At 35.7% G+C, this 53,340-nt stretch overlaps 2 protein-coding genes across 2 annotated transcripts; both read left to right on the forward strand.

Moving 5' to 3' along the window:
- The first annotated feature begins 1,081 nt into the window (after positions 1-1,081).
- Positions 1,082-13,682, forward strand: LOC124540648 (calpain-B-like). The gene is made up of 16 exons (XM_047118314.1): positions 1,082-1,468; positions 1,829-2,005; positions 2,948-3,066; positions 3,343-3,411; positions 3,963-4,097; positions 4,794-4,962; positions 5,670-5,851; positions 6,100-6,213; positions 6,645-6,751; positions 7,053-7,162; positions 7,383-7,579; positions 8,106-8,213; positions 8,763-8,805; positions 9,599-9,728; positions 12,607-12,807; positions 13,594-13,682. Exons 1-16 carry the CDS (start codon positions 1,082-1,084, stop codon positions 13,680-13,682), a joined length of 2,337 nt encoding a protein of 778 aa, XP_046974270.1.
- A 9,158-nt stretch (positions 13,683-22,840) lies between these two features.
- LOC124540649 (calpain-A-like) lies at positions 22,841-37,168 on the forward strand. The gene is made up of 17 exons (XM_047118316.1): positions 22,841-23,227; positions 23,589-23,765; positions 24,690-24,808; positions 25,085-25,153; positions 26,069-26,203; positions 26,927-27,095; positions 27,568-27,749; positions 27,998-28,111; positions 28,549-28,655; positions 28,941-29,050; positions 31,356-31,552; positions 32,079-32,186; positions 32,736-32,778; positions 33,573-33,702; positions 33,960-33,976; positions 35,953-36,151; positions 36,576-37,168. Exons 1-17 carry the CDS (start codon positions 22,841-22,843, stop codon positions 37,166-37,168), a joined length of 2,856 nt encoding a protein of 951 aa, XP_046974272.1.
- Positions 37,169-53,340: the final 16,172 nt, after the last annotated feature.

The following is a 53,340-nucleotide window of genomic DNA, read 5'->3' on the forward strand; positions in this document are numbered from 1 at the left end:
ATTTAAGCTGTTAAACGGAACCATTGATAGCACCGAATTGCTGAGCTAGTTATCCCTCCGTGTACCATCTCGTTTGCCACGGCATCCCATCTCATTGCTCAAGCATAAACGGTACGGGACAAATCTTGCGTACCACTCCCTAATACCTGGGACGTGCAGGCAGTATTGGTAAATTTGTGAAATGGATGGTTCCATCGATTTGTTTTGCAACAGTTTAACAGAATTTAAAACAAAGATTTGTAATAGCTTTGTTAATCGATTGTAACTTGATTTGTGCTGTGTTTAGTCGTGACTGTAGCTGTGTTGTTGTTTTGAAGATTCGTGATTGTTTCTATTATTGACTCATCAGCTTTTGTTTGTTGTTCTTTTTTAAGCTAGTCTATTTATATCAATTAGCTTGTTTTGCATATTCATATCTACTTAATAATGACTTTACAGTCCTAGTTTGAGTTTTAATTTTAGCTTTATATGTTTTCGTATAGTTTTACTCTTTATGCAAGCTGTAACAACCTTTAAATGGAATTATATGTATAATTGCAACTTAAGGATTGATAATTTTTATGTAAAATATCCACATGTAATTTTTTTGGTGATTCTTTAATAAATAAATACCTAAAAATACGAATAATGCATCTTTTAGAATTCCTCATACAAAAAAACAGTGAATTATCAGAAAGTACTAGTTCTGTGAGTTTCATATTTTTGTATTTGTATTCTGATTGAACAAAATCATAAAATATCTTAAATATTTCACTTGTTTTAGCCAAATCTAAATAAATACTATAATCAAACTTAAAACGATTACTATAATTGTATTTCCATTATTATTAATAATCTATTACTTAATGATTAAATAGTTTCTAATTATAAAGTTAATAATTACAAATAAACCATTAGGAAATGACAATAACATAAATCGATGCAGTAGCTTTCGTCCTTTCCCGTTTAATTACTTCAGTTTGTTACAAACGGTCATTCTTACCAAGCTATACGCGTGTGCTAAATTTAAATACATATGTTCGTTGATTATTAAAAAAAATAGTAATTTCGATAAGAAGAAGACGAATTTATTAAGCTGAAAATGGAGGATGTTACGGCAACAACTACTTTCCCAAGTCTGGCTGTTGAGAATACAGTGCAACAAGATATAGTACCCTCAGGATCCCGAAATCTATCGACCAACGCTGAAATAGGAGAAAGTAATGATTTAGGAAATACTGATATTAAAAATGCTGAAGTGCAACCACATGTAGAAACAGAAAACATTGCTAGTAGAGGACGTTTTCGTAAATCAAATAAATCACAGAACACTGTGGTTGCAAAAAGTGGAACGGTAAAAGACAGATCACAAAAATCGCCATTAAATGAAACACCTTTAGTAGTGCCAAGCAAAGTTCATAAGTTAAATCTACCAGATAACTATCAGGGAAGCCAAATGTTCATGCCGACGGGCGAGCAGATATTCTGGGTTTGTCTAAATGCAAAATTACATATTAAATTTTTTTGCCAAAGACTTAGCTAGCGTCCAGACCTTTTTGTATAAGAGTTACATTTATCCAATCCATCCTCACAAATGTTCGCGTAGTATATATACTAAGCCTTGGATTGCATTTTCATATTTATATTTATGTTTTATCATAACACAATACTTATGATTTATAATGAACTAGTATTTCAACGGTACCTTTTACAGGACGAAAGTACATACTATATAGCAAATTAACTTTCTTTTAATTTAGTGATTGTAAAATATCATAATTATGCCTAAAATATATATAGAAGAATTAGTGTACCTAGCTTTACTATAATAGATGTATAATATTTGTAGCTGGGTGAAACTCATCCATCTGCATCAGACACCGCTTCGTATCAAGATTTCAAAGAAATTAGGTCTCAGTGTTTGGCTGACGGCAAATTGTTTAAAGATCCGGAGTTCCCAGCGGCATTTCGCAGTTTGTACAACAAGCAACGATCGGGTAAACGGCTGAAATGGCTCCGACCTAAGGTGAGATACATATATATTATACTAGATATACCCAGATAGGCTTTGGTCGCGTAAAAAATATGAATTAACTTACAAAGTACATAACTTAAAATATTAAATTGATGTAAGATGTCTTGTTTACAACACTTTACAACCATATTTGCAACCATATAAAACGATAGTGATGGAATACTATAGAAAGAGTCGGATTTAAAGGTCTGGAAGCCCTGGGACCACAAAACCGTGAAAGAGCAGCAGAAGCGTGAAGAAGTATAATTATATTATAGATAAATTTAATATTTTAATTTCAATCTTTTAAAATAATCATTAGTAAATATTTGGTAACTCTTCTTGATCTCTATTGTAGCACCACCCTAAATCTGATCTATAGAACTCTTCACTTATTTCAGATACTGTCATATTAACAATAGAACCTTACTTTACAATTAACCGTATAAAGTTTTTATGTTAGGGTTTATAGATCAGATAAAAACGAAACCCTTAATAATGATCAATGCCCTGTCTGTCCGTTCGAAAATTTCAAAGAGATCGTCTCTTTGAGCTTCCTCCTTTCCCCTTGTTATTAAAGATCAAAAGAATAACATTCTACATTATAACTTAGTGGTAGGGCTTTGTGCAAGCCCGTCTGGGTAGGTACCACCCACTTATCAGTTATTCTACCGCCAAATAACAGTACTCAGTATTGTTGTGTTCCGGTTTGAAGGGTGAATGAGCCAGTGTAACTACAGGCAACAGGGACATAACATCTTAGTTCCCAAGGTTGGTGGCACATTGACGATGCAAGGAATAGTTAATATTTCTTAAAGCGTCATTGTCTATGGGTGATGGCGACCACTTACCATCAGGTGGCCCATATTAGGATACATCAGAAAATTTGCAATTTATTTTAATCGCATTTTGAAAGGGGGAATCGCCTTTTGATTATTATTTTTATCGTCACAGAAAATTTGCGAAAATCCGCAACTGTTCGTAGAGGGCTACAGTCGCTTCGACGTCCAGCAAGGACAGCTGGGCGACTGCTGGCTGCTGGCCGCGGTCTCCACCCTCACCTTGCATAGAAAGTTAGTATAGTTTTGGATTTTTTGTATGAACAAAAATAAAGGAAAAAGCAGATGATATTTAGCGAAAGCTAATGGAGTATCAAATTCTCTTACGCCAGAAATCATTAATTTGTTCCGGTTTGAAAGCGATTGAATGTAAGTTACATGATGATGTGATTAACTATTTCAGTGGTGGTTATGATTAACAACCAAAACAAAGAAAATAACGTTAAAACTAAAACAACGGTTACATATTACAGCTATTACATACCATTAAAAAATAAAATATTGTTTCAGTCTGTTCTACCAAGTGGTACCAAATGACCAAAGTTTCGAAAAGGACTATGCCGGTATCTTCCATTTCCGGTAAGTTGTGTCTTTATTGTAAGAGAACCCTCGTATACCTGTGAGTTAACGTTCTGTGCTGATTCTTAATCTCTATTGAATGGAATATCATTACATAGTATAAAACGAAGTCACTTTTTAGTTTTTCTGTCCCTATATCCCTTTTTATGCTTAAATCTTTAACACTACGCAACGGATTTTGTTGCGGTTTTTAATAGATAGAGTGATTCGAGAAGAAGGTTTTTATACATAATACTTGTACATAATACAAATTTGATCATATGATCATATGATCATATGATCGGCCAACCTATACCATAAAAAAGTGAATAAAGCAAAAATGTATAAATGTTTAAGTATATTGTAGTCTTTTCACTGCATTTGGAACTTATGTTGTCTTAACTTATTGGAAAAGATTTAGCAGAATTCATGTTTTCGCATACAGATGCGATTTTTAAAGAGATTTCCATTGTGCTTGTAGTTTGGTTCCCACCACTATAGGGGTGCTACATGTTAAAGGTAGATTGTTTTCTTGTTTGATAGCGATATAATAACTCTAGTATGTGTTCCAGGTTCTGGCAGTACGGTCGCTGGGTGGACGTCGTGGTAGATGATCGTCTCCCCACTTACAGAGGGAAACTCTATTACCTGCATTCCTCCGAAAGGAATGAGTTCTGGGGTGCTTTGCTGGAGAAGGCTTATGCTAAGTGAGTAATACATACTATACAAGATCAGAAGAGGAATTAATTTAAAAAAATACGATCAATACGCAATTAGACTTGTGTGTGTAATATGTTATCGGTACTACTGGCCCTTACCCGCTTGTCGGACTTAAGATTCAGCTCTGAAATATGAGCCCTCCGGACATTCGTCCTGTTCTTTGAGACCGCTCGTCAGCTCAGAATGTAGGCTCATGTAGAGGTATGGAGAGCGCTTTTGGCCATGTTTAATTGACGTCACGACCCTTTTCCTGACGTCACTAGTCTGTGTAGTTATTTCCCTACAAAAGGAGAATAAAAAAGTAAAAAACCTAGCCATGCAACACGATAATAAATCTACCAGTTAGGATTGCGACACATTGGCAGCAGACCGACAAATTTGGAGGCATATCGTGAGAGAGGACTAAAAGAAAAGCTCGATGCAAAACGGCAAGGGAAAATATAAAAAAAAGGGAAGAAAAATGAATTCTCAAATACATTACTTTTTTTATATCGCTGAAGTAAAACATTTAAGCGCACGAAGCAGCGGTATATGATAACTCACCAGCTCCGAGGGCACAGGAATACCCTCTAAAAAACCGGGGATGCCCTATCCATCTCTTCAAGGATGCGCCACTACTACCTCACATACCTCGAGGCTCCAATAATATATCTAGACCTGTAATTATATTGTCTTTGTTTCAGATTACACGGTTCCTACGATGCACTTAGAGGTGGTTTTACATGCGAAGCAATGGTGGACTTCACTGGGGGCGTCACTGAGTCCTATCAAATGACGTCACTCCCCGATAACTTCTTTACCATACTCTTAAAGGCGTATGAGAGAAACTCGCTTCTGTGTTGCATGATCGATGTAATATTGTGTTACTAAAATATACCTAACATTTAAATTTTATAATCATTTTAGAATGCCGCTGCTTTATTTAAACTTATTTGTCCGACAATGTTTTAGTGAATGAAAATATATATACCTAAAATCTATAACAAAACATGTGGAATCAATTATTTATGTAAATGTAAAATTTTTATTCAGTCGAGTTTGTCGCTTGGATAAGATACAACGACAGCTCATTTTAAGCTCGCCTGGATAGGTACCACCACTCACTCTATCCTACCTTCCGTGAGTAAACCAGATTAAATAGAGGCACAATAAACATGACCGGTGGCGAATTGGGCGATGTAGGAGACGGAATTGCCTCAGAGTGCCAAGATATATAGATGTTAACTATTTACCATCAGACGGTCTGGTCTGCGCACCTACTTTTTTAAATTATTTAAAAAAAGACTTCACAGTTTACCGACCAAATTTAGTAATCCTGCTTGATTAAGTAATCCTGCTTGATGAAATCATAGTCTTGAATCTATGAAAGGAAAAAAATTAAAAACGGATTAGATCTACTACCTGATTAGGTAGTAGATCTAATCCGTTTTTAATTTTTTTCCTTTCATAGATTCAAGACTATGATTTCATCAGTTTCTTACAACGGCAAATATTTTGAAATTAAGAGAATGAATAATAAGACAGTGAACAAAATAACAGTAATAAGGATGTCGTTACAGCCCGACCCCAACGTACTGGAGGCGGAGACGCCGGCCGGCCTCATCCGCGGCCACGCCTACTCCGTGACGCGCGTCACGTACGTCGACTTCAAGAAGGGCTGCCGAGCCGACAAGATCCCACTATTGCGGCTGAGGAACCCCTGGGGAAACAAGGTCGAATGGAACGGCGCCTGGAGCGACAAGTGAGTATCGAGCGACTGTGTTCTCTGTACCAATCAGTATCATTACATATAAGAGACTCCCCTAGCTTGGAGGCCCACGGTGGGCGTGTCGATAGCATACGTAAGAGATCCCGTGAGGGGGTTCCCTAAAGGCTGAATGTGTACCGCTGGATTTTTAGTCTTTGTTACAGTTCCGTAATGCTTGAAGATGAAAGCTTTTAAATAACTAACTGTATTTCAACTAAAAGAGCAACAATTTCTTTCCCTAGGTCTCCGGAATGGCAATTCATTCCACAGTCAGAACGGGAGAAGTTGGGCTTGACTTTCAGCGATGACGGCGAGTTCTGGATGTCTTTCGAGGATTTCGTCAGTCATTTTGATAGGTGTGAAATAATACGCATTATATTAAAATAATACTAAAACATTTATTGATATGCACTAAAAATAGTTACTGTATGTATATATCTTGACCGCATAGAATAGTGGCAAGAATGCTAACAGCATTTCCTCGTTAAATCGCAATTCCGATCCTCTGGGCAAAAAACGAACCAGCCCTTCTGTCACCAGTGGAGGCAATTAACCGAGGTTTTATACTTTTGATGAAGCTTTTTGCACCACTACTCCAAGGGCCAAGCGTTTCGAGTAGTGTCTTCTGATTTTACATAACGCAAGTGCTTTAGCTATTTACATTGGGATCAGAGGAATGTATGTGATGTTGTCCATTATTTATTTTTTTTAATTATAAGATTTCTAAATGTTTTTAATAGCATTGCCTTTCTTATACAATTCTTATGTTTGTTATATTTAATGACAGAGTCGAAATGTGTAACCTGAATCCGGACTCCTTCAACATCAAGGAGTGCCCCGAAGGATGTACAAAGAAATGGGAGATGTCTGTTTTTGAGGGAAAATGGATGAAAGGTATGTAACATCGGTTACTCCGTTGTTGCTTAGAGGTCTTGGTAAACGAATTTCAAATATAAAACCGATAACTGCTGTCTTACGACGCGAAATTCTATAGCGACGAATAGCGCCAATTACTGCCTATTTACACAACCAATAGAAAGAGCTCCCTATCGCGCCATTCGACGTTAATCTTCGCTATACAATCTCGCGTGGTACATCAAGAGTAATCGGTTTTACGAATTTTGCTGATGCTACATCTAAGTTGTCTCGTACTATAACTACGTAAAATAGTTTTAATGAAAATTATTGTTTCCAGATATTTCGGCTGGAGGTTGCATGAAGTATCGCGATACCTTTTGGAAGAACCCTCATTACACCGTCACCTTAAAAGATCCGGACGAAGACGATGAAGAGAACAAATGTACCGTGAGTGATGTTTGTTATGAATTTACGTATTTTCTTACACAATAAAATCGTAACACATTACTATAATTGTAACTTTATCCTATAAATATGGTTTGAGTAAAATTTTGGATGTAAATACTGTTATTTTCCTTGGCCAATCCAAGGAATCAAAAATTTGCCAACTCTGAGGCATTTACTCTTACTTGTAGTATAGAACATTAATGTCGGCGTCATCTTCTAGATCATCGTATCTCTCATGCAGAAGAAATGTTACTACCGAAGTCAGCGAGGCCTGAGCTTGCTCCCCATAGGATTTGCAGTTTTCCGTCTCCCAGATCACCATGATGTTCAGAAGCCTTTCGAATGTAACTCCATTAACTCCAATGATTCCGTGGGATACACTAATTCTTTTACTAATCAAAGAGAAGTCTGGCAGCGGTAAGGAAATCATTACATAGTATAAAACAAAGTCGCTTAACGCTGTTTGTCTATGTATGCTTAAATCTTTAATATTACTATTAATACTGAAAAACTGTGAATATTGTAAAACATTCTGCAGTCCATTTAGTATCAGCAATGCAACCGTACGAGTAAGAAGGGGCGGGTCGCTAGTATAAATATTATAAAATTAAAATTCACATAATTTTTGTTACTGGTTATTAGCGACCTTTTCTTATTCATGAGATAGTTGGAAGTGGATATGTACTTTATCAGTCAATAAAAATATTGGATATTTCCGATAAAAAAGAAATGAAAACAATTGGCTTACTACTGATGGATCAGCCGACTACGAACAATGGATAGTAGGATAAATGTATGAAGCTCGCAAACGAGTTTAGTTATTCTATATTTAGTACACGTAAGCAAAACGAATCGTTAATTTAAAATTGGTGCAATTCTTTAGTATGTAATAGTAAATCTTTTATTAATTTCGTTTTATAATATTTTCATAAATGTGCTACAGTTACCAGTTGACACCGGGCTCCTATCTAATCGTGCCTTCAACCTTCATGCCCAATGAGGAAGGAGAATTCCTCCTACGTGTGTTCTCTGAGAAGAGCAATAATATGACGTATGTATATCTTATTATCTATTTATAAATTCACACATGAACATATAAGTCAAAGCTTAAGCACTTATATGCTACTTTTATTTTAAGGAACCTCAATTCCCAAATGTAGCATCTTGTTGATTTAGATTTTTTATAACTAACTGTCTCGTTGCTTGATTGGCTAGATTCATGGCTGCAGACCCCGAAATCCCCTGACAAAACTGATCGAATCGATAAAGTTGCCTAGTAAAAACTTTTCAGGATCGAGTCTGTAAGTTGCAAGTACATTCCCGTACCTCATAAAGCCCGTAAAGCTTTCCTGCGCCTGAAATCTTTCTGGTCAGATTTCCTGTCCCATCAGATAGCGGATGTGATACTGTATTACAAACTCGCCTACGCACTCGCGCATGTAATATGTCCTGCGTAGTTTATTAATCTCCTTTGGATTAGCCGTCTTGGCTGCAATCGGTCAGGATGTCAAAAATATAACAAATTTACTACAAAAAACAAAACTATCGTCTTTTTTTAATATATGTATGATAACCTATACTAATAATCTTTTATTTTTAGTGAAAACGACGAAGATGTCTTTATGAGCGATCTTGACGACAGGGTAAGTGGAATTGTTAAACCTACGTAAGTTTCCCACTGCCGGGCAAAGGACATCATAAATAAGTTTTGGAGCTTATCGCTGTCGTGGTATAACACTAATGCCCTTGCCTAACTTTCGATCGATTTTCACTTTTGATGGCATATTAATAAGAAACAAATTCTCTTTTGACATATTTATGCTGTTTTTTGGTATCTAGATTAATTTTTGAAATAATGCTATGGTCTTATCAAGGATATGTTACATAGGTTCACATGTTTACCGCATTTTATGTGCTCATAGCTCATAATTGAGTTTAGGTAGATAACGGCATTATAGACATACCACGGCAGAACTTGCACCGCGCTACTGTAATGCGAATTAGTGGATAAAAATGTGGCGAAACATTCACACGACACCTTCAGGTTTCCTCGCGATACTTTCCTTAGCGGCCGCAGGTATACTGTAATACTGCCACTTATACGCATATATATAGAGGGCTTTTACAAGCATCGTTTGGAAGTCAACAAGTATTAGCTCCAGACTTTTTTATCATCTATATTCTCTCTTGTTGAAAAATGTGCTTTATTATTTAATTTAATTTTATTATTATTTAAGAAAACTAGCATTATTCCTGATTGTTATAGGACATCAATTATATTTATGTCATATAACAATCAGGAAATTTTCTTTATTAATAATTTGCACACGTGCGAAGCCGGGCGGGTGTATTTTAGTTACGAAAAATACAGAAATAGTCTGTGGAGAAGATAATAAAATTCGCTGTAATATAACAATAAAAATATTGTTCATGCAGATTAAAAAATTGGCACTAAATCCTGAACCAGCGGATCCAATTCGAGCCTTATTCAACATCTTGGCCGGTGCTGATGGGGAGGTAGACTGGTGGGAATTAAAGGAGATTCTGGACTATGCTATGAGGGAGGGTAAGTGCGCTCAGTATGATAGAGTTCATTCCAAACCAATCTCGATAAAATATTAACATATTATTTGATTAGATAGAATCAGACCTTAAAATTGAAACCCGTATACTTGTACAGACTATAAATAAATTGTAAATAAACATTATTTACTGTAAAATGGACATAATAGATATAACGGCACTGGAGCGCCATTATTATCTTTGTCTCTTATTATAAGATTTGTATGACTCATCATGACGGCGTGTTGTTATAAATTCCAGAAATACAAGGTGGTATCGTATGATTACAATGTTGTAATGCTTTACATGCGTTCGTACAATTATTTTCAATACTTAAATCAAATAATGCACTGGGATTACAATTATAGACGTCGGCGATCCGTTTGCGAGACATACACCGCTTTTACCGGCCGTTATTCGTTGTCTTAGCAATATTAGCCATCTGGCGGCGCTGCACGTCAAACGTTTCACTAGAGTAAGCTTAACTCACCCTAGTCCAATAATCAAACCTTTACAATTTAATTCAACATTAATCAAATAGATAGCATTATATGTTAGTAAGTGTAACGGTTTTATATTAAGTGAAGATTTTCACTTTACTTAACTGTATAATATATCCGATTTTTTACTGGTCTTATCTATACTTGAATATTAAAAAGCACGGGTATTGGGTACGGGAGTGTAATGTAACTTCTTTGTAACTCCGGCACAATATTTAATTTGCAAACATTTTATAACATATTCCTAATATGTTTTATAATTATTCCACCTCCTTCAATTGCTTCAATCTGCTCAAGCCGAGATGACTGTTATAGACACATTAATATTTGATCTAGACAGATATCAACATCATACAGACCAATTTACCGGTTATTACCCACTATAAGTAGGCAAGTGCAACAGCAAGATTCACTATGTTCTTCATTGCCAATGTGCCATGAAAGAAGATGTTATATGCCTTATGCATGTAGTTATAGCAATGGCTCACTAACCCTTCTAACCAATACACAACATGACTAAGTATTGCTGATTGGCGTTAGAATATATGATAAATGGATATGTCCAGAAGGCCAGAATAGGCAAAAAATAGTTTGTAATTGAGTACAGCAATTTCAGTTGGACTTTTTTGGTCTTTATCAACGACCAAGCCCTACCAATCTGCTTCATCCTTTGGCTTTGCGTCGACATGTTTGATCACTCTGCATCTTCTACCGAAATTTTCACTGGTAACGTTCCAACGATTCGTTCGGATTTATCCCGACTATGGAATTTCACCTTCGGATATCTTGTCAAAATTCGAAGTTTCACTCGCTTGAAGTCCGATCTTTATGTCCGATAATCCACAACACCGCGATTCTTAAGACATTTTCTGCCTCGCACAACAACTCTGTTAAACTAACTTTCGCCGGCAGTTGTTCCGAACCGTTTTCAAACTTTGGAACCTTCAATAAAAGAGTGTAGGTACTCCTTCCTTAAAGGCCGACAACGTACCTGCAAGTCTCCCCGGTTTTGTAGATGTCCATGGGTGGTGGTAATCACTATTACGCGTATTTTGTGCCTCCTACTCAGTTGCTACTACAACATTAAAAGAAAAATCTGGACGCCATATTTCTTGGGATATAATTTACAAGCTCGTTGATAAGTTTGCTATTAATTAATCGTAGTAAGAAGAAATGGATAATAAATAAATAACAAATATGTAAATCTCCCTCACTCTGAAATAAGACAATTCTAAGATAGGTCATTAATACCTTGATACAAAAGAAAAAGTAAAGAGGTTTAAATAAAGCCATTTAGTTATAAAGAGGAAATCACTTCCATGTTCGAAGACTTGTTCAGAAAATAATAGAAGGAATCCAAGAGTCGAACGACGGCGTGCATTTTAATTTATCTCGCGCAGTTGGCTAGTATCTCTTGAAAACTAGCCGTAGTATTTCGACGCTAACTGTATATGAATGAATACAGAGATAGCCATGCGTCACGAAGTCGATGCCGGGGGAGTAGACCAGCAAGAGCAGAACTGTCTAAAGCAGCTGCTGTGTACTCTATGCACTAACATCATTTTGAGTTTGAGTTTGAGTTTGAGCAAAATTGCAAATTGCCCCGTTGTTTGATTGTGATTCAGTAAATAAAACCGTATTGGTTTATGTCGCCATAATGGACCTCATTGATTTTACTTTCAACAATTTATTATGGCTTATGGCTTCTTCTATCTTACCTAGCTGGTCAAATCCTTTGTTAGATCAGTAAAATGTTTTGTGTCAAGATATTGTATCAGTTTGGCAGATTTCAGTGTTTACACTCTCGTACCTCGGAATACTCGTAAAACCATCCTGCGTTTTTGCTCTATAAAAGTGTGTCTGTATACACTCTTGTATTACAATATTCAACTTGCGGTTGGTTGATTTTTTTCGAATAAGCGTTTATAGAACTTTTAAATTAAGAATAATAACGACGTATTACTTAATTATAGATAGTTAAGTCTTTCCAGTGATTTGGAATATGTCGAACTAATTAGAAAGTAGTAACTTATTGGTTCACTAAATTCTTGATTTCTTTGTTTAGTTTGACAGTACTCCATTGAATGATTCTGTTCCGGATAACTTTAAAGTAATTTACTGTCTCTAAGCCGAGATCCTAGGGGATAATTTAAAGGACTTAGGGCTTTGGACACAAACCTTATATTTCTTTATGGTAAAAACGGTACCGCATATAAAGTGATTTAAGACTAAAGATGAATAGTCTACAAACTACAATATTTAGTGTTAAGAAATGGCAAATATAAATTATAATCAACGTAAATACTAAAAACATTATCAGATATACCATCTTATCAGATTTCGCCTTTTAATTCTACCTTCATTGTGTATCGAATATTGCAGAACTTCAAGGTGAAGGTTTCTCCGAGAATGTCTGCAAGAGGATGATCGAGATGCTGGATAAGGACGACACCGAGGGTCACGGCGCCGTCCCGTTGAAACACTTGCGTGACGCGCTGCACTCGGCCGGGTACACGGTCAACGCGCATTCGGTCAACGAGCTCGCACAGGGGCGACACTTTAACCTACTTACACTAGATATGGGCAATATCCGAATTTTGTGACATCGTTTGTGTTTATTTTTATGGAATAGGTTGGTGGACGAGCGTATGGGCCACTTGATAGTAAGTGGTCACCATCACCCATAGACAATGACGCTGTAAGAAATATTAACTATTCCTTACATCGTCACTGCGCCACCAACCTTGGGAACTAAGGTGTTATGTCCCTTGTGCCTGTAGTTACACTGGCTCACTCACCCAAACCGGAACACAACAATACTGAGTACTGTTATTTGGTGGTAAAATAACTGATAAGTGGGTCGTACCTACCCAGACGGGCTTGCACAAAGCCCTACCACCGAGTAAACTTTCCGACGAATTCCGAATTTAGATTAGTTTTGATGTATCGAACATATGTATGTTTTTATTCTCACTCTTTTTATGTTTAGCCTCGATCTCAATATCAAATATGGCATTGCGTATTGATAAAAATGTACCGTCGGTTTGAAATACCTCAGAAACCAAAGAGGCCTCGTACCTACGATGACAAACTCAGCGAGATTATAATCTCTTTAGCAATTTATATTGTTATTTATGCCGGGACCAAGAGGGTATCCTGTGTTCTAAAGTTTGTAATCCTCGAAAATACATTACTAAAAACTAATTTACAATTAAAGTTAATAATCACCTAAAATTATCTGGGATCCCGTTATGAAAGCGTATCATTACTATTTAACTATTCTGTTCTAGATTTTTATTTGTTCCTGATTCTGAAAGTATGAATGTTAGAATTTGTAGTAAGTTCTTTAATATTTTCTTCTTTATCTAGATTTAATAAACGATTTGTTTCTATATGAACAGACACAGCTCAGACTGTGCCTTGTGCGACTCAAGACCGAGATCAGAAATACAGCATGACGTATAAACAACTATGTGTCGCATATGAGAGTTCACGTTTAATTACAATATTGTTCTACACAACTACTTCTGTTATACGTACAGAGTCGGATTTAAAGGTCTGGAGGCCCTGGGGCCACAAAGCAGTGGATGCTCTCGACCAACAGGAGCGTGGAGATCCTAATAATTATATCATGGATTAATGGATTCGCTTAAGCTTTTATTAATTTGAATCAGTAAGTATTTCTTGACTGATATCGGTAACTTTTAAAATATTAAGTAGTAAGATTATTATAATTTGACTATATCTCGGTATTTGTTAACTCACTGAAAACTTTTGTGGCCCCCACCTCTGTGGAGGCCCAGTGAAGTTGCCCCGGTTGCCCTTCCCTAAATCCGGCCCTGAATACGTAGTTCATATTTAAACGTATTTAATACTTCAAAATTGAAACGATTTTTTTTTTTGAAAAAAAAAGGAGGTGGAGTTTGTTCGCTTATTTACGATTTAAGTTTATGCGTTAATATATATGCGATACATTAATACTTTGACATTCCTTGTATTTCCAACTTAATAAATTTCTAGGCTTCATCAAAAAATCCCTTTTTTTACAAGTGTGTGCTAAAACTATAATATATCTCATGTAGTCATAGATAACAAATATGTACTGTAAGTGCAGAACTGTCAATTTGACTTGTTGAATTTTATTGAATGTGTTATATGTATGTGATGTATTTTTATTTCTATTATGTATTTTTTTATCCAATAAGAGGAATAAATGTATTTCCTCGAGCTGTTATTTATTATTTTAACTCTCTCGTCATAATTAACCTTTGTTGGAAATATATAAATCCCATTAATAGAAAATTTATCTGTCTATAACCTTAATGTATTTTTTATTATGTGTACAAATAATACAGAAATGACATCAAGATGAAAAAATAATATGGTTACTTCGTTGATTTTACGTGAAAGACCAACTCTCCTTCCGACATATCAAATAAATAACTTGTAAAATATGGGTATTGTTTAACAAAAACAAACATTGCACTCCAAAGCTGCCGATTGTCTATGAGAGGCTGGAGCTAGTTAAATGTATTTTTTTACTTTGGTACAAATAATCAAAAATCTAAATCAACACCACCCTTTCGTTGGTCGTCCACTTCCTCTGTGTCCAAAGTCAAGATCTTCCTCACAACATGGTCCTCATTCCTCCGACTCGTATATATGTATATTTAATAATTAAAATAAGAGATGAAACGGATATCCGGTAACTATCCGGTACTCGGTCTATCCGGCCACCAAAATACTATCCGGCCGAATACCGGATAGCTACTATTCGGAATTATTAAGAAAAATATTTTTGTGTAATTATTGGCTTAATCTAGTTAGTCATAGAATTACTTGTCTTGAATAGTTTTATGATTATAATATTTGATTTATATGTAAATAATAAATTAAAGTACTACGTCGAAATATTCACTGTCACAAGATTCTAATAATATAACGTTCATCTAATACTTTTTTTCATTTTGACTTCATGCAATCCGCGACGAAAACTTTTTAAGCTGCAATTACGTCGTAATTTTATTTTACATCCTTATCCATAACTGCTGCATAATAAATTTAGGGATAATTAAAAAGAGGGACACAAAACCTAGTGGATCAAAGATTCTAATAGATGTCGATAATATAAATCGCTTAGCTATTTTCTGAGTTATGACATGTGAATCGCCAAGACAGTTGGGTGATTTAAACGAAGGAATGCCTCACACAGAATCTAGCATTGGACAAGCGACGGGTGTGTTGTACAAAATGCCTTTCACATGCCTGCTCGCTGTCATTTAAATGAACTTTAGAAGGAATCTCCTTTACTTCCCAAAACACACTTATTTTAGTATGAGGATCATCATCACCTTGTACAAAATTAGTAAGAACAGTATTACATTTCACATTATTATTAATTTGCTTGCTAAACAAAGGCACATGACCTCCAATAAGCCAGCCCAAATTGAACTGTGTAATCTAGGACACCCTGGACCCAAAACAGATCCGAACCGAGGAGCATATCAACTTGAGACGGTTCATAAAACTTGGGATCCCCTAGGATAATATTACTAGGAATTTTAAGTGAATTAATATCAAAACTAGAATTAGGTAGCGAACAAGTAAGTTGGTTCATGACATAAAAATTGTATGTAACATTAAAAGACGTATTAAATGATTTAATTTGAACAACACAACATTCTGTGTTAGTTTCTGAATAATTGTTACCAAAATCAATAACTTTCTTAGTAGAACTTAAAGGGGTGATATCTAGTGACAAGTTTCCTTTCAAATTTAAAGTTAAAAATGAGGCTTGACTGCCACAATCTAACAAGGCGCGCACGGTTACCGATTTACGCGTCCTTGGATTGACAGCCTCAATCAGAGCCGTTGACAGTAGGACTTGACTAATATTATCATTACAAAAGTTAGCTTGTGTGTCGACAGAGCTAATATTGCTTACAGCAGTATTTGTTTTGCCTTCGATATTTGTAGTAAGGAGCAGGAGTGAGTTGTGCCTTTTTTACACTCTCGGCAAAGACCAAAGCGACATTGACTAGAAAAATGACCAGGCTTCAAACAAATTTTACATAGTTACAATTTAGTCGCCTGGGTAATACAATCACTAACGCCCATCTCCCTAAATGATGGACAATCAAACTATGCTCAGTAGAATTAAAACAAGTACATAAATGATTGATTTACCATGATTAGACTTAGAAGAGCTCTCAGCCCTACTGCGGTGTACTGATTCTAGAATGGATGCACGATCATTCAGAAACTTGTAAAAATCTCTAAGCGTGGGTATCAGTTGACATCGTACTACGGTGTTCCTCCCATCTCATGAATGTGTTACTGTCCAGCTTAGATGAAACCAATTGTATGATAATAACATTCCAATGTTCAGTTGGCTGTCCTAGACTGTTTCCTGAATTCTTACTCACGTGATCGACTACTATTTCTCAGATTATTTATTTAATGCGGTAATATTAAAAAGCGAACTGAGGTGATGATCTATCAATAAACGTTTGTTGTCATAACGCTGTAATAGCAGGTTCCAAGCCTCCACATATTTATTTGAAGACACTTCGAGATTCGCAACAGTAGGAGCTGGTTCCCCCTCTAAATATGAAAGTAAATAATGAAACTTATTGACGAGGCTAATTCGACTATTTTGATGAACTAGAGATTTGAATGTATCTCGAAATTCCATCCACTTAAAATGCGAACCATCAAACTTAGCAATGTTAATTAACGGAAGCTTAAAACCGGTGTCACTATGTTCGAGCCCCCAATGGCTTATACTATGATAGTTACTAGATTCGCGGTCACTATCAACGTGACTGTGCGCCTGCAACAGGGTTTGAGCCTCCACAATATGGCTAATAAAGGCACTCTCAATGTATTCTCATTCCGCGAGCACCTCGTCTAACTTATTAACATTAATAACTTCAATCTCGCTTTGTAAATCGTCAAATACAAAAACTTCAAACCTACTAAGCTTAAGAGTAAGTTCGGCCCTTTCTGTCGTAGTAACGTTTCCAACTTATCGAATCTATCAATATAAACTTAGTTATTTGTAATTTTATATATGTCGGCGCGGAGCAACGAATTTAAGAAAAACACGTGTCTAGAAATGATTATTTTAATAATTTAAAACTGTTTCATTGTTAAATGAATAATTTTTAGTGAATTTGGAAATGTTAAATTACTCTGAAATATTTTAATGTTTGTAAACAACTGTTATCTTGAGTGAATAAGTCTACCCACCTATTTTTGTTATAAAAGATCAAGCGCCCGTCGGTATCGACAGACTTGGTCGAGCCGTCGGAGCGATCGGACAGTCTCATATTGGAATAAATCAGAGAGGATTATTTCCTGAGTTTTATTTCATACCACCGAAGATGGTTAAAGATCGAAACCCTGACACTCGTGACGTCAGCTATGACGTCATTTGTTTTTAAAAACGGGCTCGGGCATGCTTCCTCCGTTATATATAACAGAACTACGCTTTGTAATTAGTTCCACCAAGTTTTTTGTATCGTCCTCGATTCCCATCGTAAAATATTAAAGATTATTGCAAAATTCGTGAGGAAGAAATTAAATTAAAGCTTAAAACTAAAAATATCGAATGAAAAACGCTCACGTCCCTTTCCGGTGGTATCTGCCGCACGGGAGGTCGAGGTGGTGCCTCAGCGGGCAGACATAGCCAGCGACGTGGCGGTGGTGGCGGGAAGTATCGGTCCCGCTCACTATAGCGACAACCCTGAAATGTTCGGCGGTATGGTCACCACACAGAATGTGGACGTAGGACAGAACAAATGACGGAATTTAGGGTTAAATTTCGATATAAAATTTACTAGCGGCAGCCTTTAAAAGAACTAAATAAGGTCAATTTAAAATTTAACAATTATATTTGATATTAATATATGTCTGACATTGTTTAAATATAATAAGTAAACGGAAAACTTACTTATTTTCTAGAGAGAACTCGACTATAAAATCGGGTGACGCAATACATTCACAAAGGCATGTAATTACGTATTAGATTATTATGTTTGCACAAGTCAAAACCATTAAAAAATGTTCAGAAAATGATTGAAAAGAGACTAGAATACAAGAAGGGACACTTAGTTGCAATTATAGTCTGCTGCGTTGTGAGTAGTCTGAAGTCTAACGACCGGCAATGCTAGCTCCGTGTTCCTTTCAAATGCGCATAAATGTTCCGTGGGTTTAGCTCGTTCCTCAATACTTGACTGGACTCCGTGCGGTGCTGCCCGGTAGCTGATTACTATGGCGCTGTTGCTGACCAATTCCAGCAGGACTCCAAGCTTCCACAATCCAAATGCTTGAATCAATATTACCTTCGACAGAATATGTCCTGTCATGATCGCCAATTATGTCTATTAATTAAACACTGGAGTCCGAACTCAAACAATCCGAACTCAATTAAAAAAAAATGCTTTAAAACTAGTTTAATCTTGATATTATTGCAATATATAATTATAAATTGTTCCGTTGTCGTTAGTAGTTAATAAGTGAATAAAAAAAAACAAAAGAAGATCACGGAACATTCGATTTTACATATTACTTTTTCTTTTTGAATGTTGTAAAAAAAGGTTTTATATATGGCAAAATAATGTTGATTAAGATTAGATAAATTTAGATGTTTATATAGTATAGATATAATTAAAATTAAAATCGCAGGCACGAACACGTCCTTCTTGGGAGTTTAACATGTGATGGGGGTATGATATGTGCGTGTTGTACTTAACGCAAAAAAATTGTACGAAGATAATGTTACTTGTTGGAATACTATTATTATATTTTGAATTTATATACGAATAAAGCAATTATTTCTTTATAATGGGTAAAAAAGGGGTAAAAAATTTTGCTACACGTATTAATATATGTATAGATTAGCTATTGTTGTAGTATTACTACACAGATCAGTGACTGAAACTTTAAGTCGATTAATGTCATGTGTCAACTCCACTTTATGTATTGTCTATATATGTATATTTCTGACATTGGCAGAATGTTTTGCTAAGTAAAGAAAAAAAAGGCGTTAGGACCCCAGTGTGTAAATGTGCTACATACATGTGTCAGCGGCTGTTTCATTTGTTGTATGAAACAGCCATGTTATTGTTGTTGTATGTCAGATTGTCATCGAATAATAATTCTGTTATATCTTTTAATAAGTCTATGTTTTATATATTTTAGTGTACGTTTATAAAATAATGAATTGATGTTCCCGATTTGATGCTACCTGTTGACTTCCAGGCAGGATATATTAATTTAAATAATTGTATTAACTAACATGAATTTGTACTTTTTAAATGTTGAAAAAGAGTAACTACTGAGTTCCTTGCCGGTTCTTCTCGGTAGAATCTACTTTCCGAACCGGTGGTAGCTTCACTTAATTGTTAAATGACGATTCAAAAGTGCTTGTGAAAGCCCACTTGAATAAACTTTATATTGATTTTGATTATAGCGTTCGCATCGCATCGGGATAATCTTTTACATTCGTATCAAAAGATAAACAAGATTAGTGCGTTTATAATACTGGTTAGTTTTAGTCACTAGTATTAGCATTAACCATTGTTTTCTTTAATCCATGCTGAAAACTGGTATACATACTACTATGGAGGTCGTTAATCGACACTCAAGGATTAATGTTATCATAATGGTGTACAGGAAAAAAGTGTATCTTAATTGTTTCTTAAAGTAGAAGTTTAATTATAATGTACCTCTAATTGGATATTAATTAATAGTAAATTTTAAGAATCATATTACGCTGAATGCATGATATAAATGTAATCCATTAAAAATACTGTAGCGTTAAAAACACTACAACAACAACCTGTATATTTTCCACTGTTGGGCTTCCCTTTGAGGAAAAGGTTTGGAACATATTCCATCACGCTGTTCAAATGCGGGTTGGTGGAATACACATGTGGCAGAATTTCTATGAAATAAGACAGCGATTGATGCTATTAATGACGATCTTGTTTTAATCTCTGAGTGTAGTAAGCAATATGAACATCAATCCAAGTAAATCGCAGGCAATCATAATTGGTAGTCCAGGCATGATCTCGAGGATAGATTTATTAAATTTACCATGTGTTAAATTCAGAGGTACTACAATATCCAACTACTCCAACGTTAAAGATCTCGGTGGGTATGTAGACCAGACGTTATCATGGTCAGTACAGATAAAAGAGGTCAGTAGGAAAATATTCGCTGCGTAGAGCTTATTACGGCGACTCCTATCTGTACTTCCAATTCCTACCAAAATTATGCTAGCAAACTCTCTCCTTTTATCAATTCTAGATTACGCAGATGCAAGCTATCCTGATCTCAACGAGGACCAACTTAACAAACTCGAGCGATTTTAAAGTATTGCTATTCGATTCGTATTTTGCCTACGAAAATATGACCATGTCTCCGAATATCGTTCAAGACTCAAGTGGCTTCCTATACGTCTTCGCCGGAACTTGCATGTTCTTTCCCTTCTGTTCTGTGCGCTATTTAACTAAAGGTTTCCTATTTATGTAAAGGAAAAAATTTGAATTTCTTGGGGATCCTTCGTTACCTATTAAGATTTAAGCGGCACCTACCACTTAAAATGCCTGTACACAAAACAAAATTTCTAAACATAAGCCGTAAGGTTATGGAATGCCCTTCCAGTAAAGTTATAAAGGCTCCCTTAATTTTAGCTAAAAGAACCGTTAAAACTATTACCTAAACAATAATTTAGACGACTTTAATTAATGACCTTTATATAACATTTATTATGTATTTTTATATCATTTTATTATCTTAAGTATGTATTAGTATATAATAGAGATATATATTATTTATACATAATATTTATATATGTAGTAAGTATAAGTATTAGTGTGTAAATATTTGTATGTAAGTTTATGACTGCACCGCCTACGCCGATGGTTTTAAAATCTCCCTTTGATTGGGTCTGAAAGAGATGGCTAATAAGCCATAAGTCCGCCCGTTGTAACACTTTTAATCTACTTCTTTTTTTTATTATATATTTTTTTAGTTTGTGGTGAGCAATAAAGTATAATTAAATAATTACAAAATGAACGATATTTCTTTAATTTATATAAAAAATAGTTAAGGCCCCAATGTCGAGCCTTGCGGCACACCTCATGCAAGTGATCCTAGAAAAGTGTGTCATATTCTCAGACCTAAAACGATAATAGTGTTGTTTGGAAATAGTAACGAGTCGTTAAATGTATTAAAAGCCTGCAAAATGCTGGGTTTCCTATTTAGAAACGCTTAGCAATTTAGGAAACTCGAGACAAAAAACTACTCTACGCAAGCCTGGTCCGTAGTAAACTAGAGTATGGAAAAGTGGTTTGGAATCCAAGCTACCAAATACATAAAGATCGCTTAGAAAGTATACAAAGAAGATTTACTAAATTTTACTCAGTAAGATCTAACAAAAAACTACACTACGATGAGAGGTTGAATAGATTCTCTATTAGCTCATTATCTGATAGACGTACACTTGCTGACATGACTTATCTATTTAGGCTGTTAAACGGAACCATTGATAACACCGAATTGCTGAGCCAGTTATCCCTCCGTGTACCATCTCGTTTGCCACGGCATCCCATCTCATTGCTCAAGCATAAACGGTACGGGACAAATCTTGCGTGCCACTCCCTAATACCTAGGATGTGCAGGCAGTATGGGGAAATTTGTGAAAGGGATGGTTCCATCGATTTGTTTTGCAACAGTTTAACAGAATTTAAAACAAAGATTTGTAATAGCTTTGTTAATCGATTGTAACTTGATTTGTGCTGTGTTTAGTCGTGACTGTAGCTGTGTTGTTGTTTTGAAGATTCGTGATTGTTTCTATTATTGACTCATCAGCTTTTGTTTGTTGTTCTTTTTTAAGCTAGTCTATTTATATCAATTAGCTTGTTTTGCATATTCATATCTACTTAATAATGACTTTACAGTCCTAGTCTAAATTTTAATTTTAGTCTTATATGTTTTCGTATAGTTTTACTTTTTATGCAAGCTGTAACTACCTGTAAAGGGAATTATATGTATAATTGCAACTTAACGATTGATAATTTTTATGTAAAATATTCACATGTAATTTTGTTGGTGGTTCTTTAATAATTAAATAAATAAATACCTAAAAATACGAATAATGCATCTTTTAGAATTCCTCATACAAAAAAACAGTGAATCATCAGAAAGTACTAGTTCTGTGAGTTTCATATTTTTGTATTTGTATTCTGATTGAACAAAATCATAAAATATCTTAAATATTTCACTTGTTTTAGCCAAATCTAAATAAATACTATAATCAAACTTAAAACGATTACTATAATTGTATTTCAATTATTAATAATCTATTACTTAATGATTAAATAGTTTCTAATTATAAAGTTAATGATTACAAATAAACCATTAGGAAATGACAATAACATAAATCGATGCAGTAGCTTTCGTCTTTTCCCGTTCAATTACTTCAGTTTGTTACAAACGGTCATTCTTACCGAGCTATACGCGTGTGCTAGATTTAAATACATATGTTCGTTGATTATTAAAAAAATAGTGATTTCGATAAGAAGAAGACGAATTTATTAAGCTGAAAATGGAGGATGTTACGGCAACAACTACTTTCCCAAGTCTGGCTGTTGAGAATACAGTGCAAGAAGATATAGTACCCCCAGGATCCCGAAATCTATCGACCAAGGCTGAAATAGGAGAAAGTAATGATTTAGGAAATACTGATATTAAAAATGCTGAAGTGCAACCTCATGTAGAAACAAAAATCATTGCTCGTAAAGGACGTTTTCATAAACCAAATAAATCACAGAACACTGTGGTTGCAAAAAGTGGAACGCCAAAAGACAGATCACAAAAATCGCCATTAAATGAAACACCTTTAGTAGTGCCAAGCAAAGTTCATAAGTTAAATCTACCAGATAACTATCAGGGAAGCCAAATGTTCATGCCGACGGGCGAGCAGATATTCTGGGTTTGTCAAAATGCAAAATTATATATTAAATTTTTTTGCCAAAGACTTAGCAAGCGTCCAGACCTTTTTGTACAAGAGTTACATTTATCCAATTCATCCTCACAAATGTTCGCGTAGTATATATACTAAACCTTGGATTGCATTTTCATATTTATATTTATGTTTTATCATAACACAATACTTATGATTTGTAAGGGACTAGTATTTACAACGGTACCTTTTACAGGACGAAAGTATATACTATATAGCAAATTAACTTTCTTTTAATTTAGTGATTGTAAAATATCATAATTACGCCTAAAATATATATAGAAGAATTAGTGTACCGCGCTTTACTATAATAGATGTATAATATTTGTAGCTGGGTGAAACTCATCCATCTGCATCAGACACCGCTTCGTATCAAGATTTCAAAGAAATTAGGTCTCAGTGTTTGGCTGACGGCAAATTGTTTAAAGATCCGGAGTTCCCAGCGGCATTTCGCAGTTTGTACAACAAGCAACGATCGGGTAAACGGCTGAAATGGCTCCGACCTAAGGTGAGATACATATATATTATACTAGATATACCCAGATAGGCTTTGGTCGCGTAAAAAATATGAATTAACTTACAAAGTACATAACTTAAAATATTAAATTGATGTAAGATGTCTTGTTTACAACACTTTACAACCATATTTGCAACCATATAAAACGATAGTGATGGAGTACTATAGAAAGAGTCGGATTTAAAGGTCTGGAAGCCCTGGGACCACAAAACCGTGAAAGAGCAGCAGAAGCGTGAAGAAGTATAATTATATGATAGATAAATTTAATATTTTAATTTCAATCTTTTAAAATAATCATTAGTAAATATTTGGTAACTCTTCTTAATCTCTATTGTAGCACCACCCTAAATCTGATCTATAGAACTCTTCACTTATTTCAGATACTGTCATATTAACAATAGAACCTTACTTTACAATTAACCGTATAAAGTTTTTATGTTAGGGTTTATAGATCAAATAAAAACGAAACCCTTAATAATAATCAATGCCCTGTCTGTCCGTTCGAAAAATTTCAAAGAGATGTTCTCTTTGGGCTTCCTCCTTTCCCCTTGTTATTAAGAGAATAACATTCTACATTATGACTTGGTGGTAGGGCTTTGTGCAAGCCCGTCTGGGTAGATACCACCCACTCATCAGTTATTCTACCGCCAAATAACAGTACTCAGTATTGTTGTGTTCCGGTTTGAAGGGTGAATGAGCCAGTGTAACTACAGGCACAAGGGACATAACATCTTAGTTCCCAAGGTTGGTGGCACATTGACGATGCAAGGAATAGTTAATATTTCTTAAAGCGTCATTGTCTATGGGTGATGGCGACCACTTACCATCAGGTGGCCCATATTAAGATACATCAGAAAATTTTCAATTTATTTTAATCGCATTTTGAAATTTTGATTATTATTTTTATCGTCACAGGAAATTTGCGAAAATCCGCAACTGTTCGTAGAGGGCTACAGTCGCTTCGACGTCCAGCAAGGACAGCTGGGCGACTGCTGGCTGCTGGCCGCGGTCTCCACCCTCACGTTGCATAGAAAGTTAGTATAGTTTTGGATTTTTTGTATAAACAAAAATATAGGAAAAAGCAGATGATATTTAGCGAAAGCTAATGGAGTATCAAATTTTCTTACGTCAGAAATCATTAATTTGTTCCGGTTTGAAAGCGATTGAATGTAAGTTACATGATGATGTGATTAACTATTTCAGTGGTGGTTATGATTAACAACCAAAACAAAGAAAATAACGTTATAACTAAAACAACAGTTACATATTACAGCTATTACATACCATTAAAAAATAAAATATTGTTTCAGTCTGTTCTACCAAGTGGTACCAAATGACCAAAGTTTCGATAAGGACTATGCCGGTATCTTCCATTTCCGGTAAGTTGTGTCTTTATTGTAAGAGAACCCTCGTATACCTGTGAGTTAACGTTCTGTGCTGATTCTTAATCTCTATTGAATGGAATATCATTACATAGTATAAAACGAAGTCACTTTTTAGTTTTTCTGTCCCTATATCCCTTTTTATGCTTAAATCATTAATACACTACGCAACGGATTTTGTTGCGGTTTTTAATAGATAGAGTGATTCGAGAAGAAGGTTTTTATACATAATACTTGTACATAATACAAATTTGTAAAGCAACACTTATAATTTTAGAAGTTTCGACTGTTATGTCATATCATTGCACCCGTGTGAACCTGGGCGGGTTGCTAGTTATTTATAATAACAAACACGTTACGGAGTTATTGTAGCAATTTTACTTGGTAGTAAGGCTTTGTACAAGCCCGTCTGGATAGGTATCACCCACACACTGGTCAATCTGCCGCCAAACAACAGTATTGTTGCGTTCCGTGTTCCGGTTTAAAGGGTAAGTGAGCCAGTGTAACTACAGACACAAGGGACAAAACATCTTAGTTCCCAAGGTTGGTGGGGATTGACGATGTAAAGAATAGTTAATATTTCTTACAGCGTCATTGTCTATGGGTGATGGTGACCACTTACCAGCAGGTGACCCATATGATCGGCCAACCTATACCATAAAAAAGTGAATAAAGCAAAAATGTATAAATGTTTATGTATATTGTAGTCTTTTCACTGGATTTGGAACTTATGTTGTCTTAACTTATTGGAAAAGATTTAGCAGAATTCATGTTTTCGCATACAGATGCGATTTTTAAAGAGATTTCCATTGTGCTTGTAGTTTGGTTCCCACCACTATAGGGGTGCTACATGTTAAAGGTAGATTGTTTTCTTGTTTGATAGCGATATAATAACTCTAGTATGTGTTCCAGGTTCTGGCAGTACGGTCGCTGGGTGGACGTCGTGGTAGATGATCGTCTCCCCACTTACAGAGGGAAACTCTATTACCTGCATTCCTCCGAAAGGAATGAGTTCTGGGGTGCTTTGCTGGAGAAGGCTTATGCTAAGTGAGTAATATATACTATACAAGATCAGAAGAGGAATTAATTTAAAAAAATACGATCAATACGCAATTAGACTTGTGTGTGTAATATGTTATCGGTACTACTGGCCCTTACCCGCTTGTCGGACTTAAGATTCAGCTCTGAAATATGAGCCCTCCGGACATTCGTCCTGTTCTTTGAGACCGCTCGTCAGCTCAGAATGTAGGCTCATGTAGAGGTATGGAGAGCGCTTTTGGCCATGTTTAATTGACGTCACGACCCTTTTCCTGACGTCACTAGTCTGTGTAGTTATTTCCCTACAAAAGGAGAATAAAAAAGTAAAAAACCTAGCTATGCAACACGATAATAAATCTACCAGTTAGGATTGCGACACATTGGCAGCAGACCGACAAATTTGGAGGCATATCGTGAGCACTTAGGTGATTTTGATGATTTTGAGAGAGGACTAAAAGAAAAGCTCGATGCAAAACGGCAAGGGAAAATATAAAAAAAAGGGAAGAAAAATGAATTCTCAAATACATTACTTTTTTTATATCGCTGAAGTAAAACATTTAAGCGCACGAAGCAGGGGTATATGATAACTCACCAGCTCCGAGGGCACAGGAATACCCTCTAAAAAACCGGGGATGCCCTATCCATCTCTTCAAGGATGCGCCACTACTACCTCACATACCTCGAGGCTCCAATAATATATCTAGACCTGTAATTATATTGTCTTTGTTTCAGATTACACGGTTCCTACGATGCCCTTAAAAGTGGTTTTACATGCGAAGCAATGGTGGACTTCACTGGGGGCGTCACTGAGTCCTACCAAATGACGTCACTCCCTGACAACTTCTTTACCATACTCTTGAAGGCGTATGAGAGAAACTCGCTTCTGTGTTGCAGCATCGATGTAATATTGTGTTACTAAAATATACCTAATGCTTTTCAGCTCATGCTTTGCAGCTCATTTTAAGCCCGCCTGGATAGGTACACCCACTCACTCTATTCTACCTTCCGTGAGCAAACCAGATTAATAAAGGCACATTGGGCGATGTAGGAGACAGAATTGCCTCAGAGTGTCAAGATATATAGAAGTTAACTATTTACCATCAGATGGTCTGGTCTGCGCACCTACTTTTTTATATTATTTAAAAAAGACTTCACAGTTAACCGACCAAATTTAGTAATCCTGCTTTATCAGGTAGTAGGTCTAACCTAACTTAATTTACACACCTGTGCTGTGAATACGTTTTTAATTTTTTTCCTGTCATAGATTCAAGACTATTATTTCATCAGTTACTTACAACGGCAAATAATTTGAAATTACGATAATGAATAGTAAGACAGTGAACAAAATAATAGTAATAAGGATGTCATTATAGCCGGACCCCAACGTGCTGGAGGCGGAGACGCCGGCTGGCCTCATCCGCGGCCACGCCTACTCCGTGACGCGCGTCACGTACGTCGACTTCAAGAAGGGCTGCCGAGCCGACAAGATCCCACTATTGCGGCTGAGGAACCCCTGGGGAAACAAGGACGAATGGAACGGCGCCTGGAGCGACAAGTGAGTATCGAGCGACTGTGTTCTCTGTACCTATCAGTATCATTATATATAGGCGACTCCTCTAGCTTGGAGGCCCATGGTGGGCGTCTCGATAACATACGTAAGAGATCCCGTGAGAGGGTTCCCTAAAGGCGGAGTGTGTACCGCTGGATTTTTAGTCTTTGTTATAATTCCGTAATATTTGAAGATGATAGATTTTAAATAACTAACTGTATTTCAACTAAAAGAGCAACAATTTCTTTCCCTAGGTCTCCGGAATGGCAATTCATTCCACAGTCAAAACGGAAGAAGTTGGGCTTGACTTTCAGTGATGACGGCGAGTTCTGGATGTCTTTCGAGGATTTCGTCAGTCATTTTGATAGGTGTGAAATAATACGCATTATATTAAAATAATACTAAAACATTTATTGATATGCACTAAAAATAGTAACTGTATGTATATATCTTGACCGCATAGAATAGTGGCAAGAATGCTAACAGCAATTCCTCGTTAAATCGCAATTCCGATCCTCTGGGCAAAAAACGAACCAGCCCTCCTCTCACCAGTGGGGGCAATTAACCGAGGTGTTATACTTTTGATGAAGCTTTTTGCACCACTACTCCAAGGGCCAAGCGTTTCGAGTAGTGTCTTCTGATTTTATATTACATAACCGCAAGTGCTTTAGCTATTTACATTGGGATCAGAGGAATGTATGTGATGTTGTCCATTATTTATTTTTTTTAATTATAAGATTTCTAAATGTTTTTAATAGCATTGCCTTTCTTATACAATTCTTATGTTTGTTATATTTAATGACAGAGTCGAAATGTGTAACCTGAATCCGGACTCCTTCAACATCAAGGAGTGCCCCGAAGGCTGTACAAAGAAATGGGAGATGTCTGTTTTTGAGGGAAAATGGATGAAAGGTATGTAGCATCGGTTACTCCGTTGTTGCTTAGAGGTCTTTGTAGACGAATTTCAAATATAAAACCGATAACTGCTGATTTACGACGCGAAATTCTATAGCGACGAATAGCGCCAATTACTGCCTATTTACACAACCTATCGCGCCATTCGACGTTATTCGTCGCTATAGAATCTCGCGTGGTAAATCAAGAGTAATCGGTTTTAGGAATTTTGCTGATGCTACATCTAAGTTGTCTCGTACTATAACTACGTAAAATGGTTTTAATGAAAATTATTGTTTCCAGATATTTCAGCTGGAGGTTGCATGAAGTATCGCGATACCTTCTTGAAGAACCCTCATTACACCGTCACCTTAAAAGATCCGGACGAAGATGATGAAGAGAACAAATGTACCGTGAGTGATATTTGTTATTAACTTAAGTATTTTCTTACACAATAAAATCGGAACACATTACTACAATTGTAACAATCTTAATATATAAAAATCCAGTGTCACAATGTATGTTCCCGGTGAACTCTTCACCAACTCAACCGATATTGATGAAATTTGGCATTTATGTGTAATTTGGTCCAACTTAAGAGATAGGATAGTTTTCATTTCGATTAATGGCCTCAATGATTTATAAATAACAATTAACTGATTATCAAAGTTGATTGTTGTTATTAATTGTAAGTTACGAAAATTTCGAACAGATGGCGCCTCACATAGGATTTTTTACAGAAATCTGTCAGACCGTTTATCATTAACTTATCATAGATGGCGCTACCGTTGAATTTTAGATTTCATTTTCCACTACACGTGGTGCTGGCCATTTTTTGATCGATACTCTCTGTGACATCGCTTTTTCTGGATCATTTTTCATTTTATTTTCTTTTGTTGTATATTATTTTGGATATCTATATAGCTACTAATTTACAGTTACATAATGCAGTGAAATATAAGAACAACAAAATAATAGTACAAGGAATTTATTCACATAAAATTTTCAGTAAAATGCCACCAAAAAAATCTAACAACAATGCCCGTAGCAAAAAAGCTCGACAACGGCGTCTTGAAAGAGCTCACGAATCAGTCGAACAAAGAGCAGAAAGAAATGAAGCTCACAGAATTCGCATAGCTGATATTCGTGCGCATGAATCAAGAGAACAGCGTGATAATCGTCTCCAAGAATATTTATCGAGAACAAGAGCTGCACGTGGACAACACATAGATTCAATTAGAGAACGAGACCGAGAAAGGCAGCGAACCAGTCGTGCATTAACACGTGAAACATTTGTTCGTCTTGGGTTTAATTATGCACCAGACATTAATTACTCAGCTGATCCCAAAGTTACTATCGGTGCGATGAACAAAATATGCAAACATTGTCAGGCGTTAAAATTTCGGAATGAATCACCTGGCATGTGTTGTGCCTCAGGGAAAGTTGTATTATTACCACTCCCTACTCCGCCTGAACTTTTGAAATCTCTTCTTTCTGGCATTTCAAATGATTCAAAATTATTTTTGCGTAAGACACGAAAGTTAAATTCTTGCTTTCAAATGACATCATTTGGAGCATCAAAAATTTGCGATCTCTCAACTGATGGTCGTAATTTTGAAACAACATTTAAAATACAAGGACAAGTGTACCATAAAATAGGGTCATTGATGCCAATGCCAAATGAAGATCCAAAATTTCTCCAAATCTATTTTATGGGCAGTTGTGAAGAACGTGTGACAACGCGATGCCAGTATAATTTTATTGAACAAGCAGAAGAGAGATCAATTGTAGTATCATTAGAATTTTTTTTGGAGAACCGTAATCATCTGATTCAATTGTTTAAAAGAGTATCACCACAATTAAAAGGTGACAATTATCAAATCGTCATTAAAGCTGACAAAGTACCATCGGGAGGACACGCTGGCAGGTTCAATGCGCCAACTGTAGATGAAGTTGCGATTATTATGGTCGGTGATCCAGTTGACAACAGATCTATAAAAATTACCCGCCGAGATAATACTTTGAGTAGAATTTCAGATTTACACCGTTCGTACGACGCACTCCAGTACCCATTGATATTCTGGCAAGGACAAGACGATTATCACATCAATATCAAACAGCATGATCCAATTAATGATAATGAATTAAATAAAAAAGTTAGTTCAATGTAATTCATTGTAGTTCATACGCGCATCGATTAATGATTAGACATAATCAGGACAACTATATTCTTCGATATCGTCAGTTGTATCATCAATACGTCGTGGATATGTTTGCTAAAATTAAAAGTGAACGCTTGCGATTCATTCGGTTTAACCAAGTTAAATTACGATCAGAGGATTACATCAACTTACGAGATGCTGTTGTTGGAAACATCGATGGAAACTTAAACACCAATGAAATCGGCAGTGCGTTGTTTATATTACCTTCAAGCTACATACGTGTAGGAAGACCATCAAGTTTATTTGTGCTAACAAAAGACAGGTTGACCAAAAATATTGTACATCGACTGGCGCTTCAGTAAACTTTAATGTGATAAACTGTGATTTATTTTAATTAAAGGTTATCAGAGTATTTATAAATAATATGAAATTAAAAATGCTATGTTAATTTGTGTTAAATTTTGTCTTTTAAATCCTTCCTTAATCACTCAGCCACAGCAACGCGTGGCCGGGTCTGCTAGTAGTATAGAACATTAATTTCGGCGTCATCTTCTAGATCATCGTATCTCTCATGCAGAAGAACTGTTACTACCGAAGTCAGCGAGGCCTGAGCTTGCTCCCCATAGGATTTGCAGTTTTCCGTCTCCCAGATCACCATGATGTTCAGAAGCCGTTCGAATGTAACTCCATTAACTACAATGATTGCCTGAGACACACTAATTCTTTTACTAATCAAAGAGAAGTCTGGCAGCGGTAAGGAAATCACTACATAGTATAAAACAAAGTCGCTTAACGCTGTTTGGCTATGTATGCTTAAATCTTTAATATTACTATTAATACTGAAAAACTGTGAACATTGTAAAACATTATGCAGTCCATTTAGTATCAGCAATGCAACCGTGCGAGTAAGAAGGGGCGGGTCGCTAGTATAATTATTATAAAATTAAAATTCACATAATTTTTGTCACTGGTTATTAGCGACCTTTTCTTATTCATGAGATAGTTGGAAGTGGATATGTACTTTATCAGTCAATAAAAATATTGGATATTTCCGATAAAAAAGAAATGAAAACAATTGGCTTACTACTGATGGATCAGTCGACTACGAATAATGGATAGTAGGATAAATGTATGAAGCTCGCAAACGAGTTTAGTTATTCTATATTTAGTACACGTAAGCAAAACGAATCGTTAATTTAAAATTGGTGCAATTCTTTAGTATGTAATAGTGAATCTTTTATTAATTTCGTTTTATAATATTTTCATAAATGTGCTGCAGTTACCAGTTGACACCGGGCTCCTATCTAATCGTGCCTTCAACCTTCATGCCAAATGAGGAAGGAGAATTCCTCCTACGTGTGTTCTCTGAGAAGAGCAATAATATGACGTATGTATATCTTATTATCTATTTATAAATTCACACATGAACATATAAGTCAAAGCTTAAGCACTTATATGCTACTTTTATTTTAAGGAACCTCAATTCCCAAATGTAGCATCTTGTTGATTTAGATTTTTTATAACTAACTGTCTCGTTGCTTGATTGGCTAGATTCATGGCTGCGGACCCCGAAATCCCCTGACAAAACTGATCGAATCGATAAAGTTGCCTAGTAAAAACTTTTCAGGATCGAGTCTGTAAGTTGCAAGTACATTCCCGTACCTCATAAAGCCCATAAAGCCTTCTTGCGCCTGAAATCTTTCTGGTCAGATTTCCTGTCCCATCAGATAGCGGATGTGATACTGTATTACACACTCGCCTACGCACTCGCGCATGTAATATGTCCTGCGTAGTTTATTAATCTCCTTTGGATTAGCCGTCTTGGCTGCAATCGGTCAGGATGTCAAAATTATAACAAATTTACTACAAAAAACAAAACTATCGTCTTTTTTTAATATATATACGATAACATTTACTAATAATCTTTTATTTTTAGTGAAAACGACGAAGATGTCTTTATGAGCGATCTTGACGACAGGGTAAGTGGAATTGTTAAACCTACGTAAGTTTCCCACTGCCGAGCAAAGGACATCATAAATAAGTTTTGGAGCTTATCGCAGTCGTGGTATAACACTAATGCCCTTGCCTAACTTCCGATCGATTTTCACTTTTGATGGCATATTAATAAGAAACAAATTCTCTTTTGACATATTTATGCTGTTTTTTGGTATCTAGATTAATTTTTGAAATAATGCTATGGTCTTATCAAGGATATGTTACATAGGTTCACATGTTTACCGCATTTTATGTGCTCATAGCTCATAATTGTGTTGAGGTAGATAACGGCATTATAGACATACCACGGCAGAACTTGCACCGCGCTACTGTAATGCGAATTAGTGGATAAAAATGTGGCGAAACATTCATACGACACCTTCAGGTTTCCTCGCGATACTTTCCTTAGCGGCTGCAGGTATACTGTAATACTGCCACTTATACTTATATATATAGTAGACTTTTACAAGCATCGTTTGGAAGTCAACAAGTATTAGCTCCAGACTTTTTTATCATCTATATTCTCTCTTGTTGAAAAATGTGCTTTATTATTTAATTTAATTTTATTATTATTTAAGAAAACTAGCATTATTCCTGATTGTTATAGGACCATCAATTATATTTATGTCATATAACAATCAGGAAATTTTCTTTATTAATAATTTGCACACGTGCGAAGACGGGCGGGTGTATTTTAGTTACGAAAAATACAGAAATAGTCTGTGGAGAAGATAATAAAATTCGCTGTAATATAACAATAAAAATATTGTTCATGCAGATTAAAAAATTGGCACTAAATCCTGAACCAGCGGATCCAATTCGAGCCTTATTCAACATCTTGGCCGGTGCAGATGGGGAGGTAGACTGGCGGGAATTAAAGGAGATTCTGGACTATGCTATGAGGGAGGGTAAGTGCGCTCAGTATGATAGAGTTTATTCCAAACCAATCTCGATAAAATATTGACATATTATTTGATTAAATAGAATCAGACCTTAAAATTGAAACCCGTACACTTGTACAGACTATAAATAAATTGTAAATAAACATTATTTACTGTAAAATGGACATAATAGATACAACGGCACTGGAGCGCCATTATCATCATTGTCTCTTATTATAAGATTTGTATCACTCATCATGACGGCGTGTTGTTATAAATTCCAGAAATACAAGGTGGTATCGTATGATTACAATGTTGTAATGCTTTACATGCGTTCGTACAATTATTTTCAATACTTAAATCAAATAATGCACGTCGGCGATCCGTTTGCGTGACATACACCGCTTTTACCGGCCGTTATTCGTTGTCTTAGCAATATTAGCCATCTGGCGGCGCTGCAGGTCAAACGTTTCACTAGAGTAAGCTTAACTCACCCTAGTCCAATAATCAAACCTTTACAATTTAATTTAACATTAATCAAATAGATAGCATTATATGTTAGTAAGTGTAACGGTTTTATATTAAGTGAAGATTTTCACTTTACTTAACTGTATAATATATCCGATTTTTTACTGGTCTTATCTATACTTGAATATTAAAAAGCACGTGTATTGGGTACGGGAGTGTAATGTAACTTCTTTGTAACTCCGGCACAATATTTAATTTGCAAACATTTTATAACATATTCCTAATATGTTTTATAATTATTCCACCTCCTTCAATTGCTTCAATCTGCTCAAGCCGAGATGACTGTTATAGACACATTAATATTTGATCTAGACAGATATCAACATCATACAGACCAATTTACCGGTTATTACCCACTATAAGTAGGCAAGTGCAACAGCAAGATTCACTATGTTCTTCATTGCCAATGTGCCATGAAAGAAGATGTTATATGCCTTATGCATGTAGTTATAGCAATGGCTCACTAACCCTTCTAACCAATACACAACATGACTAAGTATTGCTGGTTAGCGTTAAAATATATGATAAATGGGAATGTCCAGAAGGCCAGAAAGTCCTACAAAATAGGCAAAAATTAGTTTGTAATTGAGTACAGCAATTTCAGTTGGACTTTTTTGGTCTTTATCAACGACCAAGCCCTACCAATCTGCTTCATCCTTTGGCTTTGCGTCGACATGTTTGATCACTCTGCATCTTCTACTGAAATTTTCACTGGTAACGTTCCAACGAATTGTTCGGATTTATCCCGACTATGGAATTTCACCTTCGGATATCTTGTCAAAATTCGAAGTTTCACTCGCTTGAATTTTTTTTTTTTTTATGGTATAGGTTGGCGGACGAGCATATGGGCCACCTGATGGTAAGTGGTCACCATCGCCCATAGACAATGACGCTTTAAGAAATATTAACTATTCCTTACATCATGAATGTGCCACCAACCTTGGGAACTAAGATGTTATGTCCTTTATGTCCTAACACAACAATACTGAGTACTGTTGTGTGGCGGTAGAATAACTGATGAGTGGGTGGTACCTACCCAGACGGGCTTGCACAAAGCCCTACCACCAAGTATGGTAGGGCTTTGTGCAAGCATAAATCCGAACTTTATGTCCGATAATCCACAACACCGCGATTCTTAAGACATTTTCTGCCTCGCACAACAACTCTGTTAAACTAACTTTCGCCGGCAGTTGTTCCGAACCGTTTTCAAACTTTGGAACCTTCAATAAAAGAGTGTAGGTACTCCTTCCTTAAAGGCCGACAACGTACCCGCAAGTCTCCCCGGTTTTGTAGACGTCCATGGGTGGTGGTAATCACTGTTACGCGTATTTTGTACCTCCTACTCATTTGCTACTACAACATTAAAAGAAAAATCTGGACGCCATAATATTTCTTGCGATATAATTTACAAGCTCGTTGATAAGTTTGCTATTGATTGATCGTAGTAAGAAGAAATGGATAATAAATAAAAAACAAATATGTAAATCTGCCTCAGACTCTGAAATAAGACAATTCTAAGATAGGTCACCAATACCTTGATACAAAAGAAAAAGCAAAGAGGTTTAAATAAAGCCATTTAGTTTTAAAGAGGAAATCACTTCCATGTTCGAAGACTTGTTCAGAAATTATAGGAGGAATCCAAAAGTCGAACGACGGCGTGCATTTTAATTTATCTCGCGCAGTTGGCTAGTATGTCTTGAAAACTAGCCGTAGTATTTCGACGCTAACTGTATATGAATTAATACATAGATAGCCATGCGCCACGAAGTCGATGCCGGGGGAGTAGACCAGCAAGAGCAGAACTGTCTAAAGCAGCTGCTGTGTACTCTATGCACTAACATCTATCGGAAAATCCGCATCGACAAGCTACGGGACCTGATGCAAGAACAGCAGGAACCAAGAACATGGCAACAGGAGCAGGTCCTTCTCGACCAACCACAGCTGCGAGGTAACGAGTGTTCTTGAATCGTGTATTGTCTGAGATATATATTAATTTTTTTTGGCGGGTAGGCGTGGAATAACAAAGTCATAAATTTTATTGCTCTTAATTTTATTGATAAATAAAATATAAAATCAGTTTTAAAATCTAAACTTTATATGTATATGTGACCACTCACCAACTGCCAGCTACTGCAATATCAAATAACAACTGTGACTTAACTATATACAACAAAGTAAGCTAAAATATTCACACCTCTTATACCTATCTATAACTATGGAGTCTATCAAGAACACAATAGAAGAACTCACTGCACTATTAAATACAAAAATGGCTGAATTCCAAAAAGAATTAAAAACCTCCATCCCAGCAACGAGCCCCACATCAAATATTAACAGTCAGTTCAATTTATTTCGGTCATTTGTTCTGACAGCCTTAGAAAATTTACAACTACAAGTCGAATTCCTATCAAGGCAATATGACCAATCAGAAATGCATTTTAGAAAGAAAATTATTCTGTTGCATGGAATTGCTGAAGATTCTAAAGAGAATGTCGCTGTGCGTGCCTCAAAAACATTAGCTGAACATCTGAATATTCCAAATATTAGCCCCGACTCCATTAGACATTGTCATCGTTTAGGGCATATGATTACGAAGAAGCCCCGTCCAGTACTAATAAAGTTTAAAGACCAATCTGTCAAAGATAAGGTCTGGTCCACAGAGTCCAGTTTGAAAGGCTCCGGAATAACCATGTCCGAGTTTCTCACAAAGGGCCGCCACAAAACATTCCTGGCCGCAAGACAAAGGTTCGGGGTTGCAAAGTGTTGGACCAGAGACGGATTCATTATAGTTTTGTCTCCGGATGGCTCGCGGCATCGTATTACCACCATGGCGGAATTGCAAGCTATTCAGAGTGCTGAGAGCGATTCCTCAGTCCCGCAGATGTCACTTGATGTCGAGGAAGCCCCCAAACCATCCAAAGGCATTAATCCTAGGCTTAAGAGGACTGTGAAAAAACAAACGTAATGCTTTGAGCATTGATAGTCCGCCTCAGTATGTATTCGCGTCTTTGTTTACATTAACTGATTCATATAACTTTTCAAACATTGACTTAGTTTATCTTTACCCACTTTTAACTAACAATAACAAATATAACTTCTAGTGCAAAAATACGTAATATATTAATTGACATTTGACTGCTAACAGAATACATATAAGTTTTTGTTAGGCTGCGTTCGGAAATTGTTAGTCTAAGTGAGGTAAAGATTCCATTCAAACCCTTTTGTAACTTTGCTATGCAGGCATTTATGTTGATAATTTTTTCTTAATTTAAATTTTTACTAGAAATTATTTTAATTTTCTTTATTTGTTGATATGTTCTTTTTTTCTCTGTGTTTTTGATTACTTGTATTTTGTTATAGTGTATTTTTTTTCTGTTGTTTAAGTTGTAACTATAACTTTGCTATGTCATATTTCATTCATTTTTTTCTTGTTATTTCATGTAGCTGGTGGGTTAGAAGATTGTCGGTGATATCGGTATATATATATATATATATATATATATATATATATATATATATATATATATATATATATATATTAATTTATTATTATTATATTTCAATATAATTGTAGTCCATATATATTCGTTATGTCGTCTGATAGTGACTATTTTTTGTCTTTGTCGTCGTCCGACGATTCATCGAGTGATGATAGTTACCACAGTACATTTCCTCCTCCACTTAATGTCGCCATAGATTCTTATTTCTCAGATTGCTTGAAAAATTTTAATATCATTCATATTAATGCTCAAAGTATACCGGCTCATTATCCTGATATGCTTGCGTCATTTGATTCCCATAATATTCACGCCATACCATCTGAAACATGGCTACAGCCATGTCTACCGTCTACGTCTTACGCGTTACCAGGCTTTAGACTTATTCGCAACGACCGCATTGGTAAGCGAGGGGGTGGGGTGGCGATCTATTTAAGATCCCACATCTCGTTATACCATACTTAGTTTGTCAACTCCATCTGCTCAATTCGATGCGGCCGAACATCTATTTATTGAAGTCTCACTTTCCAACTGCACTAAAATCCTTCTTGGCGTGTATTATAACCCTAATTCTCAGAATAATTACTGTTCTTTTTTTGAATCCCTTTTAGGTAATTTAACACCTAGTTACAGCCATTCCATTATAATGGGTGATTTTAATACGTGCTTACTTAAAGGCGACACCAATAGTAAGAAATTAGTGGATATAACAGAATCCCATAATATAAAAATTTTACCCCTGACGGCTACCCATTATTTCCCCGGCTGTTCTCCATCGCTTCTTGACCTTATCATGGTCTCTTCCTTAGACTCTGTTGCTAAATTTGGCCAATGTTCCGCCGATGCTTTTTCCTATCATGACATGATTTATCTCTCATACAAACTCCGTCCTCCTAAATTCAAACCGAGAATACTTCTGCAGCGTAGTTTTGGTGGAATGGATCAAAGCCGTCTTTGTGATGATGCTGCTCAGTTAGATTGGTCTGCGGTCTACACTGCTGAGACAATTGACCAAAAACTTAATGTGTTTAACTCGTTAATTACGCAGCTGTATGACAAACATGCACCTATAAAACCTATTAAAAAAAAACATCTTTCAGCACCTTGGTTGACGGACCAAATAAAATATCTCATAAAACAAAAGAATAAGGCCAAGTACAAATTTAAGTTAAATGACTCCGACTCTAACAGGGAGAAGTATAACAAAGCGCGAAATCGCTGCAATACATCTTGTAGAGATGCACAACGACGCCATATATTGATAAATATCAATCTGTCGAGAACGGCGACACAGCGAAAACATGGAAATTTCTTGAATCACTCGGAGTTGGTAAATCTTCCCATAATACTCCTGTTAATCTAAATATTGAACTTTTGAGTCAACACTTCTCATTTTCAAACCCACTTAATAGTGGCGATAAAATCAACACATTAAATATTATTTCTACTTACCCAACTCCTACTTTTCCTCCGTTTAGCTTCACGTCTTTTACCGAATGTGATGTTAAAAAGAACATTATGTCTATATCCTCGAATGCTGTTGGTACAGACTGTATCAGCCGTAATATGATCATTCCCATCCTCGATATTGTGATTCCCATTTTGACCCATATCTTAAATTTTTCCCTTACCTGCAGCAAGTTTCCTGATACATGGAAGGATGCGCAAATTATCCCCATCCCTAAAAAAGGTAATCCCTTAACAGCTTCTGATTTCCGTCCCATTTCAATTCTTCCTTTCCTATCCAAGGTCCTTGAAAAGCTCGTCTCACACCAACTAAATAGTTTCCTTAATGAGCATTCCCTTCTCAATCCTCTCCAATCAGGTTTCCGAGCAGGTTATAGTACGGCTACAGCTTTAGTTTAAGTCACAGACGACATTCGATTGGCCATGGATTCCAAACAACTCACAATCTTAGTGCTTCTTGATTTTAGTAACGCATTTAATTGCGTTGACCATGACATCTTGTTGAGTATGTTATGTTCTTTTAACATATCTCCATCCGTAAAAGACTGGCTTCAAAGTTACCTCAGTGGTCGAAGACAGCGAGTTCGTGTGGACGAATCATACTCGTCATGGCGCGAAGTCCGCGCTGGGGTACCTCAAGGTGGCGTGTTGTCTCCCTTACTTTTCGCAATCTTCATTAATTCAATTACTCATGTCATCTCTTCTCTCTACCATATGTATGCAGATGATATTCAAATTTACCGACACTTAACCCTTGATAGATTAACTGATGCTGTCGCTGCCATTAACAATGATTTGTTGGCTATCCATAAATGGAGTCAACGGTATGGGCTCAACATCAATCCCGCAAAGTCACAGGTCATTGTTATTGGTAGTCCGGCCATGATGGCAAGGGTTGATTGGGCGGAGATGCCACGTGTTGTGTACAATGACACTAACTTGTCCTACTGCTCCACTGTTAGAGACCTTGGCATACAGCTTGATAGTACTCTCTCCTGGTCGGAGCATTTAAAGCAGACTGGAAAAAAAACATACGCCTCCTTAAGTTCTTTGCGACGACTTCAAAATGTACTGCCAATTCCTACCAAAACTATGCTTGCAAACTCTCTCCTTCTTTCAATACTCGATTACGCGGACGCAAGCTATCTTAATCTAACCGAGGATCAACTTAATTATCTTGAGCGATTACAAAATCTAGCTATTCGGTTTATTTTCGACCTCCGAAAGTATGATCACGTTTCAGAGTTTCGTTCAAAGCTCAAGTGGCTTCCTATACGCCGTCGCCGGAACCTGCATACTCTTTCTCTTCTGTACTGTGTGTTATTTAATCCAAATGCTCCTCATTATCTGAAGGAGAAATTTGAATTTTTAGGAGACCAGCCTAGAATTCGACCAACACGTAGACTCGTACTGAAAATGCCCGCTCATAACAGTAAATTTTACAGCCAGTCGTTCACTGTTCAGGCTGTAACTCTTTGGAATGACTTGCCATTGAGTATTCGACAGTCAAAAACATTACATGCATTCAAAAACGCTGTTAAGAACTACTATCTCTCATCATAGTAACGATGACGACATGATTTTAATACGTCATATATGTATGTATTATGTATATATATGTATTTATTTATATGTATACTTGTATGTATGTATGTATGTAGGTATTTATTGATATATGTACGTATGCACATTATTGAATATTTATTACTGTTATTTATTTATGTATGTGTTTAGCTTGTATTTATTTTAAGAGTAGTTATAATTGCACCACCCTATACTGTTTTCCACAGACAACTTTCTAACCCAAGGTAGTCTGGAAGAAATGGCTAGTAAGCCATAAGGCCGCCTTTGTTTCACCATTAGTTTTTAGCTTGTGTATTCTGTAATCGTTTGTAATTGTAATTGTGGTGTACAAAAAGTGTTAAATAAATAAATAAATAAATAATATCTCATGATAAATATGTTAGAATAAATCTGGTAAGAGCTGTGACCTGGCACAAATAATTTATTATCAAGGAATTATTCTCTGTCCAGGATATACCTAGGTAGCAAAATTGCAAATTGGCCCGTCGTTTGATTGTGATTCAGTAAATAAAACCGTATTGGTTTATGTCGCCATAATGGACCTCATTGATTTTACTTTCAACAATTTATTATGGCTTATGGCTTCTTCTATCTTACCTAGCTGGTCAAATTTCAAATCCTTTGTCAGATCAGTAAAATGTTTTGTGTCAAGATATTGTATCAGTTTTGCAGATTTCAGTGTTTACACTCTCGTACCTCGGAATACTCGTAAAACCATCCTGCGTTTTTGCTCTATAAAAGTGTGTCTGTATACACTCTTGTATTACAATATTCAACTTGCCGTTGGCTAGATAAACAACGTTTTGTGTATAAGAAATATTAATAGTATATTTTTTTCGAATAAGCGTTTATAGAACTTTTAAATTAAGAATAATAACGACGTATTACTTAATTATAGATAGTTAAGTCTTTCCAGTGAATTGGAATATGTCGAACTAATTAGAAAGTAGTAACTTATTGGTTCACTAAATTCTTGATTTCTTTGTTTAGTTTGACAGTACTCCATTGAATGATTCTGTTCCGGATAACTTTAAAGTAATTTACTGTCTCTAAGCAGAGATTCTAGGGGATAATTTAAAGGACTTAGGGCTTTGGACACAAACCTTGTATTTCTTTATGGTAAAAACGGTACCGCATATAAAGTGATTTAAGACTAAAGATGAATAGTCTACAAACTACAATATTTAGTGTTAAGAAATGGCAAATATAAATTATAATCAATGTAAATACTAAAAACATTATCAGATATAGCTTCTTATCAGATTTCGCCTTTTAATTCTATCTTCATTGTGTATCGAATATTGCAGAACTTCAAGGTGAAGGTTTCTCCGAGAATGTCTGCAAGAGGATGATCGAGATGCTGGATAAGGACGACACCGAGGGTCACGGCGCCGTCCCGTTGAAATACTTGCGTGACGCGCTGCACTCGGCCGGGTACACGATCAACGCGCAAACGGTCAACGAGCTCGCACAGAGGCGACACTTTAACCTACTTACACTAGACATGGGCAATATCCGAATTTTGTGACATCGTTTGTGTTTCTTTTTATGGAATAGGTTGGTGGACGAGCATATGGGCCACTTGATAGTAAGTGGTCACCATCACGCATAGACAATGACGCTGTAAGAAATATTAACTATTCCTTACATCGTCACTGCGCCACCAACCTTGGGAACTAAGGTGTTATGTCCATTGTGCCTGTAGTTACACTGGCTCACTCACCCAAACCGGAACACAACAATACTGAGTACTGTTGTTTGGTGGTAAAATAACTGATAAGTGGGTTGTACCTATCCAGACGGGCTTGCACAAAGCCCTACCACCGAGTAAACTTTCCGACGAATTCCGAATTTAGATTAGTTTTGATGTATCGAACATATGTATGTTTTTATTCTCACTCTTTTTATGTTTAGCCTCGCTCTCAATATCAAATATGGCACTGCGTATTGATAAAAATGTACCGTCGGTTTGAAATACCTCAGAAACCAAAGAGGCCTCGTACCTACGATGACAAACTCAGCGAGATTATAATCTCTGTAGCAATTTATATTGTTATTTATGCCGGGACCAAGAGGGTATCCTGTGTTCTAAAGTTTATAATCCTCGAAAATACATTACTAAAAACTAATTTACAATTAAAGTTAATAATCACCTAAAATTATCTGGGATCCCGTTATGAAAGCGTATCATTACTATTTAACTATTCTGTTCTAGATTTTTATTTGTTCCTGATTCTGAAAGTATAAATGTTAGAATTTGTAGTAAGTTCTTTAATATTTTCTTCTTTATCTAGATTTAATAAACGATTTGTTTCTACATGAACAGACACAGCTCATATCACGGGATACAATTCGCCGAGTTTATATTGTGCCTTGTGGGACTCATCAAATCCGGCCCTGAATACGTAGTATATTTAAACGTATTTAATACTTCAAAATTGAAACGAATTAATATTTTTTTTTTTTTTGAAAAAAAAGGAGGTGGAGTTTGTTCGCTTATTTACGATTTAAGTTTATGCGTTAATATTCTGACATTCCTTGTATTTCCAACTTAATAAATTTCTAGGCTTCATCAAAAAATCCCTTTTTTTACAAGTGTGTGCTAAAACTATAATATATCTCATGTAGTCATAGAAAACAAATATGTACTGTAAGGGCAGAACTGTCAATTTGACTTGTTGAACTTTATTGAATGTGTTATATGTATGTGATGTATTTTTACTTCTATTATGTATTTTTTTATCCAATAAGAGGAATAAATGTATTTCCTCGAGCTGTTATTTATTATTTTAACTCTCTCGTCATAATTAACCTTTGTTGGAAATATATAAATCCCATTAATAGACAATTTATCTGTCTATAACCTTAATGTATTTTTTATTATGTGTACAAATAATACAGAAATGACATCAAGATGAAAAAATAATATGGTTACTTCGTTGATTTTACGTGAAAGACCAACTCTCCTTCCGACATATCAAATAAATAACTTGTAAAATATGGGTATTGTTTAACAAAAACAAACATTGCACTCCAAAACTGCCGATTGTCTATGAGAGGCTGGAGCTAGTTAAATGTATTTTTTTACTTTCGGACAAATAATCAAAAATCTAAATCAACTCATCCGACCATCGTTTCGTTGGTCGTCCACTTCCTCTATGTCCGTGGTCAAGATCTTCCTCACAACATGGTCCTCATTCCTCCGACTCGTATATATGTATATTTAATAATTAAAATTAGAGATGAAACGGATATCCGGTAACTATCCGGTACTCGGTCTATCCGGCCGCCAAAATACTATCCGGCCGAATACCGGATAGCTACTATTCGGAATTATTAAGAAAAACATTTTTGTGTAATTATTGGCTTAATCTAGTTAGTCATAGAATTACTTGTCCTGAATAGTTTTATGATGATAATATTTGTTTTATATGTAAATAATAAATTAAAGTACTACGTAGAAATATTCACTGTTACAAGATTCTAAGAATATAACGTTCATCTAATACTTTTTTTCATTTTGACTTCATGTAATTTTTAGCCTGCCATTAAATTACAAGACCCTGTCTTAATTTTATTTTACATCCTCATCCATAACTGCTGCATAATCAATTTAGGGATAATTATACAGGGGGACACAAAACCTAGTGGATCAAAGATTCTAAAAGATGTCGATAATATAAATCGCTTGGCTATTTTCTGAGTTATGGCATATGAATCGCCAAAGTTAAATTTAGCTACGGTTGCTACATCGAGAATAAAATTTACTAACGGCAGTCTTTAAAAGTACTAAATAAGATCAATTTAAAATTTAGCAATTATATTTTTAGGCTGCAATTACGTCGTAATTTTATTTTACATCCTTATCCATAACTGCTGCATAATAAATTTAGGGATAATTAAAAAGAGGGACACAAAACCTAGTGGATCAAAGATTCTAATAGATGTCGATAATATAAATCGCTTAGCTATTTTCTGAGTTATGACATGTGAATCGCCAAGACAGTTGGGTGATTTAAACGAAGGAATGCCTCACACAGAATCTAGCATTGGACAAGCGACGGGTGTGTTGCACAAAATGCCTTTCACATGCCTGCTCGCTGTCATTTAAATGAACTTTAGAAGGAATCTCCTTTACTTCTCAAAACACACTTATTTTAGTATGAGGATCATCATCACCTTGTACAAAATTAATAAGAACAGTATTACATTTTACATTATTATTAATTTGCTTGCTAAACAAAGGCAAATGACCACCAATAAGCCAGCCCAAATTGAACTGTGTAATCTAGGACACCCTGGGCCCAAAACAGATCCGAACCGAGGAGCATATCAACTTGAGACGGTTCATAAAACTTGGGATCCCCTAGGATAATATGACTAGGAATTTTAAGTGAATTAATATCAAAATTAGAATTAGGTAGCGAACTAGTAAGTTGGTTCATGACATAGAAATTGGATGTAATATTAAAAAACGTATTAAATGATTTAATTTGAACAGCACCTGCCTGACAGCATCCTGAATAATTGTTACCAAAACCAATAACATTCTTAGTAGAGCTTAAAGGGGTGACATCTAGTGACAATTTTCGTTTCGAATTTAAAGTTAAAAATGAGGTTTGACTGCCACAATCTTAAAAAGGCGCGCACGGTTACCGATTTACGCGTCCTTGGATTGACAGCCTCAATCAGAGCCGTCGACAGTAGGACTTGACTCATATTATCATTACAAAAGTTAGCTAGTGTGTCGACGGGGCTAATATTGCTTACAGTAGTAGTTGTATTGCCTTCGATATTTGTAGTAAGGTGCAGGAGTGAGTTGTGCCTTTTTTACACTCTCGGCAAAGACCAAAGCGACATTGACTAGAAAAATGACCAGGCTTCAGACGATTCTTACATAGTTTCAATTTAGTCGCCTGGGTAATACGATCACTAACGCTCGTCGCCCTAAATTATGGACAGTAAAAAAAAATAGTGTTGCTATTACTAGTGCACGCATGTGACTTCAAGTATGAACATTCCGATTTCGAACTAGTAGCAGTCGCGGCTCGCTACTGACCATGATTAGACTTAGAAAAGCCCTCAGCCTGTGGTGTACTGATTCTAGAATGGATGCACGATCATTCAGAAACTTGTGAAAATCTTTAAGCGTGGGTGTACCAGTTGACGTCGTATTACGGTGTTCCTCCCATCTCATGAATATGTCCAGCTTAGATGAAACCAAATGTATGACAACTACAACAACAACATCCCAATGCTCAGTTGATTGTCTTAGACTGGACAGTGCACGCAAATTCTTACTCACGTGATCGACTAGGAAACGCAGTGATTTCTCAGATTCTTTATTTAGTGCGGTAATATTAAAAAGTGAACTGGTGATGATCTATTAATAAACGTTTGTTGTCATAACACTGAAATAGAAGGTTCCAAGCCTCCTCATAGTTATTGGAAGAAACTTCGAGATTCGCGCTGGTTCCCCCTCTAAATAAACAGTAAATAATGAAACTTATTGACGAGGCTAATTCGACTATTTTGATGAACTAGACATTTGAATGTTTCTCGAAATTCTATCCACTTAAGCTGCTAACCATCAAACTTAGCAATGTTAATTAACGGAAGCCTAAAACCGGTTTCATTATTGTCGAGCCCCCAATGGCTTACATTATGATAGTTACTAGATTCGCGGTCACTATCAAAGTGACTATGCGCCTGCAACAGGGTTTGAGCCGCCACAATATGGCTAATAAAGGCACTCTCAACGTATTCTCATTCCGCGAGCTCCTCGTCTAACTTATTAACATTAATAACTTCAATAACGCTTCGCAATTCGTCAAATTCAGAGGATAAAGCTTCAAACCTACTAAGCTAAAGAGTAAGTTCGGCCCTTTCTGTCGTAGTAACGTTTCCAACTTATCGAATCTATCAATATAATTTTTAAAATTAGTTATTTGTCCCTTCAGAACTCCGCTTTGAAATTAGTTCCGCCAAGTTTTCACATCGTCCTCGATTCTCATCGTAAAATATTAAATTTTAAAGATTGCAAAATTCGTGGGGAATAAATTGAATTAAAGTTTAAAACGCTCACGTCCGTTTCCGGTGGTATCTGCCGCACGGGAGGTCGAGGTGGTGCCTCAGCGGGCAGACATAGCGCGGCGACGTGGCGGTGCGGGAAGTATCGGTCCCGCTCACTATAGCGACAACCCTGAAATGTTCGGCGCTATGATCACCACACAGAATATGACGTAAGGCAGAACAAATGACGGCGTTTAGGGTTAAATTTAGTTACGATCGCTATATCGATGATAAAATTTACTAACGACAGCCTTTAAAAGTACTAAATAAGGTCAATTTAAAATTTAACAATTATATTTGATATTATTACATGTCTGATATTGTTTAAATATAATAAGTGTTAGAAATAATTCTTTATGCTAATACATTTATATTATAATTATATATTTAATAAACTCATATTTTTTTAGTGTATCCGTTTTCGTAAGTGTAATCGATTTTAAAACTGGTATGGCTGTATAAAATAATACAAGATGTTTTCCCGCGAAAACGGATTATTAAAAAAACAAGAGAAAGTCACGCATGGAACATTTTTTAAAAATAATTATTGTAAAAGATTTGATTTGTAAACTTCGGGGCAATAATATAAAAATAAAACCTGAAATAAATAAATATTATACTTTCTACTGGCGTATTTAATATCAGAAGCGGGATAAATTTCGTTTCAAAAATGCCTCGTTATAAACGACCACGCTCAGGAATACGCGATGATTTTGATAAGCGAAAAAGACAATCTGTTGAAGACGATGATACTTCTCATAACAAAAGAGAAAACTCAAGAAAAAATAAAGATAACGCTAAGAAGAGACACCATGCTACAAAAAATATTAATATGCACATTAGAGGAAATAGAACTAGAACACCAAGTCCCATACAAAGAAATACAGCAAAAAACTCGGCGACTAGACAAGATTATATGAATTTAACTGAAAACAGTTATGCGATGGGACACGAGGGCGTTACAAAAAGAAGGAGTTGTTCTGCGACCGGACGAGATATTGCGCCTTCAAGAGTTTGTTCTGCGACCGGACGAGATATTGCGCCTTCAAGGGTTTGTTCTGCGACCGGACGAGATATTGCGACTGCAAGAGAGTATTCTGCCACCAGACTAGATAGTGTGAACGGTGAAGGTGAGTTCCAGGCTGGAGATTTTCGTCCAGTTCGGGAACAAGCGATCAATGATGACACTGAGACAATTTTTTCTCCGAGATCATCGACCGTGTCAAAGCACATGCCATTTAATACATTAGGTGAGTCAGATTTAAATTCATCGAGAGCAATACTTAACTTTGGTGATTTAGCTAAATTTGTTCAAACATTAATAAGGCCTAGTTTACCGCATAATAATAATTTATTACCGGAATTTGATCCATCTGTAAAGAATCATCGTATCGATTTATGGCTCTCAAAGGTAAATGAGTGTGCAAAAATATATGGATGGAGTGAATCTCATATTGTACATTTTGCTTTACCGAAGTTGTCTGGTAATGCTAAAAAATGGTATAATAGTCAAAATACTGTTTTACATACCTGGTCAGAGTGGCAAATATTACTTCGAAAAGCTTTTCCATCCGAAACTAACTTCGGAGTCGTTTTAACAGAAATGCTTGAAAAACGAATGAGGATAGGAGATAGCTTAGATGATTATTTCTATGAGAAAAATAATTTATTAAATGCGTGTGATATATTTGGGAAAAAGGCTGTAGATTGTATTATACACGGTATAGATGATCGTACAATACGTGCAGGAGCGTCATCCGCTCGTTTTACAGAACCTGAAGATCTCTTGAAATTTCTTAAAGACGTTTGTAAAGAACATAAAGATATTTATCGTTATTCTAATTTAAATAGAAATAAGCTAAATAATCATTTATTCTGTAATAAATGTAATGAACCTGGGCATCGCACAGTACAATGTCGTGCCAAAAATTCGAAGTTAAATTTTGAACCTGATAGTTTTTCACAATTATGCTTTAATTGTAACGAAAAAGGGCATAGGGTTTACCAATGCTCTAAACCAATTTTAAAATGCGATAGGTGTAATAAATTCGGTCATATTATTGCAAACTGTTCACAAAAAACTAACAATGTATTGAACAACGAAAAACGTGTATTATTGTCAGAAAGTACGAGCGTAAAAAATTCTAAATATTATAAGCAGGCAGTAATAAATTCTTCATTTACAATTGAATGTTTTGTTGACTTGGGAAGTGATTGCACGCTTATACGACTAGAAACTACTACTGAATTTGGGTTACATATTTCAACTGATAATTTACCAATTATACGTGGGATAGCAAGTGTTGGAGTTCAACCTTTAGGGAAAACACATTTTTTATTACGTTTAGACTCTGTTGAAGCAAACATTATGGCATATGTGGTTGCTAACAATATTCTACACACGCAGATGTTAGTAGGGCAAAACTTTACTGAGTTACCTAATGTGATTATTACAAAGACAGAAAACACATTAAATATTTTGTCAAAGAATAATAATGACGATTTAACTTGCTTAGAACCAGAACCTAATGTAAAATATAGATTGTATGTGTCATTTGATTGTCAGGTAGATAAAATAAATTTAGTTAAGTGTTGTAGTAATGAAATAGTAGAGGCAACAGTTTATATAAAAGGTGGTTATCGAAACGTTAATGATAAAGAATATTGTATCCAAGAGGGTTTATATATACGTTAAAAGATGGTAAATGTCAAATCAGTGTAATAAATTTTTCACACTGTCCATTATACTTTACGAGCAACTTTGTTATAACCAGATTTTATTTGATAGAACAAGATAAAAATTGTAGATATTTGTCAAGTGTAAAGTGTTTTAAAATAGGAGCGAATTTGACATCCATTCCTCGCGAAGAAATAACTATAAACTCTAATTTAACTCACGAACAAAAAACGAAAATATATTCACTTATAGATAGATATAGGGATTGTTTCGCTCAAGACCTCTCTGAGCTTGGTTGTACTAACGTAACAGAGTTGACCATAAAACTTACTGATGAAACTCCGGTAGTTTATCGTCCTTATCGACTGAGTCAAGCAGAAAAAGAAATAGTTAGAACGCTGGTTAGAGAGCTCGAAGAAAATGATATAATTGAAGAGTCTGATTCATCATACGCGAGTCCAATACTGCTGGTATCAAAAAAGACAGGTGGATATAGATTATGTGTGGATTATAGAGCACTGAATAGAAAAATTTTAAAGGATCACTTTCCATTGCCTAGAATAGATGACCAGATAGACCTCCTTAGTGGAAATAATTTTTATACTAGTTTAGACATGGCAAGTGGTTATTATCAGATTCCTGTTCAAAAAGACTGTAGACATCTTACAGCATTTATTACTCCTGATGGTTTATATCAATTTCGTAGAGCTCCCTTTGGATTAGTTAATTGTCCTGCAATTTTTCAACGTACAGTTAACAAAATACTTAATAAATCTCCAAATAAATGTGCAATTGCTTACATGGATGATTTATTAATAACGGGTATACATTTTGAAGACTGTTTTTTAAAGTTACAACAAACTTTTGAACTCATTCGTGAAGCTGGGCTTACTTTAAATATTAAAAAATGTAGATTTTTTGAGACAGTAATAGATTATTTGGGATTAGAAATATCCGTTGATGGAATAAAACCTGGTAAGTCAAAAATCACAGCCGTAGAATCTTTTCCAGAACCAAAGAATGTACATGAAGTCCGTCAGTTTATAGGCTTAGCAAGTTATTTTCGAAAGTTTATCAAAAATTTTGCTATTATCGCTAAGCCATTGACAGATCTTACTAAACAAAATGTTAAATGGAAATGGGAGCAACAGCAAAAAGAATCTTTCTTAACATTAAAGCAAATGTTGGTACAACGACCAATATTAAGTATTTTCAATCCTGACTATGTTACTGAACTACATTGTGATGCATCTAAATTAGGTTTAGGTGGAATTTTATTACAAAAGGAAAATGATAATTCTAAACTCAATGTTATAGCTTATTTTAGTCGCAAGACTACAATTGACGAGGAAAAATTACATGCCTACGAGTTAGAAACCCTTGCAGTTGTTGCCTCGCTTAATCGTTTTCGTCCATACCTTATAGGTAAATCTTTTAAAATCCTTACAGACTGCAATGCCTTACGATCTACGTTCTTAAAACGAGATCTCATTCCCCGAGTTGCCCGTTGGTGGATAGCTTTTCAGGAATATGATTGCTCTATAGAGTATAGACCGGGGCATTCGATGCAACATGTTGATGCACTCAGTCGCAATCCTATTCTCAGTGAAAATGATTCACAGACTTATGATCATTTTACTAGGGTATTGCAAATCTCTCAAGATGACTGGCTTCTTAGTTTGCAATTATCAGATCCAAAAATACAACACATCAGGTCTGTTTTAGAAGATAATAGTTATAAAGACTTAGTTGATATAAAACAAAATTTTGTTATACGAAACAATCGCTTGTATCGTAAAGTAGGGGAAGATTTAAAATGGGTGGTACCCAAATGTGCAAGATGGCAAATATGCCAACGTAACCATGATGAGATAGGCCATTTTTCAGCGGAGAAAACTTTGGAAAAAATTAAACGTGATTTTTGGTTTCCACGAATGAAAAAATTTGTCTTTAAATACGTAAAGGCATGTTTACATTGCGCGTTTAGTAAGGAACCGGCGGGTCCAAAAGAGGGTTTTCTTCATAGTATTCCAAAAATTGCCATACCATTCCATACGGTCCATATAGACCATTTAGGCCCGTTTATAAAAAGTTCTAAGGGAAATCAATATCTTTTACTAATTGTAGATGGTTTCACAAAGTATTGCATTCTTAAAGCTCTTCGCAATACAAAAACAGCACCAACAGTTTTAGCACTAAAAGATGTTTTTAGCTTATTTGGATACCCTGTCAGAATTATTTCTGATCGAGGTACGTGTTTTACTTCATCCGAGTTTAAAAGGTTCTGCACAGAATACGAAGTGTCTCACATACTTAACGCGGTTTCAGCTCCAAGGGCCAACGGCCAAGTGGAGCGATATAATCGGACCGTTTTAGATTCGCTTAGAACGTATAATGATGGGCTAGGAGAGAATAAGTGGGACCAAGTAGTAAATAAAATACAATGGGGATTAAATAATACGATTAATAAGGGAATAGGAAAAACTCCGGCAGAAGCACTATTTGGTAAACGTTTGTTAGGACAGGGCGAAGGTAATCTAGGTGATACAGTTTCCGATACGAGACAAAATGACAAAGGTTTAGAAACTATAACGAAGGAAATAAATAATTATATTGAAAAAGATCAAGAAAAACAAAGTTTGAGATTTAATAAGACAAGAAAGAAGGCTAAGGTTTACAAAATAGGTGATTTAGTTAAAATTTTAAAAAATAATCCATCTAATGACGGTAAAAGTAGAAAACTATTACCAAAATTTACAGGACCATTTCGTATATCAAAAGTGTTAGACCATGATCGATACGAGGTTTCTAGTATTCCAGGTTCAAATATCACTAAAGGCCGGTATAGTAATGTTTGGTCAGCTGATCGTATACAGCCTTGGATAAACATGTCTTATAATGACGATGATGATGATGATAATGAAGGTAGTTCTGGTAGTGAACTTAGTCTTAATTAAATTTATAGTTATGGCTGAACTTAATAAATATGAATTTGTATAATTTTACCGAATGTAAACTCAACACAAATTGTAACAGATTATATTTTATTTATTTGGTTTGTAACAAATAATTTTATTTTTTTTATTTTTATATATGAATTTGAAGCGTGTAAGAACATTCATAATGTTACCGAGTATGAAATTAATTTATATATTGAAACGACTGTAAAAAAATTATATTTTAGAAAGATTCTAGAATATAAGGCAAAAATATATATATATATAAATGTATAAAAATGTTGATTAGTGAGATAATGAATTATTTGTTGTTGGGAAGTTTCACACGGTCACACAGGTGATGAGGGGTGAAGTGCTAACAACATAGAGAGAATATATTTGTTGGGAAGTTTCACACGGTCACACAGGTGATGAGGGGTGAAGTGCCAACAACATAGAGAGAATATATTTGTTGGGAAGTTTCACACGGTCACACAGGTGATGAGGGGTGAAGTGCCAACAACATAGAGAAAATATATTTGTTGGGAAGTTTCACACGGTCACACAGGTGATGAGGGGTGAAGTGCCAACTACATAGAGAAAATATATTTGTTGGGAAGGTTCACACGGTCACACAGGTGATGAGGGGTGAAATGCCAACAAGATAGAAGAGAAAAGATTTTTGTTGGGAAGTCACGCACGGTTGTGACTGCGGGAGTTTGCTAGAACTGTGGTTAGGAAGTCTTACACGGTCACAATGTGTGATGAGGGGTGAGGTGCTAACCTTTGCAGTCAATACTACCGTGGTCATTAATGAGGGGCGTGGTGCCAACTTATTAGTTGAGATGAGTAAGTTTGAGGACAAACTTTATAGTCAGAATGGCCGAATGTTAGAAATAATTCT

The sequence above is a fragment of the Vanessa cardui genome, chromosome 26, assembly GCF_905220365.1.
Source record: "Vanessa cardui chromosome 26, ilVanCard2.1, whole genome shotgun sequence".
In the NCBI taxonomy this organism is placed as follows: Eukaryota; Metazoa; Arthropoda; class Insecta; order Lepidoptera; family Nymphalidae; genus Vanessa; species Vanessa cardui.

Excerpts from the sequence above, each read along its gene's own strand:
- LOC124540648 (XM_047118314.1), top strand. The coding sequence starts at position 1,082 with ATGGAGGATGTTACGGCAACAACTACTTTCCCAAGTCTGGCTGTTGAG. Across the intron at positions 3,412-3,962 it reads GCCGGTATCTTCCATTTCCG|GTTCTGGCAGTACGGTCGCT; the intron begins GTAAGTTGTGTC and ends TATGTGTTCCAG. Across the intron at positions 5,852-6,099 it reads AACGGCGCCTGGAGCGACAA|GTCTCCGGAATGGCAATTCA; the intron begins GTGAGTATCGAG and ends TTCTTTCCCTAG.
- LOC124540649 (XM_047118316.1), top strand. The coding sequence starts at position 22,841 with ATGGAGGATGTTACGGCAACAACTACTTTCCCAAGTCTGGCTGTTGAG. Across the intron at positions 25,154-26,068 it reads GCCGGTATCTTCCATTTCCG|GTTCTGGCAGTACGGTCGCT; the intron begins GTAAGTTGTGTC and ends TATGTGTTCCAG. Across the intron at positions 27,750-27,997 it reads AACGGCGCCTGGAGCGACAA|GTCTCCGGAATGGCAATTCA; the intron begins GTGAGTATCGAG and ends TTCTTTCCCTAG.